The sequence below is a fragment of the Lycorma delicatula genome, chromosome 9, assembly GCF_047948215.1.
Source record: "Lycorma delicatula isolate Av1 chromosome 9, ASM4794821v1, whole genome shotgun sequence".
Taxonomy (NCBI): Eukaryota; Metazoa; Arthropoda; class Insecta; order Hemiptera; family Fulgoridae; genus Lycorma; species Lycorma delicatula.
In genome coordinates, this window is record NC_134463.1 from 98,127,986 (window position 1) to 98,186,877 (window position 58,892).

The following is a 58,892-nucleotide window of genomic DNA, read 5'->3' on the forward strand; positions in this document are numbered from 1 at the left end:
ACAATGAAGTAAGATTGTCTAATACATCTTTCAGAGCAAATATTGCTACCTGATTTTGTGAATTAGTCAACATTTTTTTACAATATTTACAAGTATGACTATATTTATACTGTGAAGTATCATTTAACAGTTTAAATGATAAAACATCATGCTGTGACACTTGAGCTAATTTTTCAAAGTTTTTCTTTTTGATGCCAGATCGGTGAAAAATTGTGTACACAGTTCCAATCAAATTTCTATATCCTGAATACATATTTCCTTGCATCATCTAATTCTAAATCTAAAACTGAAAAACATGCATGCATAATTTTGTGTAGCTCATATGCTATGTAGTGTTGTTCAGTTAAACATGATATTTCTCTTTTGAGAACTGGTACTACCCAACTTTTCTTCCCAAGCATAACACTGGCTCCATCACTCATAAACATTACAATTTTTTAAATATCCAAATTATTTTTGTTGTGAATTGTTTAATTTTTTCTACAGCCTACATACTATCTAATTATTTAGTTTCACAGTATACCTCCAAATACAATTTTATATACAATTTCATTATGAACAAAACCAAGAACAGAATTGATTGACACATTGATTTTTATTGCCAATATGCCAATATCACGTTTTCAATTAGAATCTTCAACAAACCATATTTTGATTTTTGTACATTCTTGTTTTTCCTTTTTAAATTGACTTCCTTCAGAAGTTTCCATTCAAATTGTTAAAATTCTACTTTTTTCAAATGTTTCAATTTATTTTACTGTGTCTGTATTATTTTACTGTGTCTTATGTGATTTTTGAAGTAACTACAGTTTCAGATAATGTAATTCCAAAAATCTCACCTTTTTCTCATACTAAATTCTCCTGGAAATTTTACTTCCTCACAAAGAGTACTTCATCATTTTGAAAAATGTCATTTAACTTTACGGTTTTTTTTTTTTACTGAAGATGGTATATCAGTTTCTACTAATATTGGAAGCCATTCCTTTTTAAATGACATGCAAGCTTTTTAAATGGAACTATTTGTTTATTTACTTTAGAGATTCTTCATTTAGACATTTTTATCTGGCGAAGGATGAATTATCAATATAATTATATTATTACAATACAATTTAATGTATTATAACTTTAAAACAGATAATAAAAATAAGTACTGTACTTTTCCTTCAGACCTTTGCAGTGATATATAAAAAACCAAACTTAGAATAATGACCACATTACACTTTTATGTGTTACTGATTAATTTGTAACCGACTCATATATCCAAAGCAAGTGAACATTACAAGATATGCTAATGCACACCTATTAGTGAATATTTTTTGTAACATCATTGCTTATATCACATGCGTAGTGTTCACAACGCTGTTGTTTGGTCAACCAGTGGCATGCATAGTCTTTTTTGATAATCTGTGTGTGTAGCAAAGTATTCCTAGGGGTTTCAAGTTGACATTGTATTCTTTACCTTGACATCATTTGTGTACAACGTGCGTGCCGTGAGCATACATCATAACCTCCGGGACCACAGTTAGGTATTGCTTCAGAGGATGTGATGGATGATTTGTAGCATGTGAAAATGCCATGCCTAACCAGGATTTGAACCCGGGACCTCTGGATGAAAGCCTTGTAACATTTACTTATACTAAACAGAATAGAATGTTTTTATTGTGAATAGTAGTTATAAACTCTTGTAAGAAAGTCACAGTGTATGCTACTCCATAGTCTCAATTAAACGTGTCATTAAGTATACCGTGCATATTTACAATAGCTGATTGTAGATTCGCTGGGAATAAATTTCTCTGTGTCATTTATTACACAATATTTCTAAATTCACTGTGCAGCTCTGCACCTGTGCAATGTAGAGGGAACTATGATTACACATATAAGTTAATTTTAAATAATTTTATCAAAAATTAAAAATTTTTTTATAAAAATTAGAAAAATATTTCACTTACACTAGGGGGGATTATAAAACATCTTTAAAATCATAATGCTTTCATGATGGTAGTTGTGTTTAATTTAGATGGCAGTGTCCCATTTCATTTCGTTGGAAAATAGACGAATTATATGAATAGACTATTCTTTAGAAACAAGAGTGTAGGCATTACTTGTTATGCTCATTTATGCGATATTAACAAGTAAATATTTTATTCTGATGAATACGTAATTAATACATTACATTTTATCAGAAATGGGTAGGTGTGTTAAAGAGGATAAAAAAAGGAACTGCATCAGCATTGGCCTGGATGGATGGAAACCATAGTAAAATCTTGATCACATTAGTATCAAATAAAATATACAATTACAAAATAAAAAATAGAAGTGATTAAATTACATATCAATAATTAAAAGTATTAAATTAAATAATAGTAAATTAAATAAGTAAAGATATGAATAAATTAAATAATTCAGAGGAGAATGAAAATCATTTGAATCCATATTAAACAGCGATACAGATTTTTTTTCGGAGTTATCTAAAAACTCATGACAGAGTAATTTTTTTTCTTGTAAAAGAAAAAACATTTCCTGTAAATAATTACAGGAAAGATCTTTTAAATGAGTTGCTAATTTATTGAAAATGGTAATGAAGTATAAAGTCTTTGTTATACATAAAAATATTATGTTGAAATACCAAAAATATTTCTGTTGTTTAGTGAGATAGATATCTCTATCTCACTCAGTGTATGACGTTGGCACAAGCTGGATGTATTACAGTGAAAAGGGACTTCCCACCCTCAATGTACATTTTACTTAAGTTGAAGAAATAGAAGAAGATAAGAATAATGATTAATTAATAAAAAAAGTTATAGTGTATATCTTTATCAATACAAAAAAGTTAAAAATATTTATTGATAGAATATATCCAACACATAGAAGTTAAGTAAATCAGATTTGTCTGTTGATTTAATTTCTACATGCTAGTAACATATCATCATAATTTGACGATATTGAAAGATCTTATATCAATATGACAAGACTAACTACTCTTAAGAACTCACCAGTGAGTGAAGTTATACTCTATGTAAGGGTAAGAGCCTGTAAGTCCCTCATCTGTAAAAATAAGATATACCCAATATAGCTGTTTTGGCAGATAGTAATTTATTAATAAATTCTAACTAGTCTCTGATAGTTTTTAACCCTTGGCTTAGAAATCTATTACTTTACTATCTTGCCTTCCTTCTAATAAAGCTACTGGTAATATTTGTGAATTAATAAAATACTATATAATATATTTATTAACCTATATAATATATTTAATAAATGTTATTCAGTGTAATCTTTGTCACAAATTTTTTTGATAGAAAGTTGGTTTTTGGAAGATACACTTTTATGTCATAATTTTTATTGTAAATATAGAGTTATTGTACAGAATTTGACATTTTGATATAACAAAACACGTTTTCTTCCATTTAGTAATAAAGTTTGAAAAAAACAGATGCAATTGTACAATAAAATTGTTTTGACAAATTAAAGGGGATACTTTCAGTAACCCCTTTTGCATAAAAAGTTACTTTAACAATAGAAGGTTTACATGTTTTTGGTGGTGGGATTATTAAATGAATGTGCTTTACAGTAGGGTTATTTATGGTTTTTAATTTTAGACTTGTAAAATTATATGGTGTATGCTAACATTAATTACAAAATGTATTTAAAAGTATAGATTTAATTAAAACATTAAACAAGGTCTTTAAAAGATAATTATATATAAAATGGATGACTTAAATTATTAAATACATTATTAGTAGAAGAATATGAATGCTAATTAAAGTAAACACAAACCCGGAAAAATTTATTGTGATGTATAACTTCATATGTAGTCACTTAAACTTTTCTCATGCTACAGTACTAAATAATTTTTATTTTTTTTAGTTGGCTTACATCTCTCACCCAATTTAGTCAAAACTTTTTTGACACAGATTTTTCATTGGCTTGTCCATGATGTAGTTTAAGGTGTATCCTGTTCATTTACTTGTAAAATCAGGCTAATGTGGCTGAGTATGGGCACTTTTTATGAAAAATACTTTTTCATAAACTTGATGATAATTATTCATTATTTTGTAATTTTATGGTTTATAAACATTTGTGTTCACTATTCAAACTAATGATCTTTAAATTTTTTTATTAATATATATATATATATATATATATATGCAAATTGTTTGAAAGAAAATATAATTAAGTATTTTGTAACATTACATATGAATGTAAGCATTTTTTTCTATTGTTACTTTTTAAAATATTATAGTAGATTACTTAATGTCTTCATCTTTCTTTGAATAAAATTTTATCCATTCAATCTCTATGAGAGGAGTGCATTAATTCGAGGGGATAATCAGAATTACTGGTTTAAATCTTTTAGGTATTTTTATTTAAAATTTTTTATTAGAATTGCCTGGGACGATAACAGTTATATTTATTTACAACAATCAATTTGTAGTATTTTGTAAATATTATTTTAATTGTTAATTAATATTTATTATCTCTTCATTTTCAAAATATTCTTTGAAAATAATCTTTTTCCCAATTTATTCTAGAAAAAAGTTAAAATGTGTGTATAAAGCGTGGAAAATTCATTATTTTCTTTTACAAGTTTAATTATTATGAGTAACAACATCGCAATGACCATGCTACATGCTACAACTGACCATGTATTGTGATACAGATTAATAATACAGTGAAGAGTAATAAACCAAATGAATCATCTTTCGATGTTATAGCAGCACAGTATAGATGTATATCACATATAAATCTCCAAAATTATATTTAACGTTAACTTTTATATTGGTAGATGAGTATGACAAGTCGTTAGTACATCCTCAAACAGTTTCTCTCACACCTACTAATATTTTTGACAAAGTATTATATCCAAAAAGGTGATAATCTAGTATCATGTCATTTAACACAATTGTGAGATGATTTTTACGATGTTATTGAAAAAAAATCTTTTCACATCTCGATTTTAGTTTGGTGTAAAATTCTCTAAGGCTGTTCTCAGTCGAGCAGCAACTGTTCTGCTTGTTTACAAAACCTTTTGAAAATGGGCTTCATCAGACATTAAACGTAATCAAATATATTGACATATCTAATCAGTGTAAAAAATTATTCACTTAAGTAACTTTTGCTCTCTTTCTCTTAACTTTGAACTACCTGATTTTCATACAGAAGAAATTTTAATTCATCTTGCAGAATATGCCAAAGACTTGGAGAATGTCAATTGTCACAGTGTGGTGTTGAGCTGTTATTGACAGGTATTGGGTGATTGCAGACAGTTTACATTTTCAGGTATTCAGACTGATATAGAAAGACCAGATGGTTTTGAATCTTGTACTGCCCCTTTTCATGCTTTTTTATCATCCACAATAACACGAGCATTTCTAGAAGATAGGTCTTGCATATTAAACTGTCTTTGAAATTCATGCTGACTAGCTGCAATGTAGTTCGTTGTAGTAAGAAATTTATAGAAAAATTTGAATGTAGAGAGACATTCATAGTTGAATTTCAGTTTTTTTCTTCTAAAAATCATTTTGAGATTTCTTTTATCTGCTTAAAACACCTGATAATAGAAGAACTATAAAATGTTATTTTGTATTATATTGTACTATTACATATGCATCTAAAGATCGTAAAAATGTTCATAACTGTAATAATGCAATGAAATTTTATTGGTTCACTTGTTAATTCACAAAAAAAAAATACAAGTTTATAAACTCACCACATGTGTACTGTTGTTCCACAGAAGGATGTGTAGTGAATTAAATAATATAGGAGTACAAAAAAGGATATTGGGGTTTTAATTTGTTATAATATCTCTTAGATTTAGTGTAAAGTGTTGATTTAAGACTAAAATCAAAGAGCAAAAATAATAGTTTTAGTTATGCACATGGCCTTAGATTGATTCTGCTTTACAGTGCCCCTATCAAAGATGGTGACTCCTGAACAGAAAACCTTTTCTGCTTTGCAAATTGCTAAATGTAATCTGTTCTTACAGTACATGCAATCTGTTGAAAGTTTAATTGTGATCCTCAGTGACCATAACATTTGTTGAAGACATAATCAGTGTGAAATGACCAAATGTCTATGTAAAGGAACAGTACAGGATGATCAGGGGTGTTTGAAAAAAATGAACTAGTCAGGGAGTCTTCTTTGCGTAGTCCTAAAAATTTGTTTGGAAGGCCAGCCGTGAACTAGAAATGCCGATGATGACAATTTATATGACAAAACACGATATGACAAAACACTTTCATATGTGTCCATAACATTTACAGCTGTTGCAGGCTTTGAAAACTACTAACTACACTGTGCATGCCAACTTTCCAATCAAAATGTTGCAGCCATAAAGAGGACAACGGTTTTGGTTGTATTGGGTTAGTGGTGTGTCAACATTTCATCTTAGTAGAAAAGTTAACATGCAAAATATCCATGTCTGGGTCCCATAAACTCTTACAGTGCAAAAGGAGCTCCTCAGAATTAATTATTTTTTCTTTGCAATATCCCAGTGACAAGTTTACAGGCTGTTCTATTTTCCTGAAAAAGCATAACAACAGTTGCTTATTTGGATATGTTGCATACATGGCTTTTCCTCAACTACAAGATGGATCAGAGAATCTTAATTGATAAAATACTAATAAAATAGTATGTTAACTGTACAGGGATAGTTGAATGATGGTTGGTTTTCCCTGACCTCTGGAATAGCTGGTATAGACCCACTGACAGAGTGGCATCATAATATCGCCTGTTATGAACCCGTGTGATTTTTTCTTTTCTGGTTTTATAAAGGATCTTGTGTATGTGCCTCTGCTACCTACTCTTATGTGTATGATCTACGCGATTTGAGACTCAGGATGAAGTAGCTATGCTACTTCCATTACAACAGACAGGCTAGTTAAAGTATGGAACAACTCTGCTATCGGTTAGATGTGTGTCTCATGATGAAAGGTGCTCACATTGAACACTTATAGGGAAAAAATGTTACAGTTATTTATTAATGATTCATTACAGTAACTCAAAGTTAAGAACTATTAAATAGCGTTAATATTCCTGTTATTCTGTTTTATGCATCTGCACTTTTAAGAAAATTGCATATTACTTCATTGAGACAGTCAAGTAGGGAAGTTTCATAAATTGGCCCTTTTGGAAAATTTATGCAACTACCATTATAAAATCTAATAAATAACAAAAGTGCTTACTTAATGTAAGCACAACATATACATATTTAAGGATTGTTGGTAAAATGATGTAATAACTATAGTATTACACTGGCGGTTGTGAAGCAGGCAGATTCTTTTAATGCTCAATAGTAGGACAGTTGCTGTATATAATTAACATAACGAACTGATTTCTATAGGTCATGAATGGTAGGAACACAACATTGGTTCTAGTTTGTACATGATTTTGATATTTTTTAGTCACTAATACTTATATAAGGTGATTTTATTTTAACCCACCAGGTTGGTATAGTGGTGAACACGTCTTCCCAAATCAGCTGATTTGGAAGTCAAGAGTTCCAGCATAACTGCCTTTCCTAGTAAAGGCAGTTATTTTTATACAGATTTGAATACTAGATTGTGGATATCAGTGTTCTTTGGTGGTTGGGTTTCAATTAACTGCACATCTCAGGAATGGTTGCACTGAGACTGTACAAGACTACAGTTCATTTACCCTCATTCATATCATCCTCTGAAGTAATACCTGAACAATAATTCCCGGAGGCTAAACAGGAAAAAAGAAAAAGGTGATTTTATTAGAATACAAGAAAAAACAATAGAAGTCTGTTATTTTGTTATTTATTCATAATTAAGAAATCAGAAATATATTTTATAAGGTAAATATTTATAACAATAAATATTATAATTTATTAAGAAAAATATTTATTTTTTAACAATTATTTTTCAACATTTTCATTTACTGAATCATCAAATGGTGGATAAGATTCTAAAGTTAATGTAATACCATTTAACCTCTCATTTATCTGATTCACATCATTTATATCTTGCTCTGTGGAATTTGATAAATTTTGTAGTCTCCTGTTTTCTGCTGTTAAAATTGCAACTTTTTCTTCATACATTGAACGTACATTTTGAAAGTTACCGTATTGTTTTGCGTATTCTTCTTTTAAACTTTGGTTTAATCTGAAAGAATATATATTTCAACAGTTTAATTGATTTTTATGTTTAATAACATGATGCTACAATAAAAACCTTTTAAAAACTAATATGAGAAGATAACTTATAAGACAGGATCAATCTAATTTGAAGCTGATACATACACACACACACACACAGAGAGAGTGAGAAAGTAGATTGACTAAAAATCTGATGAATATGTAACTGTTTAAGCAGTTCATTGGTTGTGCAGTCTTGTTTGATTTTTTATGATTTATGCGATTAGATTTGGAAGTATTGAAATTGTTAGTACGAGGTAAAATGACATTGTCAACGTAATGTTTTATTTTAATAGTTAAATTATGATTGCAGAATATTTTAAATGTGTTATGTTAAGCCCTTCTTTACCAGTAAAAATAAACTGATAATCTACATGAACCAAAAGTATAATAAAAGGTAATTTTTTTTAAATTTAAATTTTGTTGGTTACTATATTAAACTAATCAGTATAACTTTCCTTAAAAAATGTAGTATCTTGACTATCTTTCAATCATTTTCTGTTTAAAAAACTTAAATTATCTATAGTTGCTGTAACTTCTGGAAAGTGTACAATAGGTTGCCCTCTTAAATTATGATCAGTAATTGAAATTACTTTTTGATTAAAAGAGTTTTTTTGTAATTTCATATACCATTTTAACAGTGCAATAGATCAACTTCATAGTTCCTTTAGTTGTTTAGAGTAGAATAGAAGTAATAAGAGTTTGTAATTTGGATGAGAAGGAAACAAATCTTTGTTTTATTCTGAAAATTGTGATGATTCATTATGTAAAAAAAATAGATTTAGTCATTACAACAATAAAATTTGAATTATGTAATACATTTAAATTCATATAGCAAATTGGAAATCAATGGCATGGCAGTGAGTTGGTTAATGCAAAATTTTATGACTTTTAAAATAAAAGCAATTTAATTTTTATATACTAAATACACATATTGTACATATGTTGGGAAATTTAGAATGGGATGCAATACTTAATAATAAACATTTATTTAAAAGTAGATAATAATTTACAAAGTAAAATTGTTTTTGGTACAAAAACAATAAATCTATTTTAAGAGAATTCAGTTTGTGAAGTACAGGAAAATGAATTTAGAAAATCATAGGACTTGGGGGCTAAACCTTATAGTGAGTTCATCTGTAGTTCAATCTATAGATGCAGTATTTTGACAAAAGTCTGGTTATCATAGGGATCAGTAAAGTTCAACATTAAGGTAGTCTGTCATGAATTATCTCATTAATGACTGCAAGTAATTTCTCTGAGAAAAGTATAAAACAAAGACCTAAACTTTGATAAGATAATACTGGTTCAACTGCTGTGATAATGCACCAGCACCCAATTTACTGTTATTATACCTTTTTGTATAAAAAAAAGAATCATTGTTTGACTCAATCTCTTGATCTTGCTCCTGCAGAAATTTTTTTTTAGTTCTTATTACCACTGTAAGAAAGGAGATTTATTGCAATTCATTCATAGTGTTCTGCCATTAGGGTGGGTTCTGTTGTGGCTGCTCCTTTCCAGCTTATTCTATCCTTTGCTAACCTCTTTTTTTCAGCATATTTTCCATAATCCCATCCATCATTTGAAATCTCTTCCCTTCCTTCCATTCACCTAACCTTCTATCGTATCAATACCTTATCATATAATGCCCCAGCCAGTTCCTTTTCCTATATTCAATCACATTAGCACTTTCCTGTTCTTTCTGATTCTCCTTAATACTTCATTTGTTTTATAGTCTTGCCATCTGACATTTATCACTCAGTGCCACATTTATCATTTCATCTACTACCCTCACTTTTATTCTGTGGTTATAGTACAACGCCTATATTAGGTGCCTCTCTCTTTCCACTTAACTACCTTCTTTTCCAAAATTAGCAGTAATTTATCCCACCTAACTCTGTCAAATGCTTTTTCTACATCGAAAAAGGCAACGTACACTCTCTGCCTCCTTTCCATGTATTCCTCACCTTTTACTCTTAGCACTCCTATAGTGTTCCTTGCTCAAACACCACTTGTAAATTCATACTGTTCTTCCTCAATACTGCCATTTTCTATCACTGTACATTTTTCCTCGAGCCACTTTTCCTTAGCTTTCTCAGTTTCCCTTCTTATTTCATTATTCACCTTTCTATATTTCTTTCTACCTTCTGTCTGTACATTTTTCTACTTTCTCCTTTCATTCATCTTGTCTAAAATTTCACTTCTAACCCACTCTTTTTGTTGTCTGTTCCTGTATTTAAACCCTATTGTCTCTTTTGCTGTTTCCTTTAAACTCTTAATTTTCATCCACTTATAATCTGCATTACTTAGTTCTCATTTTTTCCCATTCTCATTTTTTCCAGTTACACTTTTTACACTTGCTGAATTTGTTTCCTGTTCCCTTAGCTTCTCCAAATTAAAGTAATCTCTTCTCCAGCTCCCAATTTTCTTAAGCCTCTTCACTTCTGCCACAAAAGAGATTTTGCAAAAGAATATAAATGCCAATCCAAAGTACTGACACAAAAGGAAAGAACATTGAGAAAGATATATCAACCGTAGTATTTAGAGGAAAATTATAGCACTGTACATTTCAGTCAGTTAATGCAAAATCCATTGATCTTGTTTGAACAATATCAGTAATGTGCTGCTCTCATTCTAGGTAACGACCAACCATGTATATTATTCTGTATACATAACACTATTTTAATTTTATTATATAGACTTTTTTAATAATTAAACGAATATAAATAATCGAGCTGGGCAAATACATTATATTTATTCATTAACATGATAAGTAATCATATATATCACAATATTCTTAATACATAACTAATGACCAAGTAGTCAAAACAATTCAGTAGTTGAAAAACAATAAACTGTTGTTATCAGTTTCCGCCTGTTTGACATTATACATATGAAACAATGAGTCGTCCAACAAAAAATTTAAGAAATGCTTACAGTAGCTACTTGATTTTAATATTGTACTATCAACCATGTGTATAACACTATTTTAGTTTTATTATTTAGACTTTTTTAATGCATACTTAAAAAAATATTGTTTTACAATCTTTCCCACTTCGTCTCCTCATACATACTGCTATGCGTTGATTTAACCAGATTTTTTTTTATCGCATACAGCAGTCTAGCAGTAAATTCTATTACTTGCCGTTTTAAATTGTAAAGCAGACAGATAGCATTAATGTTTTAGTCATTTTTCCAGTTATTTATTTTTTTTATTAATTCTAAATTTAGCTGTCAATTAATTAGTTAATAATAATCAAGTGTGAGTGTGAAAGTATTTTGTGTAAACCAGTTGCAGTATTTTTATTGAGTGTGTGTTGTTCAGTGTAGACTTAAAAAGTAAATTCTATAGGAAAAAGATGTGAAGTATGGGAGCATTGTACTTGATCATTTTTCACTTTTTTTTAAAATGGGATTGATTGTTTTTAGCTATTATAACTATGATTATATTATTATATTCATCATAATGACAGATTTTAATTGTAGTGAGTACCAAAGTTGGACAAAATAAAGCCTTCCAATTCCATATGAATGATTCCTATGAAAACATAAAATATAAGTTATTGACTGTTTTAAATGTTGAAGCAAGAGAAGAAATCTTTTGTTTAGCTGTTATTATATTATGCAAATAATGCTATCCAAAACAAGCAGTTGTTAATCCATTCTATAAAAGGAATTGTTATAAGACACAATAATAGGACTGATGTTAGAGTAGACTTACATTTATATTTGACAATGTTTTAAAAATCTTAACAATGTAATAGAAATTAAGTTATAAAAAAAAGTATATACTTAGCCACATGTTCCATTTTTTCAATCATTGTACTTTGCTTAATACGTTCATTGTTAATTTTCTCTTGCATAGATGTCATGTCTTGTTGTAAATGTGATAGTTCCATGTTTCTTATATTAAGAAGATCCTTTACAATTGCTACTACTTCTTTCAGTGACTTTGACTGAAAATAAATAAAAGTAATTATAAAAATAAATATTATTAAATGCCACTATACATGCAATATTAAGATTATTTTAAGAATAAAAAATAATAATTATCAAAATAATCATATATATATGGTAATAAATGTATAATTATTATATAATAATTATACATTTTTGTATAATTATTTTATATATAAGTGTGTGTGTGTGTGTGGTAGGGGGATGTAGAGAGAGAGGGAGAGAGTCTGATAATTGTTAAAAAGCCTATTTAAATCCTGATAATTCATAGTGCAGAGTAGTAGGATGATTTGAATAATCTGTAAAAAGGCAAATAAATTGATATTCTTGTATATGGATGCCATGTAATTGAAAACAAATTGGACACAAAATAGGAATTAAAAAAAAAATGGAATTAAAAGTATTACGTAGAAAAATGCTTTTAAACAATCTATGAGTATTTATGTGTACATCAATCATGTATTATTTTTCAAAACAGACTGTAGGCAGCTTATTACAAGACAAAAAAGTAGGACTAGTAGTTTAATAATTATTCCTATTATTCTTAAAATGCTGAAATTGTTTTAAGGTAATGGCATTTTAAATTAAACAACTATTTCATATAATTTTAATTTCATTTTAAGTGATTTAGATCAGTCTCAATGAAATTTGTACTAGATGTACTTCACTTTGAAAAATGTTAATATTTTCTGATAAATGACCATATAGTCAGTGCCATTTAAATTTAACATAAAAATACTAATAATGAAATCAATTACCTGCTGCACTAAAGCGAGGTTTTGTTTTTCAAGATTAGTGCATTCCTTTGTTTTTTCTTTCAATAACTGAATAAGTTTCCCAAGATAATTTAGAAGATCAGTATTTTTCTGCCGTAGTTCATCATCATTGGTAATATCAGCTTGTGTTAATAAGTTTAACACTTCTGCCTCTAATGTTGCTGATAAGCTATTATTTTTTATGTTTGAATTTTCGGTCGCAGGTTCTTCCATTTGTTGCTGAAACAATAACAAACTCTTCTTAATACTTTTAATTGCTATTATGTAAAGTTTTGATTGTTAATTAGTAATATTATATGTTATGAGTATATATATTAGAAATACTAACTTTTTCTGGATTAATTATTATTATAGTTTAGTTGATGAATTTATATTCAGGTACAAAGACTTTGCTGATATATTAGGAGGATACCCAATTTTGTTGTTAAATTCTTCTTCATATTTCTTCTAGTTTAGGTTCAATGTGGTACTTAATTACAAGAATGGGCAAGGTTGTTGTTATTCATTTAGATACTCTCTACCTGTTATCAGGAGGCTTTCCAATTTCTGAAGGAAAAGTAATTTTTGTTGCAGCATATTTTAATCAGCATTTTCGAATATATGGATTGTACAACCCACCAAAGCATGTGCTGAATACCAGTTTTATAAATATAGATGATAAAACTTTAATTATAGGTGCTTTCAGTGCACATTTTTCCGATACTGGATACCAAGACACTAACAATGCTGGCTAGGCAATTCAAGACTTTATGTCAACAAACAGCATATATCTAATATATAATTTCAATGATACACCTACATACTTGCACTACAATGGATCAACAATGAATTTGGATTTAACTCTGGTTTCCATTGTGCAGACTAGAGAAAAAAATCACTGGAGGAGCATGTTATGGTCATCGTGTGATAGTATGGTGTGTAGAGAGGCTTGGCTTGATAGATAGGCTAGGCCTATTTAGGTAGCCTTGGCTAGGCTTGGTGTCTAGATAGAGTATGGCTTGATGAGAGGAAAGGAACAGGACCTCTCAGAGAAACTAAGTGCAACTGGAATTTCAAGAAAGTAAATTGGAAAAATTTTAAGACAAACCTGGAAGCAAAGCTAGCTGTGAAAACTTTGATTTCATCACAACATTTGCTGATAACAATGCCCAAAAACTATGCTGCCTTATATTGAAGGCAGCTGCACAGCATGTACCCAAGGATAAGATCTACAATTACAAGCCCTTCTGGATAGAGTTCTTGTTAAGACTCAGGAATGAAAGAGAGGAAGCCAGGAAGAAAGCGGAGAGAACAAAATTATTATGGTTGAATGGAGATGTAAGGCAGCAGTATTGAAACAAGAGGTGATTAAATTAAAAAATACTGCTTTTCCAAGTTTCTGGAAACTCTAAACTATATGAATAAGTCCAGCAAAGTCTCCAAATTTATATTTTCTTTGGATGGCAGTCAAGAATCATGTAAGCAGCTAGTCATTGAGGGCCGGAAGAAGATCCTCAAGGAGGGAGAACTTGCAAAAGCACATAACATTTACTTTACAGAGTACTTACTCACAGCAGCCAAAAGAACTTAAAGAGTAGCAGAAATATATAAAGCAACAAATGTTAGGGTCTTGGAACAATAAATGTCAAGACATTCTCAATGATGAGTTCACCATGTAGGAGGTTGAAGGGGCCGTCCACTACTTGAAGAATAAAAAGGCACATAGTTGCGATATGATAGTGACAAAATTCCTTAAAAACTTTGGAACACTTGTGTTGGGGATGCTGTTGTCAGTATTTAATCAAATATGGAAATCAGATATCCCAGCATCCTAAAGGATAGCAATAATTTACCAATTTTAAATCCCAAAATATTTTCTGACTCCCTCCAGCTTCTGTCCAGTTTCTTTGACCAGTGTTTTGACTAAAGGTATGGAGGGAATGGTGAATGCTCAGCTTACCTATTTTCTGGAAAACAGGGATATTATTTGTCAGGAGTAGGTAGGCTTCAGGAATTATTGAACAACTGCACAGCAACTTTCACACTTTAGCTTGGAAATTAAGGAGTTTCTGGATAAATCTGAAATAACTGGCAATTTTTGTGGATTTCAAAGATCTGTACGACTCTTATCTGAAGAATGAAGTTATATATAAAGCTGAGCAAGTATAATATTAGGGGGGATATGTTAAGATGGTTTTGCTTGTTCATCAATCAACAGTTCTATACTACAAGGGTAAATGTTATGTTATTGGGTAGTCCACAAAGTGTAGCCCACCGGGCTGGTCTAGTGGTTAAATCGTCATCATAAATCAGCTGATTTCAAAGTCGAGAGTTCTAAGGTTGAAATCCTCGTGAAGGGTACTTTTATTCAGATTTGAATACTAGATCGTGTGTACCGGTGTTCTTTAGTGGTTGGGTTTCAATTAACCACACATCTCAGGAATGATCTACCTGAGACTGTACAAGACTACACTTCATTTATATTCATACATATCATCATCTGAGGTAATACCTTACGACGGTTCTGGAAGCTAAACAGATAAAAGAAAAAAAGGAAACAAAATGTTGGTGTTCTCAGGGAGAGTCATACTGAGCCTGACCATGTTCAACATTATGATCAACGACTTGCCAGCTGCCCTACAGAAAATAAAGAGGATCAGGAGAGCGCATTATGCAGATGACGTGTTATGTGGGGTTTCATTTCCAAAAAGCAAAATACATAAACTATCTACCGATATGAATACAGCCCTAACTCCACTCTAGCAAACTGATCCTATGAGAATGTCATTAGGGGTAGTACAGAGAAGATCTTTTACAATTATTCTTTCTTATGCACTCTCTCCTAAAGATTAATTTGGTGTATGAACGCAAGCAATTGCAGGAAGTGTAGCAGTCCCAAGTACCTTGATCTGTTCTTGGATACAAAGATAATGGGAAAGTAACATGTTGAAAAGACATCAGACTAAGTACGAAATAGATCAAAAAAATTTAAAAGATGACTGCAAAGCAGTGGGAATACTCTTTATCAATCTTAAACTAACATACAAAATTTATATTAAACCTTTGTTGATGTATGGGTGTGAGATGCTGATGTTAGCAAACTTGATTCAGATGGAATGGGTGCAGAATCAGGCCATGTAACTTATTACTGGGGCTGTGCAAACAACACCGATCCTGGCATAGAAGCTGCTACTGATAATGAGATAATGGAAATAGAATGATTACTGATTCTTCAGTATGAGAAATTGCCTTTTGAAGACTACTGACAGATATACCTGGCATAAATGTAGTTCAAAAACTGAAGAGTTCTATACAGCAGATCTAGGAGATAAGGCAGGAGTTTGTTCCTCCTTACAACATAGAAAATCTTGAACTTCAAAAATGCCCATTACTTCAACATTGAACATTGATTTAATTCAACATTGAAGCTAGACTGGACTTGAGTCATTATCTTGAGTCAGAATGGTCTCATATTTATACTGATTGTTCTTTGATGGAGAATTGAGGGTGCATTGGAGTTGGTATCTGTGGTTCCCTTCTCAGTTTTTATTTATTTATAGGACGACTCAAACTCATTTCGATGGAGGGTTTTTTTTAACCTCTGGGATTGCTGTTAGGTAATGCTTCAAAGGATGAGATGAATGACAAGTAGCATATGAAAATGCCATGCCTGACTGGGATTTGAACCCGGGACCTCCGGATGAAAGGCTGAGATACTACCACTCACCCCATGGAGGCTGGCTCGATGGACAGTTGGAGCCAATTAACATAACTTTCTTTAAAATAGCTGTTGGCCAGATCTGAATTCCCAAGAAAATAGTGTTGTTTTGTTATTCTAAATTTTCTTTCCGAGGATCTTGTTGTTTCGTCTCTCAATAACATCAAGAATATCTTAACTGGCAGTCTGTTGGTAAATTAGAAGAAGTTAATGTTTCAGTTATCTTTCAGTAGATACCATCACATATTGGAATTGCAGTTGAAGGAAGTGAGAAGGCATACTTGGCGAAGTAAGGAACACGAATAATGACTAAAATGTAGCTTTCTTACCAGTCTATTAAAAATGTTACAGACTGAAGGTTTAATTGAAAGTTTCTGAATTATCTAATAACTCAGATGGAAGGTAAACAGCCCGTAGCTCTAATTAATGGTGAGAATATAATTCCTATCAATTCTCGAAGGAAATCATGGCAGTCTTCATGATGACATACAGGTCATGACTGCCTTGTAGAACAATTTTCAGGATGAAAATCCTTACATCTCCTATGTGTGTTATCTATAGAAGTGAGGGTACTGTTATGAATTGGAGACATTTAAGAGGTATGTAAAAACCTGATTGGTTATATAAGCATGTCTGATGTAACATTGTACTTAAAAGCCAGAAATCTGTGACATTGTATCAATTAATTGAGCATTAAATAAATAAATTAATATTTTAAACTATTTTGTACAAGATCATCATTAATCATGTGCTTTTTCTATCTTGGGTAAAAATGCCTCAAACTTTACAGAATTATGGCAGGATGTATTCCTTCCTGGATCCTGTGAGGGGCTTCAAGTTATCTTCTTAATGGGATTTGTTTTACACTGCAATTCCTCAAGGCTAGATTAACAATTCTCACTATCTTCAGGTTTTCTTCTTTCTTGATACCTTCTGCATTTTGGATTCTGAGGGATTGATCCATGCTGAGGATAATGCCACCTCCTTAGGAACCATTGCATTCTTAGTGACATGTTGCATATGAACAAATACAATGACTTTCTTATCTGCAGATTGTACAATTAGCCTAATGGCTGTAGAGACCGTTAGATAACCTTGAACTCCTATTCCCTCTAAGTACAAATATAATGTGATGTTCTCCATCACTTCCTACTCCAAGAATTGTTTTTTCTTTTTTTATAGCACACTTTTACTTTCTTATCTACACACTATATAAAAGAGAAAATTGTATTCATGAAAACTAATTTTCAGTGTGACATACCTGGGATATTATGTTCTTAAAATTATTTTTAAATATTTTTATCTATGTATGATTTTTTTAAAGGGTATAATCGCTAAACTACAAAATCAGTTTTGTTTATATTTAGTAAGCACTATCAGGAGATGATCTTTTGGGTTTATATTAACTTATAACCATACCCCAACATTTTTTGTTTGAGATCACTGAATTTGCAACTTGATTTCTTAAAATTTATTTTGTTGACAGTTTGTATGTCCAATACTATTGAGTGGCATACTGTATCAGTACAGTGGCAAACATGTACAGTTTGAAGCCATACTCCTGATAAACTGGCTGTTAATTAATGCCCAACAAACAAATTATATTTGTACCATAAACATTCACAGCTTGTGAAAATGATCAAAAATTGAACTTTATTTGAATCTCAGCAATTCATTTTCCTCTTAATGAAAACTTGTTTTTAATTATATTTATTGCATTATGTTTGCTTAAATGATTAAATTTCATTAATTATTTACTTTATTTTTTACTCATTACTTCTAGAGAAATATAAATGTACTTATTACATTTTTTAATTACTGAAAGTAATGCTCCATTACCTTTGTATCAGTTGCATTTGTTTCATTTACTACATTAACCTCAACTGTCTTGACTTGTTCTGTTAATTGTTGCGATGAATTTTCCGACATGATCTGAAACAAATATTTTTAAATAGAATTACTTTAATGTAGTTTATTTTTTATTTACTTATGCTTATATAATACTGCATTTTATTGTAAAAAGTTTATGAATTACTGCATACTTTACAATTTAGCTTAATAAAAAAATAAATATATTGCGAACATTAGATTTTTTGTTAATTATTAATGTTACATTAAATAAATAAATAAATTCTTAAACATTTAACGTAAATGAATTAAAATATGTATTCAAAAAATAATAAAACTATGTAATTATTTTTAATAAATTTATTTTAAATAAAATAATCAGTTTCTACAAAACTTATTTGTGGAAAAACACTTAAATCAGATTATTTGGTGGTTTCATCTGTATTTGAACTGTCTATAATATTGCATATGCACATGATTAAGTTGTATATAACTTTTTACCCCACATAAATTGTAACAAATACAGACTTCTTGTAGGTTTATACTTTATTTGTTTCATTAATTTCTGTAAAATCTATCATAAGAAGCTGTACAAACCAAAAGCTGAAGCTGTTTATGAATAACCAACTTGTACTAACACTAGACAATGAAGATAAAAACACATAATTATTAAACACTATAAATGAAATACTTTCAAATTACATGAAAACTATTCTTCTAAAAGATTAAATTTAATCTTACAATTTATTTTCTTGATGAATTTGAATTAAGAGAAGAAATAACAATTTTCTTTGGTGTTTACCAAAATTGTGATCTTCACTTTTTCAAGGTACACTGTACAACATGTATTATTATGTCCAGAACTATTGTATACAGACAAAGGAATGTTAGTATAGGTTATGCTAATGATTTTCTTCTGTTAATTAAAAAAATTGACAGTTGAACACCTACATACCAAGAATTTTAGTTGAACACTCAAATAATCAGAGTAATAATTGTGGGCCTAGACTGAACCTTAAAAAGATAAAACAATTAGTAGTATAGAAAAATCAGAAATTGATTCCAGTTTAACAGTCTTCGGTACCTAAATTAAGTCAGATCAAATAAATAAAGAGTAACTTGTTTTAAATGTAATGCCTACTTCAGAAAGTTAAAATTTCAACAAGAATTGAATAAATTATTTTTTTTTTTTTAATTTTTAGTGGATTTTCTTTTAAAAAAATTAGATATAATTATCAATTTTATTAATTTTTCTTTTAATATCAATTTTTCCTTTCTTTCTTTTTTTTTACTCTCGCAATTAGTTCAGTGTACTGTCCTGTTGAGTTTCAGGTCGATTATTGAAACTGAGATGTCCTTTATTGAAATCAAATGATTAATGTGTGCATTATATTACCAAGGGCACTTAAATTTATTTAAATGTAATTAAACCTTTATCTGATTTAATTATGGTTCACTTCATAAGAATTAAATGTTTCATTAAATTTAAAAAGTAATTTAGCTAGTTATAAAATTTAAAACAAAGGTTTTTATTAAAGACAGTTATAGAATTAAAATAAAATAAATAATATAAAATTTTAGTTGTAAAATTTAATTTTGAAAAAAGTAATGAAATTTAAAGTCTTACGTATTATTTAGAACTATGTATAGCAAGAGCTAGTAAAAGATTTTATTCTTAGATCATGATGTAATAAAAGGACAAATAAAATTCTCTTTTGCTTTACATCTTTCATTGAAAAAAAGGTTTTAAGTTATGCAACTTTTATATTAAGATGTTATAGAAATAGTGTAATAATATAAAACTAATAAATAAGCCATGCAATATTCACTTTTTTTGAAGTCAAATATTATCCTACAGTTGCTTTGCACTGATGTTGAGGTACTGAAATACTGTGTCAGATGTAGTAACTTAACGAAAAAGACCTTAAGAAAAACCAAAGTTTAATACAAATCTAATTTATATTTCATAAATAATAAAATAATTTCTAAGTTTATTATTGGTTACTTAAAATGTTATTGACTGTTAAGATGTGTGACAATAACTTTTAAACTTACTGTTATTGTTTTTACTATTATTTTTTTAAATACTGAAATAAGCTGAAAACATTAATGTTATTTAACTGGCAGCACTGATTTATTTATGAAGCTAGACCTAAATGTAGATCTATTCTATCCAAAAATAAACTACTTAATACTAGTAAGTATAACAGACTGCCACCCACTTCTGCATCCCTAACTTCTTACATCTTAAAATATACATGAGTTTATGCATGTGTACCCACACGCATGTGTATGTGTGTGTGTGTGTGTAGGTGTGTTTTCACATGTGTACACAGTGTACACTTTTTTTATTTATATTATGATAGTAATTAGAGTAATATTTACTTAGCAAAATATTATTTAGCTTACTCATTTACCAGATTTTCACACACATTCATGTACAGATATTGTTTTCTTTTACAATCCAAACCAGTGACACAATCTATTGCTTCTTCATTCAAATGACCAGCTAAATATAAAAACAGTAATCCATACAATCTATTCATTTTAAATTTGCCATCATTGTTATTTATAAAACTTTAAAACTACAATAAATATTAAAAGTTTAATTTACCTTTTTTCACCATATTTAATTAGGATAATAATTGTTATATTTAATCATAGTTTTTATCTATAATTTAAATGTGATATCCACACTGTTATATTGAATAATTATCAATAAGTAAAGTAATCAAACATGTCTCGCTTATAGTGAGACATCTCTTGATCATAAGGGCCAACTATAAATTAATCACACTACAAGAAGGAATGACAGATATATTGTTACATTCAGCATATTCAAATTTATATTTGAACAATGTATGGAAAACTTTATTGAGTAGAGACTTTATTTTTGTAAATGCAATTGCTGAAACCAAAACTACCTTCTTGAGTATTGTTTGTATGAAGTAATATTTGGAAAAATCAAAAAATTTAAGTATAGAGTAATAATTTTACTGAAGGCTAGAAATGTACATATAAAGAAATGTACATGGCATTTACATATAAGAAATTGTTTTTAAGATCAGTTGTTCAATACTGCAAGTGAATGAATAATACACTGAAAAAGAGCTTCAGATTTTTATGGGTTTTCATTTGTTTTTTAGACAACATTAATTTTTACCAAGGGCTTATTTACATTTAAATTACTTCTTTTTTAAATCCAATTGAAGTAATTTTTTTTAATAATATTTGTGCATTACGTTCGTATTTCTAAATTTTTGATGCCTAAATAAAAAATATAACATAGTTAAATATAATAAATGAATAAAGTGATTAATTTTGACAATAAACTAAGCAAAATTTAAACTTTTAACCTAAGTTGTTCACTTTGATGTTAATATTGTGATTTTGGCTAAAATTAAAAAAAAAGGATATGAAGATGTGGTTTTATTGCCAAGTAAAAAACTAGTTTGAAGTAGTAAAGTAAAAGAAATAGTAAAATAAAAATATTGAAATACAAGAGGAAAAAAGAAAAATGAAGATTTAAATATTATGATAAAATGTAATAATAAAAGTTGTAGATTATTTTTTTGTTTAGGTTGTAAAATGATGATGGATGAACAAAGTGAAGAAACAAAAATAGTAGACTGGTGCAGAAAAAACTGTTTTATCAAAAAAAAATTAAGAAAAATATTGATTTTTTAAATATTTATGTGGATTATAGCATTTTATTACAATAAAAATAGAAATAGAAAAAACAAAAAACCCATAATGAGGTTCTTTAAAGGGTACAACATTGTAGATTATGACATAGATGCTCACACTAAGAATATATAAAGGCTGTGACATGAAGTGCAGTTGAAAATTTCCAAAAATAGGAAGTACTTCTTTTCTTCTTAGCCTCTGGGACCACCACCATTAGGTGTTTCTTCAGAGGATGAGATGAAATGACAATTTTTTAGTGTGTGAAAATGACATGTCTTGAAAGCACCTGGCTGAATTTATTTTCTGGCACACCTTTCCTTACTAATGTACATTAATTCATCATATATTCACAGCTATCAAAGAACTATATGATAGCAAACAGGTTTGAAGGTACAGTAACATTATCTGATAGCAGTGAATAAATATAAAAGTAATGTTTTTTGTTATATAATGGTTTTCCAGTCTTGGAAAAATTTCCTAAAAAAATTACTTAGTTACAAGTAGTAATTCAACTTATAATGAAATCTGAGGTAATAACGTAATTTGATGAGACTTAAGTAATCATATGAATCAATCGCATTGTAACGCGTTGTCTTGATTAAAAAGAAAATTTCATACATGTATTGTTGAAAACGTTCATAAATAAAAAAGTCTATTATCTACTTTAATGAACATTTAAAGAAAAATTGTTTTACAAATTATTTTTCCCGTTTATTTATGCCATTAAAGATAGTACTTGAAAATACTCTCCAACTTCGTATTTAAGGTATAATCAACATGATAAATCGAATCATTTCTGTACTTGTGGAGATAATTATTTTATGCATACAGGTTTGAAATCGTTAATTATTAAATATAAAATTCGTAAGTTTTATTTTTCTAACATCCATGGTGGCCAAATTATTTTTATTTTAATAAGGTCGTGAAAATGTTTTGTGGAAACCTATCCAGTTGCTTTACTACGCGGTAGGAGCAGTGGGTCTATAATTTGTGGTGTTTGATAACTTTAGCTGATGATAACACTGTATATCGTCACCTCGAAAAAATTGTATTATGTAAAATCTTAATTTATTTTTGTATTAATTGAATTAATAATATTTTTATATTTATTGAGTTCTAATTGTATTTTTTTTTCACTTAGAACGAATCTTTACTTTTTTACTCAATTATTATTGTATTTTTTTAAATGCCTGTCTTGGAAGTAAATAGTTCGGAATTTATAAAATAAGATTTGTAATTTACTTGTACCGTTACAAATTCCTTAGCTAACAGAGTATCGAAAAACCTACAGCGACAAGCAACGAATGACTGCATGATACAGTATCCACCGACAAACGTCCTTGTTGTGCACATGTCGAATTAGTATTCTGTTAGGTATTTTAAATTATTTGTATTTTTGTAATTATTTTATTATTACACGTAAGTAAAAAATTTTTTATTGCTTGTAGTTTTATTAACAGTTCTACTTTCTATAAATTATAAAATTTTTGGACCGTTTGGCTTAATTAATCTGTATTTGACATAAGTTGCCTATGGTTATCTAACTTCGGCAAAAGTAATAGCAACAGTTTTCATTTAACGACTTGTGATAAATGTAAATTCTCTTTATAAATGATTTATGGATCATTATTATTCATTTTGTAGATCTCTTGATTTGTGTTGATGTTAAAAACATCTAACGCAATGTTAGGTTATAATTGACTAGTGAAGTTTGGTTTGTGGTTGAGCTGTGGTCTTGAACTCTAAATTAGCCTAATTTTTCGTGATTCAGTTTACTTAACTTTAATTACATTTTTGTATCATTTTTTCATCGGATTTTGAGAATATTTTTTTCAAAAAAGTCGTAAGATTCTTTTTAATGATGTAATGTTAGCTAAAAAAAATTATGCAAGTTTTTTATTTAATTTCAAAATTACAGATTAATTTTTTGTGGTAGTTCCATTGACCATCACATCTGTAACATGATTATGGGAACCCAATCTAAGGAATTTTTGTTATTTTAGGTTTTGTTTCGGATCTGGTGGTCTAGTGGGATTATCAATTTTAATACAATTATGCATAAATATAAATAATACTGATGAAATTGATATATTTTTAAAAATGTGAAATTTTTCCAACATAAAAACATTAATTTGCAAAGATAAATTATTGCACAGTACCATAATTTCAAATATAAGTTATGATGAGATTCGCCTTCATAAATTGTAACGTAGAATTAAATTTTCATCCAAAACATTAAAAGAAATACTGTTCCACTGGCAAACATATTTTTAAAGGTGACAGATTAACTTAAATACATTAACAAGGAATATAATCTCAATTTGTTTTTTAATAATCAGTTTAAAATAAGTATTAAAAAAATGTATAAATTTTATATTCAAAATGGAATTTATATTGTGCTGCTTGCCTATTCTACATAATTAATTGTATGTAACCTGCAAATTAGTTAATTATATGGTTCGTGCATGAAAAGCAATTTTGCTTCCCACCTAGTAAGTTTTTAACTGATATAAATAAATGCTATGCTTGGTAATTAATGGGCTATGCCCTTGAGTTCATTGAATTGCTACAACATATTCTAATTAGCTAAAAAAAATTATTATTAACAATTAAATTATCAAAAAATTATTATTAAAAATTATTATTATTAATTATTAACTTACATTTAATAATTTAAAACATTAAATTATTTATTTACATGTTGGTTAAATTTATTTTTTTGGTGTTGATGATTGGTTGTTTTGAGATGGATGTTGTATGTAGAAAGCTGAAATAATAAATATAAAAACTGAAAAGCATTGTATCATTACAGAGAAAAATAAAATTGTTTAGATCTATGAACATAAAAAATAGAAATTAAAAAAAAGCATGTTTACATATATGTTCCTCTGATTCTCAGTCATCGATTTGTTAACATTAGTTCTAAAAATAAATAAAATTATTTTAACAGGCTGTTAATTATGTTTCCAAAAATTTATTTTTTCAGACTTTTATAGGTTTTTTAGATTGCTTCCCAAGTAATCATTATGTTAATATTAATTTCTGTAAATAGCAGAAAACTTACTGAGAATATCTATTAAAGTAATATGTGGCAGTAAAACTGTTAATCACATTATAAAATTTAAAAGCAAACAGGAATAACAAAGATAAAGGTTGGTAGGTGTTACTGTAGTATGTAGTCTTCCATTATCATGAGGTCTAAATTACCATTGTCCCACCTATTCGGTTAGTGTCCCTGCTAATTTATTTTAAATAGTAAACTTACATTTTGTATATACTTATTTTTGTGTATTTAATATTAGTTAGGCTAGGTAAGGGAGTGTTGGTTAGGTCAGCCAGCCTGGCCTCTGTGGCGCGAGTGGTAGCATCTCGGCCTTTCATCCAGAGGTCCTGGGTTTGAATCCTGGTCAGGTATTGGCATTTTCACACACTACAAATCATTCATCTCATCCTCTGAATCAATACCTAATGGTGGTCCTGGAGATTAAACAAAAAAAAACCTCTGCAACCCACCAGGTTAGGCCAGTGGTGAATGCGTCTTGGAAAATCAGCTGATTTGGAAGTCGAGAGTTCCAGCATTCAAGTCCTAGTAAAGGCAGTTACTTTTATACAGATTTGAATACTAGATCATGGGTACTGGTGTTTGGTGGTTGGATCTCAAGAGTTGTCGAACTGAGACTGTACAAGACTACACTCATACATATCATTCTCATTCATCCTCTGAAGTAATAATATCTGAACAGTATTTCCCGGAGGCTGGACAGGAAAAAGAAAAAGTCGGCCGGCCTCTGTGGCACGAGTGATAGCATCTTGGCCTTTCATCCGGAGGTCCTGGATTCGAATCATGGTCAGGCATGGCATTTTCACACACTATAAATCTTCTGAAGCAATACCTAACAGTGGACCCAGAAATTTGTTTAGGTGTTTTTGTATACACCAGGTTGGTTTAGTGGTGAACTCATCATTGCAAATTAGCTGATTTTGAAGTCAAGTGTTCTAAGGTTCAAATCCTAGTTAAGGCAGTTTACTTTTACACAGATTAAAAGTAACAGTAGTTACCTAAAACAAGGAAAAGAAAGAAGAGATGTCAAAATGTAATGATCCGTTGAATACAATACTTTGCCTTTAAAATAATACCTTACCGTGGTTCTGGAGGCTGAACAGAAAAAGAAAGAACGGTAATGTTTCCATAACATACAGAGTTTGTCTAGTGGTGATCTCATCATCGCAAATCAGCTGATTTCGAAGTAGAAAGTTCCAAGGTCCAAATCAGATCCTACTGAAGGCAGTTACTTCTATATAGATTTGAATACTAAATCGTGGATACCAGTGTTCTTTGGTAGTTGGGTTTCAGTTAACCATACACCTTGGGAATGGTTGACCTGAGACTGTACAAGACTACTTCATTCATACATATCATCTTCATCCGCCCTCTGAAGTAGTAATACCTTATGGGTGGTTACAAAGGCTAAAACATAAAAAAAAAAAGTAATTATTTCGTGTACTGAATTTTGTATATCAAAATTACCTAATGTTCGCTAATCTCATCTGTTTAACATTAAATATATAAATTATATATGTATTTGTACCTTAGACCCCATGCACTGGTAGTGATATAAACCGTGGTATTACTTTAGAACTCATGATGATGATAGATTGCATACAAAGTAGCACAGTGTGCTGTATATGTGAAAAATTTAATTGGTCATTCAAAATAAGATATGTAGAATGATTAAAGCACATAACATCAAAATCATTAAATCTAAACATGGCCAAAAATTAAAAAAAAAAAAATAAATAAATGCTTAACAACAAAGAAATTGTGTTGATATTTAAAAAAAATTAATTCTAATTATAAGAGAATAGATTGAAAAATATTACAGATGTAGGACATAATTTTACACATAATTTATAATAATTAAATATTTTTATTTAGAGCCTAATTCAAATACATTTCACAAAAACGTTTTTAATTTACTGAGCCATAGCCAAACAAATAAAATGCTCAGAATGATTTAATACAAATTTTTATTTATTTAAAGTATAAAATATATAACGCTTTGTGCTATGTTATATTCATGATTTTGAATTATTTATTTTATTTTGTTTTAGTTACATAAAGTAGTACAACTATATGGAGGAATATGCCAGGGAACCATGTCCGTGGCGGATTGTGGACGATTGTGGAGGTGCCTTCACAATGGGCGCCTTAGGGGGTGGTTTGTTTCAAGCAGTCAGAGGTTTTAGAAATGCACCTAGTGGCTTAACAAGACGATTTCAGGTGAATTTTATATTTTATAAAAGAAATTCTAATTTGTGGATTTCAGGAAGGTCGGGGTAGGATTTTTACCTTGCCTAGTCTGAATTTTGCGCTGCCAACTGTACATACAGAAAGATTCAGAGTGTTACCACAAACAAGAATATAAGCTGCAGGCGTGTTACATGCTTGACTTGATGGCATTGTTTTCAGGAGTGCCATATATTTTGTGAAATTGTAGATATGCTTAACTTTCAGATTGGGATCATTCCAGTCAAAATCCACCAATCTAAAATGGAATGGTTGCATGTGACCATTTTTTTTGTTGTAATTTTCGTACATTCATTCTCATATTTCAAGATCTTAACCTTTTTTTTAAATTGTTTGCTCTAGGTTAAATATTGTAAAATTTAATCTAGCGCTTACCTAACTTAGCTGATGTTGCAATAAATTGAGCTGGTCACATCAAAGAGCGTCTTACACCCTTTGTAATTCATAAATTCAGTATGTGCAATTGAATTTGTCAAGATTATTTGGAGTTTACATTCTCATCATGTACCAGTGTTTTAAACATTTTCTTATCACCTAACTTGGGCCTAAATTATTTTTTACATTATGAGAACTTTTATTAAATTTACTTTACTGTATTGCTAAACAACAATATAATTCTTGAGATTTTAATAGTTACAAGATTTTAATAAGTACAAGATATGGTTCTTAAAAAAAGGAAATTATACTTTCTGATTTTATTGTAATTTTCAGCCATATGGTATCTAGAGTTTCTTGCTTATCAGAACAATATAAATGTACTAATTTTTTACTACTTGTTTTATGGGGCTTTAAACCAAACAATTTTTGAATTTTGATTACCTTTCCCATCCGAGATATAAGGTGTTAAAAATCAAACATTTTGAAAATTACTGTACTTTTGATCTTATAAAAAATAAAGGAATCTGACATCAGACAAAAATTCATAAATAGGTTCCTTAGAACTATGTTAAGAAGGGTTATAAATAGAACTATTTCTTCCCTTCACATTGAAATACTTTGGTAAAAATTAAAATGTGTACATTCTAAACACTGTTATTCAGAACATTTTTGGGGCATAAATTTACAAGGTAGGTAAATGATGTACTTAACATAATATGTAGTTATTTTTGTGAAGAATGCAATGGTTTTTATTTCTAGTCTCATGAGTCAATTAGTTTCTTAGATCTTGTCAGTGCCATTCACCTTGTTTCAGTGGAAACAAGGTGAGTGGCACCTTTGTGAATTTATTGTTCCATCATAAAGAATGGTAGAGTGAAATTTGCTGTACAAATAGCTAAGTGTCACTGTGTTGCGTGGCTGATGAATGGATGTATTTGTTATGTAGCTACATATTAATGTTAATGTAGCTGTGGAAAGATCTGAAAAATATTTTGTTTTAATTAGAGACTATTCATTTTCAGTATGCTGATTGAGATAATGTACATCTTAATTTTCCTGAAACTGTTACACAATAAGTTTATGAACATGCTTCTGTGTAGCATGTTTTCACTTTAACAAAATAAAAATGCTACACATGATTGGAAGCAATTGAAATTATAAATTTGGCTTTTGTACAATGAATTGCCAAGAGGGTAGAAGATCCCTCGCTAACAGACTCAACAATATGTTTGTGAGGATGGAAGCTGTATTTAATGCAGAAGGTGGTGTTATGTTTGTGTGCTTTAGTTTCACTAATGAAGAATATTCTTGATTCAATTAAGGATATTATAATTTTGCAAGGAATTGTTGACAAAGTGATTTTAAACGTTATCAAATGAAATTTTTGTTTCTTCTACAATATTTTCTTAAAAACTCGCATAAATAGAATTTACTCAGTGACTTTATATCACATCAGTTACAAGTTTTAATTATGTTCATATTTGCCAAGAAAATGGAAAATTTAACTTATTACAAATGAAAGACTTAATACCCATTGTAAGTATACAGTCCTTTTTTAGGTCTCAATAAAAAAAGTCTGTGCCTGTCTGGAATTTATTTTTTTTCCATATTCTTTCCTGAAGGTAGTGTTTGTTTCTTTGTTTGAGAAGCAAGGATTATCTCTATTTTTGGATTTTAGGTAAAGCCTTGCTTCTTAGATTATACTTCTCACAAAACATTTCATTCAAAACTATTTTTTGATTGGTTGAATAGAAAAAATATACAGCCTGTTCAATGATAACCAAAATTTTCTTCTACCCTTTCCAATAAGTTATCCTAAGATAAGTATTTCAGAAATTAAACGATTACATTTTTAGAAACTATAGTAAAAAAAAACTAATGTGAAAAGTTGAACAAAAAAAAGTGCCACGCCGCACTTTAATGTTTTTGAATTCAAAAGTGCTGATGAAATATCTTTGCAGACAAAATACTTTTTCTTCTGCGACAGTGTTTTTTTATATTGTTACAGAAGTTGCTGTTCTAGATGGTCACTATATAGTTCTTTGTTGTTTTTATTGGACTGTCCAGATATCAGGGTCAACGGGGTCACATGGATTATCATTTCATCTTATTGTGTTCCATTTTATTGCATTATGTTGATGACCCTTTGAGTAACTGCTATATATTTACCTTGTTGCATCAAAGGTTTACTGTGTCATGCAGAATTATTGGTATTTCAGTTTATGCATTTGTTGACAAACTTTTTACATTCTCCGTATCTTTTCCTCCGTATCTTTTTTTGTTTAGTCTCTGGAACCACTGTAAGATATTACTTCAGAAGATGAATGAGCATGATGTCATGTGTATGAATGTAAGTGAAGTGTAGTCTTGTACATTTAACATATCTGCTTGGGTGTAATAAATTTTTAGTTTCTGTTTCTATTTGGTGGTAACTACCAAATTTTTACACTTATACATGTGTGCAGGTGTGCATTCATGCTCACATAAATTATTATTTACGTATTAACATATTTACTTTTTTGTTTGTTTTATAAAAACATTTTTTTTCATCGTAGTTTTATTTTCTAAATGATGAATTTTTATTTTATCCATTTTGATTTATTCTTTTATTTGTGAATATCCTTTGCATTTTGTTTTTGTTTCTTTCTGTATGCCATCCTTAATAAAATTTTTGTTTTTAGCGTTTTTTTTTTTTTTTTTTTGTTAGATATTTTTAACCTCTTAAATGGCAATTTTTTTTACTCATGGTTTTTGGACAAAAATTCATTTGGTAAATAAATTTTACTTATAAAAAGAAAGAAAAATTTTTTCTTGTAGTCACATTTAATTTGTTAAGTTCATTTGACAGCTGTATTTCGATATATCAAAGTACTGATTGTATAAAAAATAATTTCTGGGTTTTAATTTGTTGTAATAGCTCTTGGATGTAGTGTATAGTGTTGATTATGGTTAGACCCTATGAACAGAAAGAACATTTTAATGTTAGGCCCATGGCAGTAGATTGATTCGCTACCTTTCTGCTTAACAGCATCGCCAGTTTAATTGTGATGCTTTGAGTGACATTAACATTCATCAATGGCATAATCAGTTTGAAATGACCGATTTCGTAAAGGGAAGAATACGGAACAACCAAGGGTGTCTGAAGAAAACGTTGAATGTGTCAGGAGTCTTTTCTGCATAGTTGTAAAAAGTCTGTTAGGAAGGCCAGCTGCAAACTAGTAATACCAGCGATTACAGTGTGGAATGTTTTAATGAAATGCATGTATGTGGAGGATCCATACTTTTGCAGCTCTTGCTTTGAAGCCTATCGACTATGCTGTGCTTGCTGACTACTCAATCAAAATGTTGCAGCATGAAGTCGATTACTTTTTTGATCGTACAGTAATGTGTTTAATGACGAGTTATATATTTCATCTTAGGGTCATTCCGTGTCAAATCAACAAGGTGGATAGCCATTCACAACCCGACTGACTGGGATCTTCATGAAATATGATATGAATTAACCGTTGATAGAGTTATGAGAAAATACTGAATTTCAGATCTCTTACCGTTAACCATTTTCAGGTCTCTTCAAATTTGCTGGGAAATGGCTAATTTTAACTTTGAGAAAATACTGAATTTCAGATCTCTTACCATTAACCGTTTTCAGGTCTCTTCAAATGTGCTGGGAAATGGCTAATGTTAACTTGTAGCAATAGCGTTAGGTTACATAAATTTGTTATTTTTATTTATTAAGGTAGAATGATAAACTTGGACTTACTTCAAAGCTTATTTGATGCTCTTTCATATGATATACAGCAAGCAGCCTATGTTTACATATAAATCTTTATTTCAAGATCACCGCCTTTGATTTTTGACCTTGAATTTCAGGAAAAACAGGTCTTCAATTTTTTTATGAAAAATATATTTTATTCATCATTATATTTTAAAATAGCTGTGCAAATTTGCACCTGGGACTGCCTTGTTATCAAGAGAAAAATGAAATAAAATGTGTATCATTGTTTTAACAAAAAAATCTTTTTGTAGGGTATTGAGGTTGTAAATACTTAAATTTTTGTCGGCTGAACTTAGAAAAAGAAACTAAAAGTAATGAGGTAATACGTTGCTCATTTTCTTTTGTCTAGTAATAAGAAATGTATATTTCAATTTGATCAAATGACCGATGATGATGTAATGCGATGATTCAGTAATTAATATAAATTGAAGCTTACTATATCATCAGTTTAGTCATAGTCTGTGTCCGTTGTTTTAATGTAAACAATATTAAATATGACCTAAAATGTTGATTTATTTAAATAATTTATTTGTGGAATAACACGGTGTAAGAATGCATGGACACTATAAATATGCCTGCCCTGAAGTTAAGATATTCAGTGTTTATTGATCGCTAAGTGTTGGTGTAATTACTTACAGTAACTACACCAACACTTATAAGTTAGTTATCGGTTAAAGTATGGCAACTTTTTATAATAATAAATATTGTAATCCATTTCAAGAAGTAGGTCATAATAATGTTATTAAGAATTTAAGAAAAGAGTTACCATGGATGACAGAAAGAAATTCAAATTAAGAAAGTGAAGGAAGATTTGTGATAATTGTTGGGAAAAATTCTCCTCAATTAATAATACAACTTCAGATGATTGTAAAGAAGCCCTTTATGATGAAACAAATTATCCATTAGACAGACTCAATGAGTGTGTAGTGAGTATTGGGAAATAATCACCTATAAAATTTAAAAGATTGCAAGAGAAAACATATGCTGCCAAAATATTGCAAAAATTGATTCATCAATGAGGAAAAAAATATTCAATATAGCTACTAAAAACTCTTGAGACTTCATCTCAAGTCAAACCTGATAGCGAAATCTTGGTGGTGTTGAAAGAAAGATTTAATTGTACAAGAGGTAGTCTTAAAATATGATTCTTACTCTTCTTCCATAAAGAATGTATTCATGCGTTTTATAAATCAGATGATGTAAGTTGTATATTGCCAGGCAAAAAAGACCCTCAATCAAATCACCTTGTGGAAACATTCAAGTTCAAAAAGACTAGTACTGGCAAATCTGAAAGAGATAAATCAACAGTTTAAAAAAACTCATACAGGTATTAAATTTGGGGTTTCTACTTTTGCTGCTTTACGTCCTAAAAATTATGTTTTAGCAAGTGGCAGTGGAATTCATTGTGTGTGTGTTTTATCCATCAGATTGTGAAATTAATGTTTGAAGGATGTAAATTAAATTATTTAACAAAAGGGTGCAGAAATCATTTCACTTCTTTTAAACACTGTGTGGCACAAATTATTTGTAATCCATCTCAAGAAATTTGTTATTTTGGTGAGTGTAAGAATTGTCCAAATTCTGACAATTTTTAAAACATTTTAGATTCAATATTTGTTGAAAATTCTGTGGACAAAATAACTTTCAAGTAATGTATATCAACTGATTGTTCAAGTTAAGAAACTGTAGAAAACACAGAAGATTTTATTAAAACATTTATTGAAAAATAGTTAATTCTTGTATGCCATTCATTCATTGCTTCTCAGCAGTCAACTTCTTAAAAAATTTAAAAACTGTAATTGATCCTGGAATCTTTATTGCATTATGTGACTTTGCTGAAAATTATTCATTTGCGCTACAAGATGAAGCCCAGGGGTTTCACTGGAACAATCAGCAGACTACAATTCATCCTTTCGCTATTTATTTTAAAAGTCAAAAGTTTTAGTTACGTCTAACTGCCGAAGCTTGACGCATTATCAGTTCATCTTTTTCTCAAAAAACAAATTCAGTTTTTAAAAGAAAATTATTATATTGTGAATAAAATAATTTACTTAGATGGCTCAGCAGCACGATATAAAAATTGTAAAAGTTTGTGAATTTAATGCTTCATAAGGGTGACCAAGGTGGAATGGCACTTCTTTGCCACATCACTTTGCAAGAGTGCATGTGATGATCTTGATAGCACTATTAAAAGATAGCATCTAAAGCAAGTTTCCAATGCCCATACCAAGATCAAATAACAGCAGTTACTCAGTTTTATGATTGGGCTCGATCAAATATTAAAAATATGAGTTTCACATTTGTTTCAAATTAAGAATATCAGAAAGAAAAAATACTTAGCACCTTGTTTAGCAAAAGTGGTGGGTACCAAACCCAGGTGAGTACCAGGTAATCAAATGTTGCATGCTTTTTTACCATTCAGGAAAGGATATTTTAAAATTATTTCTGAAATTGAAGAACATGAACAACATAAAGTTTTGCATGAAATAGAAGTTAATTTTCCTGAAATTTCTGATATAAAAAGTTTTTTCAAATGCATTTATAATGGTGCTTTGGTGGTTAGCTGTGTGTTATCTACAAATGAATCAACAGAAGAAGTCGAAGTAAGTTTTCTTTACCCTCAAAGTCCTTCTCCTTATGTTTTTACAGCATACAGTGATGTTATAATAATACCTGAATAGGAAGTGCTAACTAATGTTAATTCAAACGCTGCTAATGGTTATACATGTACATTATCTGAAAGGAAACTACTCGGGCAAACAAAAAACTGAAAGCGAAATAATCAGGTTTTTCAAATAAGCACATAAACGCTTTTAAAATGCTGATGTTATTGGTATAATTTTTAAGTAGCAATAATTGAATGCCAATGAAAATATCAGATTACATTTTTTAAATTGTTATTATAAAAAAATTATTTTTATTAAGAAACATTACTTTGAAAAATTAATCTGTATATTAACAGTAAATAAGTGCTGTTAATGGATTTTATCAGATTATTGTTAAAATAAATAAAAATTAAAATATTTATTTTAAATAACAGCTACTGGAATGAAACATTTAATTTAAGAATATATAAAACTTTAATTTGAAATTTTACTGATTTGCCTTACTTTTTGTATATTGTGTAAGATTTTAAGACTGTCAAAATGTCTAATCATAAACGCCATAACTGTAATTATTTAAAGACATGCATTATTATATTTTAATTATTAGTCATACAATTATTATTTATATTATTGTAGCTTATTGTGTTAGGAGAAAGTGAGTCTTGAGAATTATATTGTAAATTTATTTTATGTTTACATTTAAAAATGTATGAGATTTATTATTGTTTTACTTAAAATTAACTTAATTTCACGTTTAAGCATTAAGTGTTATGATTTTAAATTTTATTTTGACTTTATTATTCATTGCGGTCTTGTTATAAAACTAATTAGAAATTTTTTTTAAAAAGGTAAATTTTACTGAAACATTGATACACATTTTATTTTTTATCTCCTGATCCCAAAGCAGTCCTAATTTCAAATTTTCCAACTGCTTCCTAGTGTAATGATAACAAACTTTTTATAAAAAAGACCTGTTATTCTTTCTGGAATTAAAGGTCAAAGGCGGTGCCCTTGAAATTAAAATTTATGTAAACATAGGCTTTTGTTGGGATATCTTATGAAAGATCATTAAATAAGCTTCAATGTGAGACCAAATTTATCATTCTTCCTTAATAAATAACAAGGTTATGTTGACCTAACACTACTACCGCAGTCAAAATTTGCCATTTTCCAGCAAATTTAAAGGGCTCTAAAAATGAAATGGTTTATGACAAAGTTCTGAAATTCACTATTTTCTCATATTTCTATCAACAGTTAATTCATCCCGAATTTCATGAAAATCCCAGTTGGTCAGGTTGTTTATTTAACACGGAATGACCCGTTAGTGGAAAAGTTAACACATAATGTCCATTTCTGGGAGTCAGAATCGCCAAACTTTACAATGTGAAAGGTACTCCACAAACTTGAAGGTTTCTGTGCGATATCCCAATAGTAAGTTTAGGGGCCATTCTTTCTTTATTGAAGTAATTATGTCAGGAGTTCCTTACTTGGACATACTGAGTACATGGCTGCTTCTTCAATTGCAAGATAGACTAGAATTATATTTGGCAACAAGATTGTGTATTTTCTCACCAACAAACTGTATGGGATTGAATGATATTTTCTCTAGCCACTGGATTAGTTGGCATGGACTCAATGGCATAGTTAGTTTCTGGTGGTCTCCAAGATCACATGATAATGATCATGATCATGATAATTTACGTATGGGATTTTATGAAGGATCCATTGTATGTGCTTCTGTTACTTATTGAACTACCTGATTTGAGGCACGTGATTGAAGCAGCTGTTGCTTCCATTACTTCAGATATGCTGGTTAAAATATGGGATGAACAGCCAGATAAAGTTCCAAGCGCTTTAAATAGTGGACAGGTACTAGCTGGCATTCAGGGACCAAGGCATGACAGGAAATTACTGTTTTTTTAATATAATAACAAGGGGTGCGCCTCCCCGGTTTAGTTGTATTGTATGAGAAGTGAGCGGTTGGGACACGTAAGCAGGTGGTGTATGGCACCTTGCTTAGTCCACTCATGCTGTTAGGTAAGCTCACTAGGTGTTATTAGATTATTGGTCATTAAACTGTTTTTGAGGCACAGTAGTCGTTTTTGGCATGAACATTTGGTCATATGAATGGGGTGGTGGTGGGAGAAATGCCAGTTAATCAGTTAACCAATGGGATGAACTCTCCTCTCAGTTGGATGTGTGCTGCGTGAAAGATGCTCGCTTGTAGAGAAAAACTGTAAGAGTAACTCTTTCATTTTATTGAAATAAAATAAAATGAGATACCATTTTATATTTAAGTGACCATTCATTACTGTTAGTCAAAGTTAATAGATATTAAATAATTTTAAAACCCTGATTTCCTTCTTTTTTTATATCCATAACAGGAGAGACTTGCTTTTAAATCAAAGCATTTTTAAGAAAGGAGTATTTTTGTTTACAGGGGAGTGTGGCTGCTGTGCAGCAGAGAGCACCGATCTTAGCTGGAAATTTTGCAATATGGGGTGGTATGTTTTCAACCATTGATTGTACACTTGTACACTTTCGAAAAAAAGAAGACCCTTGGAATTCAATTATCAGTGGTGCTGCAACAGGAGGCATTTTAGCTGCTCGAAGTGGCTTACCTACAATGGCAACAAGTGCATTAATTGGTGGTGTTCTTTTGGCTCTTATTGAAGGCATTGGAATATTATTTACTAGAATGGCTGCTGAAAGTTTTAAACAGTCTGCGCCAACATTTGCAGAAGATCCATCACAATTAGGTGGACCACCACAATACAATCAATAACTAACAATTAACTATTAATAAATTTATTTTTTTAACGTAGATAATATATAAAAACTACAATTGGTTTTTCCCCTTTTTTTTACATTATCAATTTACCATTGAAAACTAGTTATTTTACTGTGTAGCTTTTACAAAGGAAAACAAAAACAAATATTCAGTATTAGTTGGTAAAGTGTGAACATAATTATGTTTTTCCTCCAACAATATTTTGATTAAATTAGCAGTGGTTAGTTTAAGCTACTTAAAAGCAATCAATTTTTTTATGTTTACTTAAACCATATCTTTCTCTTTTCTGTAACATTGCTTGTACGTTATTCTTGGTGTACCGGAATGAAGTTTTTTAAATTGTGCTTGAGTAAACCATTCTGAATTTTATTTTTGGAATGTAATTAAAATTACCAATAAATTATTATTTATTTATTTGAAGAAAGTAAAATGTATTTATATTTTTTGTTTCATATTATATTATATATAATTCAGTGTAGTTGAGCTTGTATTTAACATAACATTTACAAAGTTTTTTTTTTTTTTGTTAAATATTCACAGATTTTACGCTGAATGTATGTCCTCTGCTACTTATGTATTTTGTGATCTAACCTTAAACTCAAAGTTAAAGTAATGTTGAGGCATGTTGTTTTGATTTCGGTATAAAACTAGAGCATTGTAGTTCTAATTGACTTTATGACTTATTAAAGTTTAATAATTGACCTTGCATTATTTACAGTTATAATTAAAAATTAATTAAGAAAGTTAAAATTAAAAATGGAATTTCTTCAATGATTTCCCGTTAATATTCAAGAAAACTTCTAGAAATCAGATAGTTATAAATATGAGTCAACTGTAGAATAAAGTAATAAGAGTTTGTAAAGTATTGAGTTTTTCTTCTCAGTATGTATAGAGAAGATTTTAAAACAATAGCCGTTTTCTTATTTCTTTTAATGTATAATTAGTGAAATTTCTCTTGAGAATTTAATAAATTCGATCATTAGTCAACTCAGTAAAATAAAGTTCCCTATATTAATTTAACAAAGAAACTATTTTTCAGTGTTTTGTGATTTCAAAAGTTTTTTGCACCTCATTGAATTCAATACGCTTTAAGCTAGTTTTACTGTTATATTAATATACAACACATAATTTATTTATCATAGAATGGCACTATTTTTTTTTGTGATACCAGAAATATTGTTCATAAATGACCATATATTTCTAAGTTTTTTGCCTCATAGTGAAATATAATAATCTTTATGAACAATATTTGTAATATTATTTGTTTATTATAATTTATTATTTTTTTTTTTTTTATTGTTCTAATATTGTATACAGAATATTTTTATTCGTTACAAAAGACTGGTTGAGTTAATGTAGGCAATTAATATTCCATGGGTAATATAAGTTTATCATTATTGTTCTCCTTTTTTTGTTATTATTATTTATTCATTTCTCTGTTAAAAGATTGATTTCATCCAGTTGATATTACATTTTGTTTGTAATATTAGTAATAACAATAATGGTAATTATGTTTTTTCGTGATAGTATTTTCTAAGATCGGTTAGTCTTAATATTAGAATTTTAAATATATCTAGTTCATGTTTATTTAGTTTTGTCTTGTATATTATAATTATATATCAATGTTTGTTGATTCATATTGTACAAAATTATTACCATGATTAAATTTTGTTATTGTTTTTTTTTTTGCAACATTTCCTGTTATTAATATTTTTTTTATTACAATTCCTTTGCTGGTAGTTCCATCTTCATCTTTTTTTTATTTATTATATAATTATTTTTCTTTTATAGACATCATTTTACCTACTTTAGGCCTAATGAAGTAATTCAGTTGAAGCGACTCATCAGGTTGATTTAGAAGTACGGTTTATTACAATTTCTACATATTTGGTATAATATGTGTTATTTGTTTATTAAATTCCTGAAACTTCTTTTCACCTAATGTCTAAACGTTTAGTTGCTATTTAGTCTTATCTTCAAAGTAGTGAATGGAATTCATTGCTTTCATCCCGGTGTTGTGCAGTTGTGCTTATAAATTAACCTTCCTTTATTTAGGTTTGCTTGGTATTTCTCCCGCCACCACCCCATTCAGTCGCCCTAAAGCATAAGACTGAATGTCTGTGCCACAAACAGCTACTGAGCCTCAAAACAGTTCAGCGAACAGTGTCCAAACTAGCTCCTAGAGCTAACCTAAAAGCGTGATATCATACACCACTTGCTTGCGTATCTCACCGCCCACTTGTCATATATCACTAAAATGGGTAGGTGCACCCCGTCAACTACTAAAACATATATGACTACCAATAATTAAATTTATCTTATCAAAGATAGCAATTCGCTGCCGCATCGAGGCCTCTGAATGCCAGCAAGTACCTGTCCACCATTAAAGGACTTGGAGCCTTAATCTGGCTGGTGGCCAGCCATATTTCTTGGTTAGCTTCCTACAGCAGTGAGGTAGAAGTATTTTCCCTTAGGCAAACTACTGATGTCGGTTGAACAAAGCAACCGCATCAAGGATCTCCAACACGGTCCGACAATGCAGCTCTTGCAAATTGACTCACCGCTTATGAGTGGCCAATTTTCTCCTTCACCTCTAAGTTCCAGGGCGGCCTAAGTTCTGCCCCCCCCCCCAAAAGGTGGGCAGTTGAACCTCATGTGTTTGTTCGACTGGATCTCCACACAGACACACAGCTCATCAGCTGCCAGGCGGAACCGAAATATATATTGGTTTAAATTTACATGGTTGGAGAGCATTCGCCAACTTAAAAATGATGGAGAGGCATACCATCCCCCTAAATCCTATATAAAGGTCTACCCTTAGTCGTGGTGTGTCATTCTTCCTGCCATGCTTCCATTGTGAGGCTGTGAAGCCTCCTCCATGGTGGGATATTGGCAACTGTTCGAAATTTAGAACTGGTGCATTGAGATCACCTTTTAGCTCTGGTACAGGCCCGGCTCGAAACCGCATCCTAAATACTTCGGCCTCCCTTCCTCTTCACAACTTCCACATGGCTGGTCGAACTTTCATCACTAAATCGATTGGGAGAGACTTTCCCAATACGGTGTAGCCTTGTAGGAGGTTGTTTTAAAAACACCAGTGCACACTACTAATGCTCTACACTGTGCTGCACTCCTTAAATTCTGAATAAGTGCTCTATTTCTGTCCAACCTATGCACCCAAATAGATGCAGTATAAGAGAACATACTTTCGAAGACACCTCGGTACACCATGTACAAGTGACGGCCCGACAGCCCATAATCGTTTCGAGCAATACTCCTAAGCTTGTGCATCACAGAGACGGCATCCGCTGCTACTTGCCTAATGTGGTTGCTAAACAGTAACTTCTCGTCAAATAAAACGCCTAGGTATTTACGAATTCGAACTCGACTGATTACACAGCCTTTATAATTAATTCGGGTGTTACGACTATGATAATTTGTCCGCACCCTTGAGAAGCATAACTTCATCTTGGGCACAGAAATCTTTAAATTTTGATTGTCCATCCAGCTCTCTGCGGTTGACAAAGCCGCCTGCGGTCGTGAGTTACCACGAATTAACAGGAGACAGTCATCGGCGAAAGTCTGGGCCGTAAATGTCAGTCACAAAAATCTGTCGAATACCAGGTTCCACAGCAAGGGACCGAGAACGGAACCCTGCGGGCTTCCCTTGTTGACGGATTTTTCCACAACTAGGTGTGCATCTATAACAGAGCCGAACGGTTAGACAAGTAGTCACGTGCTACGGGAACATTGCGGCGTTCGAAATCATAGAGGACTGAACTCCAACACAAAGAACGAAATGCTGCCTCTGTCAATAAAAATTGCCAAAACATTTACAGTCTGCGCTTTCCACCTCGGCAATAGCATTTAAGATGCAATCTTCGGTGCGAACCCCTTCATGAAGTCATACTGACCTTAATTTAGAAGCGAGTTCATATCGATGCTTTCCCAGAGCCGTTCCAAAACGAGCGTTTCAATCAGCTTGCCGATTACCAGCAAGAGGCCTGACGGGTTGATAACTGCTGACCTCACTCGGATCCTTTCCTGATTTTAAGCACCCTCACCAAAGCCTTTGTGAGGGTGCTCAACCCCAGCTTAGGCACCCCGAGAACAGTCTGCCAAGCGGCTCTCTTATGACGGGCAGCAGATGATAGAAAATATCCGGGTCAAGTTGGTCAATCCCGGTGGCTTTCTCAGTGTCATTCCAGAAACCTCGCGGTCTATATACACGGATTCCACAGTCCGTACGCCAGGGAATGGTGTCTCACTCCCGCCCTAACGCCAACTTCTGCTTCATCCTCCGGAGCATTTGGAAACAGAGTATCCAAGAACGCCTGGTAAGTCGCCACAGATGTTAAATTGTGATCACAACTACCAAACCCGCATCGAACACGACAGCACGTGCAATGGCTTTGGTCGGTGACAGAACTTGTCGAGCTGCCAGGGGTTGCGCTGCAACTCGCATGGAGCCTTGCCATAACTTGAGTTTGGCTTCCTAGATGGCATAAACATACTCATACGGGCGCGCCGGTAGATCCGCAGACCCTCAGCGCGCTCGTCATCAACAATATTCTCTATTAGGGGGCGACGCTAGTATCTTCTTTTAGCGGATATAACTTGGCGCAGCACGCTAATTTCAGAGGACCACCACTTTTTCCCAGGTTTCCGCCTGCGTTTAACAGACGGCTCCCCGGAAGCAGCGGTCATGAGGGCTCAAGGCACTCTCCGATCAGCGGACTGGCTACCGTAAGCGATCTCATAGGTTATAAGCCTGTGATCGCACACACTGGCCTCGGGCCTGACAGTCCAACTTCTTGTATACTAAGCAGATCGCCCGTCACCAAAGTGACGTCGATGTAACTTTCCCCTAGTTCGGAAGAGAAAGTTGGCGGTTGTTCTGCTTCGTTACGCAAGTGGACATTCCTGGCTTTAATGAACTGTGCGAGTCCAGCGCCTCTGGGGTCAGTGAGTGGTAAACCCCAGGAGAAAGACTTGGCATTAGCGTCCAGAGAAACCAGCACTCTGATGCCCGGGAGACCGTGCAGAATCCGCCCCAAGTCCATCGATACTCCATCCAAGCTGGAAGTATCCCGACACCAGTACAACATCGAGCTTACCCCTCGTGACTCGCACGACGGTGAAAACTGCTCGTCAGAAAGCATCCAGGAGACACCCAACTAGACCGAGCCGAGAGCGGCCGGCCCTCACGAGAATGAATAACAACCCCGCGGAAGTCGAGCACCCTATCCCCGACCGTGTGTGGCTCCTGGACCAAGAAGACCTCGAGGTAGTACTCAAGGATCCTCATGGCTTCATTGTTGGCCGCCCGGGAATAGTGCAGGTTTAACTGCTCCAGACGCAAGCGTTCAATATGGTGACGACCGTCCTCGAAAGCTTCTCCCAATTCAGGTGTTGCCATACTCCGTATTATGCAGGATCTTCTCCCGGGCTATGTCGTACGACTTGCATTGTTTACCTCCGACCCGGTGTCCGGCATCAAAGCCAAGGCACAAGGAGCGCACTTTGCAGGCGCGGTCTTACTAGGGCAGTTAACTACCCTGTGCCCTGCAAGGGTGCAATGACCACCACACATCTCAGACTGTGCTCTACAGCGGAGATAGGTGTGACCAAAACCTTGACATTTGAAGCATCTGGTTCTTCTGTATAATCAACGACCCTGCAAGAGGTCCACCTAAGGAATAGCCGACCACCGGGTACTAAGACCTGCCGGACGTTAGGCAAGGTCTCATCCACCCAGTGGCCCTTTGAGGCCTCTTTCCGCCCCAACTGCCGAACGTCCTTGGTTCCCTTGAGGAAGTCCTCGGCAGCCATATCTAAGGCTTGAGTATTTCGGGCTGCTCTGCCCCTGTTGCCCTTGACAAATCATATATCAATATTTGTGGCCACCGCACGGCCAACAACTGAGCCTTGAACCCGTTCATTTCAGAACGTCGGCCTCCTGCAGCCGCTTCGCCTGCTGCTCATTTACCACCTCCAGCACGACACCATTGTGTCCTTGTTTTCATGACCCGGGAAAATTGGAACTTTTCTTTCCTCGGATCAGGTCGTTTTTCAGGTTAAGCTTCATCATGGCTGACAAAGCCACCGGACCAGGTGTAATGGGGTCCACCTTGTCAGTGGCCCTCTTAATTTTGACAGCCTTTCCTGGGCTGGCAGCGGTGGACTAGGGCTCTTAGGCCCAGGAGTGGCAAAGGAGGCAGGCTTTTTAACCTTCTCCACCCGATTAATACTTTTGTGGAGCTCGCAAAGAGCTTCTCCGGCCGAAAACCCCTGACCAAGGGCGCCACTGTTTTTCACAGACTTTGCTAGGAGGTGTCTTTCAGACTGGCTGTCCCCTCCAGCTCATCCAACGTAGAGCGGCCGAAGGGATTTAGTAGAGTAGGAACCCGGGTGGTAAGGGTCCACCTGGACTGTTTGCTTGACCGAAGGTAGGCGCCACGGTTAGTTAGATGAGAGGTGTTAATGATTGTTAAAGGCATCGTCGGAACGGCGACTGCACTCCCAATGGGTATGGGATGCCATGCAGCCTTGAGGTGTAGCGGTGTTTTGACGAGGGCAGATTTGAATGAGCAAACGACACTGTCGGCGGGATGCGGCTGCACTGCCGAAGGGCATGGGACACCACGCAACCGAGAGGTGTAGCGGCATCTCGACGATGGTTTATTATGGTGAATGTAACGCGGGACTCTGCGATGGAGCCGAGTGGGATTAGAAGGTCAGTCCGCCTCTCGCTAGTGGACCAGACCGGAGTCCGTAATTTAACCTATGTCAGGGGCTTATTTAACTGTAAAGTTGAGTTTCATAAGGGAACTAGAACTAAATTTTGTTGTTGCGATCAACATGTTTGATGGTATGTTGTGTTTATTTTGCCCGAATTACGAGACGTTCACGAAATTGGCTCATAGTAAGTAGAACTAGGCGCGGGGTTCGCGCTTCTGCGAGTTCGGTTAGCTAGTTCCTTGGGAGACGATGGAGATTCAAGATATCCGGACAAGGCCTACAGTGAAGGCAATAAGCTGAGTTATTAAATCACTGAGGCATTTACATCGGTGGCATCCCAGTGAGGCCAGGCTTATTACTATGAGATGTAAAAAGTCGGAGGGCGATAAACGACTCCCGTTAAAGCCCAAAATGGCAAGGAACGGGGGGGGGGATATATGGTGACTGGAATGTCACTAGGCGGCGGGTGTCTTCCCCTACAGGATTGGGATGCCCCCTCCAGAGGCTAGGTCTCCCTGCATGATTCCAACCAAAATCTTCCCTGCACAGCTCGACACTGAGGCTTCGGCAGGAGTTTGTGCACAGTCACTGGTGCATGAGGACGCTCCATTACCCTTGTAGAGACCTCCTTCTCGGAGGACCGGGACCTCAGCAGAGATCTGCCAAGCGACCTTCTCACCTTGAAGGGGTCACCGGCCACCATGTTCTTGACTAATTAAACCTTTATTGAGTCAACCAACTCAAATGTTGATCTTTCAATAATATTTTTAATCTGGGGAAATGAAAAAAAAATCATTGGTGCTAGATCAAGCAGGTAAATAAGGTTGTAAATCGATGCCATGTGTGTTATAAAAAACTAAAGATTAATAAATGTGTAGCCTCATTACTTACCAAAAAATTTCAAAGAATATTGTAAGTGATCACCAGTCTTTCCTTCTGTAAGAAATTTATGATGAATAATCACATCAGAATAGTAAAAGCCTGACTGTGTAGGGCTTTAACATTGTGAGGCCTTTTGACATCCATTGTGATAATTGAGATTTTGCTACATATATATAAACTTATGTCTAATTTCTAGTTTTTTTCTCAGTTTTTGCGTTTGTTAATTTAGTTTTCATAAGCTTTTGGATCTTGTATAGCATGAGATTTTGTTTTGTTTTTCCTTAACAGTCAAAAGACAAAAACAATTTGGCTACAATGAAACTATTGTTAAATTTAATGTGCAGTTTGTTAAATTCTTAATCTTAATGTGTAATGAAGTTGAAAAAAAAATGATTTCTCTAACTATTGCAACAATTTCATCAGTTGTGGGTGCTGATTGAAGATCTCATCTTTGAAGTTTAGCCATCTTGAGCATTTCCACCACTTATACGTATGAGACGTACCCAAAACCTATTTCCAAATACTGCTTTTTAACATTTTAAATGTCCATTTAACAGAAACGTTAGCAGAAATCTATTGCTCACAAAAGCCAGTCATTTGGTTTTCATGAGCCAAAAATTGCTGGGAACATGCAACACTGGATGACAAGCAAGTTTGCTACATTAACTAAGCAAAATATTGTTTGAGTTTTCACTAGGCTTCTTCCTAATATTACCATTAGCCTGCAGCAATGATACACAGTTCATTACTAGTACTATCTGTTACATTAATTATAAAGTTCAGGAATTTACTGATAATCCTTGTATATACATTCTTGACATTGCATATAGTTTGAACCTTCCACCAAAGGGTCAAATAAAAACTCAGTACAGTTTACATAAATCTTTACGTTCCAGTTTCATTTATTAATCTTTTCAGTTAGGTTAATTTTAAACAAAAAAAAAACCCATGATATTGTGGTATTATATTTATATATTTTGTTTGCAATGATTCTAGATTAGAAAAAAGTAAAAATACAACTTGTATACATAATGAGACTTTTTTTTTAACAAAAGAAAAAACGAGAAAGAATGGATTCATCGGGTTTTTTTTTTTACTCATGTTTGAAGTAGTAGAACAATCAGGCTGATCTACAAATTTACATTAAATTCCATGGGTCATCAAAATTGATCTTTTTTCTTTCAGAAACTTGAAGAACCGAACTTTATTAAAGGATTATTTTTATTTCTGGAACTGTATAAGTGAGCAGATACTTCAAATTAGTTGTTGCTAATTCTTATTTTTAAGTAAATTTTTGGTTCAACTCTTCTAAAATGGCTTTAAGTTAGCATGAAAGGTACAGGTTATAAATGTTGTCTTTGTTAAGAAATTTGGACAAAAAAAAAATTTGTCTCGCATTTAATTCATGATTTTGAAAAAGCTTTTTTAATTTTGAAAATTTGTATATTCACACAAATTTTCTAAACTGTGTGAGCTTCGTAATAAAACAAATATTCATTTGTTTAATGAAAATTAATTTAAGTAGTTAAATTTTATGTATAATTTCACATACCCATAAAATTACCAATGTCTGGTCTTGTACTAAATAAGTATAACTGAGTAAATGAGATATGTTACTTTTGTAGTAATGGCAACACAGCGATACTTATAAAACATTTTTGCCGAAGTTACATTTTTATTCATTTCTGATTTTGTCATGTATTCTTGTAGAATAAAGAAAGAAAGTAACTTTTATCTTATTGTTTTTCTAACATGTATTATGTACTGTTGTACACTAATATTCTTAGGCCTTGTGTTTAATTGTCTTTTATTTGGTTTACGTGGTACTTTGTCTATTTGTTTTCTATGTCCTGTGTAAATAAACTTAATATACATGAAACTCGGCATTAAATTTTTTGTTACAAGTAAATGATTATTATTAACAGAATCTTAATTTTTCTGTAGTGGTACTCCCTGATAATAGTTAATAGTTCTGATTTTCTGGTTAACTATTCCTAAACATTGCCTCTTATAGGAATTCATCATTCATTAACAGCAGTAGCCTAAAGTTTTCCAATACAAAAGAAATTTTATTAAAAAATTTAATTCTAATACAATAACCATAAATTCCTCTGTTAAATTATAAATCTGTTATATAAAGTTGCGCAAGATATTCTTTATGAAAAGCTCATTTCAGTAGAATTTTTCCAATATGGACGATTGCTATCATTCCATAAAGTGATCATCTGTTTTTCCTGGGTTTATTTACCCAGAGGTTGATAATCATTAATTTTTTTATGACATTCTATCTTAGTTCATTGTTACTAGATGGTTATGTCACTATTCTATATCTGTAAATTACGTAAAGAAGATAATAGACTCCATTTAATGATTTTGTATCTTATTTATATGATTATATATGTGTAACCACCTAAAACATTTTATTAGATTTATGTTAGTTGGATCTATTCATCTTTTCAAGGTGTTATGTAGGTCTACATGTCTGACCTGTAGAGAGCATTATTGAACTATCCTAGTTTTCTAGAAATTAATTTTTTTTGTACATTTTTTAACACGGTTCTCCTGTTAGTCCCATTAATTTACTGAAATTTTATCATCTTTTGATCTCTTGAGAAGGAAAGGTAGCAGCATGCTACAGTACCTAAATGAATTTGTTACTGCTGTCTGTATGATTAAAGTTCATAAAAAGTAGTAAAGATCTATAAATTGCTAGTAGTACTTCAGTTTTTTCTAGCTTAAGGAAATAAAATTAAATATACTGTCGGATGTTCATGGCCCGATCAGGATATTGAGAGATTAATGATTTAAAAGTGTTTATGTAATCACAATTTATTAGTTAAATAATAGTATTAATATTAGTAATAGTCAGTTTAATAGACAATAATAAACAGTGATTACATAGAAAACAGAATTTATTTATAAGTAGTTAAATATTGAAAACTAGAATTCAGTTCCATTGACAAAAGGTATTAGCATAATCGCTAATCTTAATACTTTCTAGTCTTGTATTAACAACAATAGTACAATAAATAAGACAGGTATAAAGTTCTTTTACTACAAATACCTTTGCTGTTCACAAATAAAACTACCCTAACGATCTATGAATGATTTGAATAACTTAATCCATTTTACTAAGTGTTTTAATAGTAACTCGCTCACTGTGCAGTCTCCCACTGTCTTCCCAAAATGTTTGTGGTGTCACTTCACACAATGTACAAACATGCACTTCTTTCTTTTTTTGTTTAGCCGTCGGGAATTACCGTTCAGTTATTACTTCAGAGGATGAATGAGTATGATATGTATGAGTGTAAATGAAGTGTAGTCTTGTACAGCCTCTGTTTCACTATTCTTGAGATGTGTAGTTAATTGAAACCCAACCAACAAAGAACACCGGTATCCGCAATCTAGTATTCAAATCCGTATAAAAGTAACTGTCTTTACTTGTATAAAAGTAACTTCCAAATCAGTTGATTTGGGAAGATGTGTTCACCACTAGATCAACCCCCAGTGGGTTGTACAACTATGCACTAGAGATTTGTTCCTTCACTGACTTGCCGACCTTCTTGCAGGATACTCTTGCTTCAGACTTATAACTCCTCGCTTAGAACTGATTTCATCTTGTCTTCCCTGGAGTTTTATACTTCTATCCTCTTGACCTGCAGGACCTGACTGAAGTTGAAGTGTGAGAAACATTGTTCTTACCTTACATTTTCTCACGCATTCCTATTTTGGTCTGGTAATTCTTCTCATAGAACAACATCTGTTTTTAGGTGTGTCATTGAGCAGTATTACAGAGAACAATTGTTAAACAAACCTGTTAGCTTTACTAAAAGGGTTCCATTTAGCCCCTTTCTGGATTCCTACCATTATTAAATTTTCTACTACTTTCTTTTTAATTGGCAAGAATCCGTTACTCAGGTATATTATACGGGTCTTGTTACAATACTGAGGCCTATTACCTGTTTTCTGAGGTCCGAATACAACCATATCAGCAAATGACAAGACGTAGGAATTTAAATCTAAATTAAAGTTAACTAATCGTGGAAAAGTTTATTCATGTTTCAGTTTAACATTTCTCATACTGCAGTATGTACCAATAAAGATGAAATTTGCTTATGGGCTCCAAACAGTGAACTGACAGCCCATTTTTGTATCTTGAAGAAGCACTCTGACTTTTTGTGGTCACCCTAGTGATGATATTTTACTTATAGAATTATAAGTAAGCATAATAGATGTATAATAATTATGACAAGCTTTGTGTTTTATTGAGGCGCTTCAAAGAATAATAATGAAATCAATTTTATATCGTTAATTTGTCATCTAATATACAAAAATGATTATTATTTATCATCCTTGGTAACATTATTAGGAAAACCATTGCCGGTTTTAAATTTAAATATAAAAAAGACATTTGTGGGCGAGGATGAAAATTAATGATTTATTCTGTATTATTGTTAAAACATCTTTTATGACAAAGCGTAGTTTCAACTTTCTTTGACTGATCTTTAATCATTATTTTTACATAATATGCATGTACTTCTTAATTTAGGGAATATTTCACAATAATAATTTCATTGAATAATTAGAACAATGTGCGTTTGATTGTTGTATTAAAAAAATAATTATACAACAGCTTTTATAGAGTATTTTAAGCTTAATTTTGTATGGAAGTGTTTAACCCTTTCATTGTTCATTATGAACAATAAAAATTATGAATACATCCCTGTATTTATTTTTTCAGTTGAATTAATTAGCTGTTATCATTTTCCTAATTACACTGATAAACATAATTTTTGTTTCCTAACATGTAATATATGATTTTAATCTGTTTTTGATGCTGAAAATGAATATGAACTCACAATCTTTTTATCACCCACCATTTATTTAAATTTTAATTAAAGGATTTTTTTCATTTTTCAATGTATAGTTAGCATTATAAGCTCCTATATTGTATTTTATTAGCTCATGTTTTATTGTTTAACTTTGTTAACATAATTTGTAAGTTATAAATAAACAATATTAGACAAAGAATTAAATCATATCATATATTATGACATCATATCTAATATTGAAGAGTGAGGTAAAAACATGCAGTTGAAAATACAGCTGTGTTTTTTGTTAAAGTACTGGATTTAGGAATGAATTAATTTTGTTCAGTCTTAAGTTTATTAACAGTGCAGTGTCATAATGCCTCGAAATTGTGTAAATGATGTGGATGCCTTTTGTTATGAATGTGGTGAGTTTTAATGTAAAATCAAATAGAAAAAATGTTACACCTTTAATTAAAAAAGCATACCATTTGTACTTCAGTGTAAAATGGTGATCAGGATAACACGTGGGCTCCTCATATAGTATGCACTAATTATTCTGTATATTTAAGAGGATGGCTGAAAGGTACACGGAAGGCATTACCATTTGGTGTACCTATGGTTTGATTGAACCAATGATCATGTAACAGATTGTTACTTTTGTTTAACAAGTGTATCTGGAATTTCTAAAAAATCTAAACATACTGTAAAATATCCTTCATTGCAATCAAGCCTGTACCTCACAGTGAAATTATTCCAGTTCCTGAGCTACCTGTGAATGTAAGTTTCAAAATCAGCGATGAAGAATCAGGCAGAACTGAAGAAGACAACAATAATTTTTATTTTGAATTATCTTCCAATAAGCCACATCTTACATCTTATGAATTAAATGACTCGGTTAGGGATTTAAATTTATCAAAAAATCAAGCTGAACTGTTATTAGGATCAAGACTGCAAGGTTGGAATTTACTTAAAAAAAAAAATAGAAAAATTTTGGGCTTTCGAAGCCAGTAAAAAGAACATTCTCAGTACTTAATTGATGAAAATAATTTGGTTTATTACACGAATATTGATGAGCTTATTTTGCACTTAGGACAGGTTCATAAACCTGAGGACTGGCACCTTTTTATAGATTCGTCCAAGTATGGTTTAAAAGTGGTTCTACTACACAATAGTAAGAAATACCTTCTTTACCAATCGCTTATGTTATTAATTTGAAAGAGATGTTATTAATTTCTTGAAAAAATAAATTATTAAAAACAGTGGTACATATATGGTGATTTGTGAAAGTTATTGCTATTTTATTAGGTATGCAGTTAGGCTATATTAAGTACATATGTTTTCTTTGCCAATAGGATAGCTAGGGATAAGCATTATGTTACCAAAGAGTGAAAAAAACAAGACAACTTTACTCCAAATGGGAAAAATATTATTCATGAGCCCTTAGTTGAACCCAAAAAATATTTATACCCCCTCTCCATATCAAGCTAGGAGTAATGAAAAATTTTCTAAAAGCAGTGTAGGATAGTCCCGTAGTTTTTACAACAGGCAGTAATTTCTGAGTGTAAGTGAAGGAAAAATTAAAGAAGGAATATTTGTTGATCTTTGAATAAGAGAGTTTGTAAAAAATGATGTATTAACTCAGCGTTAAGTAATGTAGAAAGTGCAGCTTGGGCTTCATTTAAAGACGTTTTCTCAGCAAACAAAAATCCAACAATTTCCTTGTTATTGTTGTTAATCAACGTCTTACTTCATACAGAGCTATGGGATGTAAGTCTTTGAAAATACATTTCCTCCACTCGCATCTGGATTTGTTCCTAGACAATCTCAGAGACGTAAGTGACAAGCACAGTAAATGTTACCACAAAGACCTTTCGGTGATGGAAAGCTGCTTTAAAGGGAAATGGAATACTAACATGCTCTAGCCGATTACTCTTGGACATAAATTCATGATATGCTTGAGGCTACTTATAAAAGAAAAGCATCAGAGAAATCATTCTAACACGGATGTGACCGTGCAAAATTATAAATTTTACAGATTTTAACTATATTTTCCTTTAATTTTTTTTTAAGCATAATTTATTTAAAACTAAGAGTGATAAAAAATTGTATTTACAGATTTGTAATGTAGCAAAAAAGCAGTTCAAGAAATGGTATTACACTTAGATAAACAAAAAAGTTTTTTTCATATCAGTGTTGTTATTGTCCAGGTGTAGGAAGGAAAATATGGGAGATTTTCTTCATACTTGACAATTAAATATGCTTCTGTGTTGAACCTTTACGCAAATATCAACAGTCATTATTAAAATTATGTTATAGAAGTTTTAGACATGTAAAAAAAAGACAAATTTTTTTCATACTCGCAAGCAAGTATGTACACTTCTAATTTGTAACAATTCCAATATTCTAAAAAAATATCTTTTGAATAAACTTCTTTTTTTTTAATGCAGCGTGTATCTACACCCAATATTTAAAACACTAGAACAGATGTTTGAAAATAAGCAGCTAATTATGAAGTAAATTAAAAATTGTTAAAAGTCAAGTAGATAGTAAATGAAAACATAAGCCTATGTAAAGTTAACTATTTCCCACATTTAAATATGGAAAAATTTGAGCAATGTAATTTGAATTGTTAGTTTAAAATAAAAAATGACATTGTTTATTTTTTAACTTACAATGTAAAAAAAAAAAAATATTGGATATAGTAAGAATGTAAATACATCTAAAACTGTGACTACAAATCGTCACAACATAAAATGTTTTTCCATCAGCTATCATAAGATGACAGCATATGTCAGTGATTTAAATTTTGGTTTTAACAGCAAATTATATTTGATTAAAGCAATGAAAAGATTAATGGCTGTAGATTAAAATTAAGTACTGAAAGAAGATAATACCAGTTTGGCTGAAGTCAATCAGACCAGCGAAAAGATAAGAGTTATGAAGGAAGTAAGAAATTTTTAAAAGGTTTTAGATCAGGTTTCTAGTAAATTTCAGCATTTATTATAAAGTACTGACGAATTAAAAATTTATTCTGATTTTTTAATTTTTTAAATATTCAACAATTCTTTTTAAATTAAAAATTTTAATAATATTTCCCTATTGTAGCAGATTATTAAGAGAAACAAAGCCTATTACAAGTACTACCTATTTATTAAACAGAAAGTAAAAATCATTATTTATTTTAATATGAATTATTAATTTAGATTCATTGTTATTAATTTTTACACTTTTAAATTAAATATTGAATATTTAACTCATTACAATTTCATTCAATTAATAAAATTACTGATAAATGAAGAGTATATGATTACGATTGTCACATCAATAATGGGTGTACTGTCTTTAAGAAAAATTCTAATATTTTTATATCTTGTTGCATAAATTTTTACAAAATTAAGTTGGTTTACAGTATTGATATTGGTAATTTCTTTACCAATGATTAATGATACCTGCAGAATTAAAATTTGGTATTTTTTTTTTTGACAAAAAACTTCTTTCTTATTAATGGTAATTGTTTTTAAAATTGAAGATTCTAATGCTGTCAGTATCATTTTTGAAAACTAAATTGATCAGCTAGGCAGTCTGTTTTTAAGTGAATTTCAAACCAAGAAAAGATTAAATTGCTCTTCCAAACAAGCAGAGGAGAAGAAGAGAAGAACATAGATGGTTTTTAGTTTTAATTATTATAGTAACTATAGTAGACTGAAATTTTGATCCCAATTAATTTTTTTTATAAATTTATTATCTGTAAATAATAGAAAGTAAATGCGATTAAAGCTTGTAGAATTTTTCATGGGACCTCACACACAAATGGGAAATTATTTATTTGGTCAAAGTAGCTCATTATTTTATAAGAAGTAAAATTTCATAGGTAAATTAATAGATATAATAAAATGTATTTTAGATACGTATTTCTGAATTAGCATTTTTATGAAGATTTATGAGACAATGTTTGTGTGAGGCGATTTGCTGATTTCTATTCCTACATTTCACTGATGTTCGTTATGAATCTATTACTCGGTAGCTATCCAAATATTTACTTTGTCATTGTATCTGTGTAGATAATATTTTTCACATATTTTTTGTGTAAACCCTAAATAAAGGAAAATATAACATAAATGTTGCTTTTGCAACATTTGTTTTTCTGTGTTCCGCTATTGTGAAATTGTAAAAATTTGACCGTTACTTTTTTAGAAACATCTTTGTTATGTTTCAAATTTTTATGAGAATGGCTGAATTATTTTTCGACCAAACTCTTTATTTTGAAATTTTTTTGAGGTCAGAAAGTAAATAAATTAATCCTCAGTTTTGTAAAGGGGTTGGTCTAGAGGTGAATTTGTAGTCACAAATCAGCTGATTTCAAAGTGGAGGTTTTTTGAAATCCTAGTAAATGAAGTTACTTTTATATGGATTTAAATACTAGATCGTGGATACCTGTGTTCTTTGGTGGTTGATCTGAGTCTGTACAAGACTACACTTCATTTACATTCATACATATCATTTTCACTCATCCTCTGAAGTAATACCTTACAGTGGTTCCAGAGGCTAAAGAGAAAAAGTAAAGTAAAATGATAGTACTGGATCCCATTGGATAAAGAAAATGGATCAGTTTAATCGCTGGATTTGAACTTAACATGTTACTTATATAGGAATTAGTGAAATGATTTCCAAGCAGCCTGAACAAATAGATCCTCAGATATGTAACGGACAGTAGCATCTAAATTAATCTAAACATAGATGATATTTATTTAAAAGTAACTATTTGGAGAAAAAATCACACCCGTAAAATATTTGAATATAAATTAATACGTCTTACTTTATTCTTAATCAATTAATGTACATAATTCAACAAGTGAACAACTTCATTTTTTTTACATTTCTCATCATGAAACCGTATTGATATTACTTTTTTGTAGTACAATTCATTTTTGAGAGTCGTTTTTTGACTATTGCCCAACGAGTTTTAATTAGGTTTAAGTCTGAGCAGTTGCCTGGTCACAGGAACTCTTTAATGTTTTGTTGTTCAAAACATTTTTGTACTTTTGTCAGTATGGCATGGCACTAGATCTTATTGGAATGCTCCATTGTTTTGAAGTTGAAGTTGTCACAACCTTTTCTTTCAGAATTTTGATATATACATCAGCATACCACCTATTGGAATTGATGATGAACAATGGCTTTCAAATGTGAAACAACCAAAAAAAATTTTTTTTGGAATGTTTAACTGATTGTTGTGTATGAGTCGGTGATGTATTTTCAAATAATGTATGGAACATTTTGCTGCTGAACATAAAAATGTGACTCGTACAAAATGTAAAATAGGAACACTCACACCTTCATATGAACATTAACATCCTGTTCTTAGATGTCAAAACGTAACCCACCGGGTTGGTCCAGCGGTGAACGTGTCTTCCCAAATCAGCTGATTTGGGAGTCGAGAGTTCCAGCATTCTAGTCCTAGTAAAGACAGTTATTTTTACACGTATTTGAATACTAGATCGTGGATACCGGTGTTCTTTGGTGGTTGGGTTTCAATTAACCACACATCTCAGGAATGGCCGAACCGAGACTGTACAAGGCTACACTTCATTTATATTCATACATATCCTCTGAATTATTATCTGAACTGTAGTTACCGGAAGCTAAGATAAGGAAAAGAAGAAAGAGATGTCAAAACGTATTGATCCGTTGAATACAATACTTTGCCTTCTATAGCTATAGCACTATCGAAAAGCGTAAGTAAAAATATGAAATACAATATGTATAACTGTAATAGCATTAGCGATGACAACACAACATAGAGATAAAATTTCAAGTTGCAATGTACAATAACGATGGTACCAGAAGATTGTAGTGATCTTAAAGAAGTATTATGTTTAGATAATACGTATTAATTTTTAAATTAGAAATACAGACTTACTAAATACTTTTTAAGGTATCAAAACGGAGATGGCTCCGCGGTATTAGATAACGATAACGTGAATAGTGTACGGTTACGGGCTATTGGAAATTAAAATTATGAACTATAAGAAAATTATTGAAGCTGTGACAAGTACAAATAAGGTTAACTAGAAAAAAAAAGGATAAAAGATAAAGCAGAAGAGGAACTCGGGTAAAGGATTTAGACGTGAAAATATTTTTTAACATGACGTTACGGGGAAACAATAGCTTTATCAAACAAACGCGACCGACAAAGTAATATTTCAGCGGCAAAACAAATAACGATAACAAGAATTAAAATTAAAAATTCATTTTTAATTTCTGAAATAAGTAGCCTACTTTCTAAGTAATTGCAATAGTGTTTTTTGTTATAAATTGAAGATTTCAATCACGTTTTTGTGCGACAGTTCGTGGGCTGCAATAAAAATAAGTCCGTATATATGTATCATGTAAATTTGAAAATTATTATCTTAAAAACCATCCGTTTGTAACTGTAACTTCTGTTCTTTGTGTGTTGCTATTAAACGCATTATTCAGCTATTTGTATCTGAATTGAACGGCACCAGGAAATAAAATTGGTTAAGTGTCCCGTAACCTTTCCGGTTTTGCCCTTGACAAATTTTTATTTCAAACATCCGATTAGGTTTTTAAGTATTTAGAATGGAATATTTAGAATAACACTGCGAAAAAGGTAAGACTGAGAAAACAACATATCTTTTCGTAGTCATTACTAGACCAAAAGCATACAAAACCTTTATGTAATATCTGTTAAAATGCATTATTTATTAAAGCGTACAGTAAGTTAATCCTCTATCATTATTTTTATAGTTCCCAGAAAGCTACTTATTGAATTAGTTAGTAGTGTTTCGGATTTTCATCCGGGCTTCCAGCATTCTAATACCGGTTAGGCCTTCTATTCCTATGTACGCTTTCAAATCTTCTGTGGTGAATTATTTCGTGAAGAAAAAAGTTGCTTTTCAGATAACCGACAAATTATAGGTTACTCGCTACGTAAACCATTTAATTGTTAATCTCTTGAACAATGGTGAAGTTATTAGGCGGTTAAAGCAACCAACATATTAGATCTAGGAACTTAATAGCGATAATCAGGAAGAGGGTTCTATTTTCGAGTTGATTTCAAAGTCGAGAGTTCTAAGGTTCAAATCCTAGTAAAAGCAGTTACTTTTTTATACGGAACTGAATACTTGATCGTGGATATCGGTGTTCTTTGGCGGTTGGGTTTCAATTAATAAACACAGCTTAGCAACGGTCGGTCTGAGACTGTAGAAGGCTACAGTTCATTTTCATTCTTACATAGCCTCATTCATTCTCAGAAGTAATACCTTACGGTGATTCCGGAGGCTAAACAGAAAAAGAAAGAAGTTACTGTGCATCATGCAAATATTTATGTTAATGTTTATATGATTGTTTATGTTTCTGGTGTCGTTTGTTTTTACGTTACGTCTTTTTTTCACTGTAATTTTATTGGTATTGCTGGGTAATTTATGAATTCTAGTACCTAGTTGAGTAGATTTTATCGTTGCATATGCTAGTCTTAGCTAAAAACGTAACACATATGTTCTATACATCTTATTGATGTTTTTAGAGCGTATTTAATTAAGATGTTTCAAGGAAACTCCTTTACACTTTGTTATTGTGATGAAATCTATTTACGGTTTCTACCTGCGAAACCGATTTTAAATATAATTTGAGGTACAAAAAATATATATATTTGTTATCATTACTCAATGTTAGATTATTCGTTTATATAATATTGATTCAATACACTCAATCCAATCTGATTTCAAAGTTTCGTTTTTATGAAATTCTCAGAAAGTTAGTCGGAAAAATTAACGTAAAAAATAATACATATTTTCTGTATTCATAGCCTTGGTCACGGTCGGTAGTATTTACTTAACGTTGTATTACTGCATTCCTTATTTTTATCAAGATTCTGTTTTCTCCCCTTGTAAATTTCATTTAAACAGTTATTGTTGAGTTATATTTTAAATAAAATAAAATTAAATTAAAAAGACTGACAACAAAGACTTTTAAAAAACGCAATAAAAACAGTGCTTTTTTATTCTTCTTCAAATTTTAATTTTTTGAAATACTAAATTAAAAATTAATTGATTTTTGATTTGGCGCTGATTTCGAAATTTCGTAATTTAAAGAATTAAATAATAGTTTATTACCTTTTTATATCGTTTCTTTAATTTTCTTTCTTCTTTAAGTTTATTTTATTACCCCGTATAAACGACATGTGGTTTAAATAACGCGATGCTTGGATGGGAAGGTGGTTTTCCCTTTTTTTCCCAATTTGTAACCCGGGTTAAGACCGTTGAGAAAAGTAGCGAGAATGGATGGTGTGCATAAAATCGGTTACCTTTTTTATTGCTTAATATAAATAGACCCTTCGTGTTTGGTGGTTTCAAAATTAAAATTTGAAGTTTACAGATTAAAAATTCAGTTCTAATTTAGAATAATTAAATTACCATTAACTTATTACTTTATAGTTTTATTTTCATCGCTTGAAAAAAACGATGAAAATTAGGTTTTTTTCTTTTATTTGTAAGATAATAAAATAGGAATTCATTGATTCTATCTTGTTAAAATTCAAATTTCAGTTTGCTCACACCTGAAACTACATACAGTATTGTCATTAACAAAACTAGAAATTACGTAAGACTGATTTACTAAATATTGTTCTTTGTAAGAATAATCTATTGATAGTTTTGTTTACGTAGATTTTTTTGAATCCCAAGAATGAAAATTTGATACCATGTATCCATGTAATCAAATTTCTGCGTAATTGTTTGAATTTGATTCAAAAATGAAATAAAATAAAAACAATGTCAACTTCAAGTGAAGGTCAAAATCGTTTCCTTTTATCATTGGCATCCAGTAGTGGAGTAAAAGTACCGGTTTATTAAATGCGTAATACTACGTGCGTTTGATTCTATTTGATTATTTCGATTATGGATACATTCCGATTGAAATATATTCTGTAATCGACAAATTCGTATTTTGCTTTTAGTCAAGCGGTCGGTTGCTGCGGGAAGGGTATACAAGTAAAGCTGTATGGAAAGGGTACATCCAATAGTGATGACGGATGTTGGAGCATGCGTCAGCCAGCATCCCGTAACCTATACACTGCGCTGGAACGTTTCCTAATTCCTGTGGGAAAGCGATAACCAGCCTGCTTTCCATTCTTCTTTACTCTGTTTTATCCCATCCTTTCATTTATATACTAAAAGGAGGTGGGATCGAAAAGGCGGAGCTGTCCTACTTGTTACGTAGCTACTTATGGCGTATTTAGTTCACAGGTTAATGATTTGATAATACTTGTATCGCTAGTAATTTAATTAATAGTTTTAAAATTATTTTTAAATATTAGTACGATATTACAATGACCATGGCTGTTGATATCCGCTCTTTCATAACAAAAAAAAAACAAAAAAACGACACATTTAGCGAACTTTTATGGGTTTTGATTGTTTATTTTGGCTGTCAATATTGAAAAATAGTGAAAAAAAATAT

The 58,892-nt window shown here is 31.3% G+C and overlaps 2 protein-coding genes across 5 annotated transcripts; one reads left to right on the plus strand and one right to left on the minus strand.

Annotated features, from left to right (window-relative positions):
• Nucleotides 1-7,762: 7,762 nt before the first annotated feature.
• Nucleotides 7,763-20,555, minus strand: LOC142330095 (uncharacterized). 3 transcript variants are annotated; one of them, XM_075375156.1, is made up of 5 exons: nt 20,489-20,555; nt 18,425-18,517; nt 12,871-13,107; nt 11,948-12,111; nt 7,763-8,123 (listed from the first exon to the last, which is right to left on the minus strand). In XM_075375156.1, the coding sequence occupies exons 2-5, from the start codon at nt 18,512-18,514 to the stop codon at nt 7,877-7,879; spliced, it is 738 nt and encodes a 245-aa protein (XP_075231271.1). In that variant the 5' UTR covers nt 18,515-18,517; nt 20,489-20,555; the 3' UTR covers nt 7,763-7,876. The 3 variants fall into 3 exon arrangements, with proteins under 3 accessions (XP_075231271.1, XP_075231269.1, XP_075231270.1); XM_075375154.1 differs by lacking the exon at nt 20,489-20,555 and adding an exon at nt 20,263-20,419; XM_075375155.1 differs by lacking the exon at nt 20,489-20,555 and adding an exon at nt 20,061-20,205.
• A 2,826-nt stretch (nt 20,556-23,381) lies between these two features.
• Tim17b (Translocase of the inner mitochondrial membrane 17b) lies at nt 23,382-38,648 on the plus strand. Of its 2 annotated transcripts, none has more exons than XM_075374807.1 (3): nt 23,382-23,539; nt 27,233-27,401; nt 36,628-38,648. In XM_075374807.1, the coding sequence occupies exons 2-3, from the start codon at nt 27,255-27,257 to the stop codon at nt 36,970-36,972; spliced, it is 492 nt and encodes a 163-aa protein (XP_075230922.1). In that variant the 5' UTR covers nt 23,382-23,539; nt 27,233-27,254; the 3' UTR covers nt 36,973-38,648. The 2 variants fall into 2 exon arrangements, with proteins under 2 accessions (XP_075230922.1, XP_075230923.1); XM_075374808.1 differs by having other exon boundaries at nt 23,382-23,494.
• Nucleotides 38,649-58,892: the final 20,244 nt, after the last annotated feature.

Excerpts from the sequence above, each read along its gene's own strand:
- LOC142330095 (XM_075375156.1), bottom strand. The coding sequence starts at position 18,514 with ATGTCGGAAAATTCATCGCAACAATTAACAGAACAAGTCAAGACAGTT. Across the intron at positions 13,108-18,424 it reads CAAATGCAACTGATACAAAG|CAACAAATGGAAGAACCTGC; the intron begins GTAATGGAGCAT and ends TTATTGTTTCAG. Across the intron at positions 12,112-12,870 it reads ACCTCGCTTTAGTGCAGCAG|TCAAAGTCACTGAAAGAAGT; the intron begins GTAATTGATTTC and ends ATTTATTTTCAG.
- Tim17b (XM_075374807.1), top strand. The coding sequence starts at position 27,255 with ATGGAGGAATATGCCAGGGAACCATGTCCGTGGCGGATTGTGGACGAT. Across the intron at positions 27,402-36,627 it reads GCTTAACAAGACGATTTCAG|GGGAGTGTGGCTGCTGTGCA; the intron begins GTGAATTTTATA and ends TTTTGTTTACAG.